Below are 72,089 nucleotides of genomic sequence, written 5' to 3'. Positions count from 1 at the left end.
GAAGAGATATCCTTTGAGACTAAACTTGAAAAGCACAGGTAGAATTTGAACAAAAGTTGAGGCCAAAGTATACCCCAGAAAGAAAAAAAATAGCAGATAAAAGACAAGTAAGTGGGAAATTTTAGATGTGTTCAAGTAATATCAAGTTACCTATTTTGGCAGGAGCTTCAGTTAATATTAACTTTTAGGGGTGCCTGGGTGGCTCAGTCATCAAGCATCCAACTCTTGATTTCAGCTCAGGTCATGATCTCACAGTTCATGAGTTCAAGCTCCACATCGGGCTCCATGCTGTCAGTGCAGAGCCTGCTTGGGATTCTCTCTCTCTCCCCCTGTCTCTCTGTCCTTCTGGAGCCTACTCACTCACTCTCTGTCTCTCTAAATACACACATACATGCATACATACATACATACATACATACATACATAAAATAGTAAAGTAAAAAAATCAACTTTTAGAAATGATCGCAAAAAGTTGAATCAGAAGTAGACTGTGGAAAGTCTTGTCAACCACAGTAAGTATGTGATGGATTTAGGCACAGAAGGTAACTAGAAAGTACTACGAGCTCTGATCCATTCCATTCATTGGAATGGTGACAAACAAGAAGCTAGACGATGTAGAACAATGAAGAAAACTATTTACAACTTTAAAAGTGGTTGGGATGGAATGAGGATATAAACTAGAACGGTGGTGGTAGGAAAAACATAAGGGGACAGTTATGAGAAACATGATAATGGAATATATCTGTGGCTTAGCATTCACTAACTAGATGTGAGAATGACAGAGGAGTCTAAGACACCTTACAGGTCTGAGTCAAAATGATCTGGAAAATGATGCTGCTATCAGGCATAGGGGAATCAGAAGGGATACATCTAGATGGGGGAAATGACAAGTTTCTGGTCACAATATGAAATTCAAATTGCCAGAAAGCATTCAAACAGAATTCCCGGGAGGGCAGGTGGAAGTGCAAGTCTGGAAATCGGTGCTGGAGTGGGTCATCTGAATTCTTTCCACATTGAAAAGATCATTGAATTCATAGGAGTAGTTGAAATTTGAATTGCTTAGCAATAAGAGGGCCAATGAAAGCGATCAGGAAATCCTTATTCCCAGTATGACAGGAGATAGATAACTAAAGAAGGACATACAGAGGACTTCAGATAGGTAAGAAGAGAACCAGGAAAAAATGCTACAGAACCCAAAAGAGGAACCAGTTTCAAGGAGGAAACTGTCAAATGTTTCAGGCCAGGGGAAGACAATAAGGACTTAGAATACATTTCAGATTATACTGGGGGAGACTATCAGTGACCTTTGACATAAGATTTTTATTAATGACCTTCCCCAAAATATTAATTATCACCAACAGTGCCTTTTACCAACAGTGTCAGCCTGCATTATTTGCTCCCAGTAACTGATTTACTCCCCATTTTCACTGTTCTTTTCAGTAAGAGGAATACACTTCCAACCCCATGATTTGGGGCTTGGCCTTGTGACTTGTTTTGGCCGAAAGAATGTGAGCAAACTTATGCCGTCTTCTCACAGAGGCAGAGACTGTGCTCGTGTGGTTAAGTTCTGCCCCTCTTGGGTTCTGCCTTCTGCCACAAGAATAGCACGAGGGTAGGGGCTGCTCCTTCAGCCTGGGTCCTAGAATGGGAAGATCGATGGAGCAAAGCCCAGCTGAGCCCAGGCAAAATGGCTCAGCCAACTTTCAGCCCTCTTGCAATATAGGTTAAAAATAGATGCTTGTGCTCGTAAGCCATCGAGTTATCACAGTTTTTTGTTACCACGGCAAAAGCTAATACACCACGGTTAGAAAACAGATAGGACTGTTTAAAACATTAGAAGCTTTGGAAATGTTGCTGGTTGAAGTTGCCCGAGGCATACAAATTAAAAATAATTTACATTAATCAGTGTCATAAACCTGAATCAATGTCTGAAAAACATTGCCTATTAGCCCTTGGCCATTCACTTAAGTAATTTGTAGACACATGTGAGCCTTTGTAAAGCCCCTCTAATAATGTGATATACAAGATGTAAAGCATGCTTGCTTTTCATTTGTCTCCATGGGCTCTTTAATAGCCCTATAGCCACACTCTCCCAGTACTTGGATTTACCAGGGAAAGTCCTTTTCTTCCCTGTTATTGTTGGCAAAAGCTGCATCATTCTGGTCTGTTCAGAACTCAACAATCTGTATTGCCAATTGTGCTATTACAGTGTCTCTTAAGAGTTCTACCACTGTTCCTTTATTCTTGGTACTTCTTTGTGATTTATGAGTTGTTTTATGGCAGTATAATGTGGCTCTTGACATATAGTTGCAACACACTAAATTACCCTGATTTAAATAAACAGCTTAACATGTGAATGTATTCAAGCATTTTTAAATGTGGGATTTTTCCCCTTGATTTGGCCTGAGAAACCAATGGCATAAAAATTAAAACACAGTGCCTCAGCTTATAACGTGTACAATGTTTCCTTTGCTGCTTCTATTTGTGATGTTGCTGGCAACTAAAACTGTGTGTCTTTGAAGAAAGATAGTATATTGCTTTACAACATGAAGATTTCTTTCATTTATCATCACGATATTTCCAAAATCACATGGATAGTTACTTGCATAAAAACAGAGATAGTTCCGTTTGTAATTATGTTTCGTATCAAATCAGGAAGATGCAAATGTGTGTAAATAATGAATAACTATACACTATTTTCCTTGTAAATATTCTGACCCTGTGTGGTCAGAAGCATGTTGCTGATACTAACCTGTTACACCTGGAAAAAAATGAGGTTGAAGACATGCCCCCAAATGTGCAACTATCCTGAATGCAAAAGCTGCATCTGTAACCACTGGTGACTCGAGGAGGAGGCAGCAAATGGCACAATGGGGGCAGATGTAAAGTCCAGGAAGGTACAAAGAGGCTGGTATGGAACCGTTAGTGAAAAGATGAAAGGGATTTTTTTAAAAATGAAAACCCAACAGCTTTCAAGAGAAGGCAAACTGGGGAGCGAAAGTTCTCAGTGGGAAATACATCAGCATTGCTTCAAGAAATATTTTTAAATTAAAGGAAATCTGGATTCTTAGAAAACGGTACCTGTCCAAATGTTCTTTTCCCTGCTTTTATTACTTTAAGTGTTTAGTTCTCATTCCTCATTAAATAATAGTACTCCCTACCTAATTATGTTCTCAAGAGTATATTTAATTACAGTTTCTACGTTCTGCGATTTGGTCGTTAAATCAATACACTATGACATCATGTTTCTCCTGGAGCGCACTCAAAAAGCATAACCTACTCAGCCCTTGGATTTTCCTTTTTTTCTCCTGAGAATTTTCCCTTTCTTTCTTTTCTGTTATTTTTATTTGTTGAAGAGAGAGAATGTGTGCATGCACATAAGCAGGGGAGGGGCAGGGGGAGAGGGAGAGAGAGAATCTTAAGTGGGCTCCATGCTGTCAGCTCAGAGCCTGATGCCTGGCTCATCTCACGAACCCCGAGAGCATGACCTGAGTGAAATCAAGAGTCAGACACTCAACCGACCGAGCCACCCAGGTACCCCAAGAGTATTGCCTTTCTATACATATGGGAAAATATGGCATTTCAGTTCCACTGTAACTTCTTCCTCCAGCAACGAAGCATTTGTAAGATTGCCTTGAACTATGAGCCTACTCACTCTTTGAGCCTTCCTGGAGAGTTAGCCCTGAGCTCTGCATCCCATATGATTGAGTGGGAGCCATACCTGAACATCTGTCTCAATTCAACCTCCAAATTCAGTTCTTAGTTCCACTATGGAACCTGAGGAAAATAAAAAATTTTGACCTTAGAAGTTCATTTTCTCAAATATCTCCACACATCAGTAAAGCTAATGATTTATTTCTCCCTAGTTTTTGCTTTTTTTTTTTTTTCCTTCAGGAAGCCGTATAGTGCAGAAATCATAAGAGGCCAAAAATTAAATTTCTTAATAGGAACTATCAAATGTTACAATGCAATTTATCTTCGCGCATAGTTCTTCAACAAAATTTTGGAAACCACTAACAATAACAACACCGCAGTATTTATCTTGTAAGATTCTTTAAAGGACCTACTTCAGGAATTAGTGAGGTAAAGAGAACAGGTTAAAGATGCCAACCCATACCCCGAGGTTAGGTAACATTGTATTCATTAATTTCAGCACACCATCCTTAGTGATAATGTGTACTAATAGACAAAATGTACATTTTCCCCTCTCCTTAAAGAGTTTGGATGTTTAAGCTTTGTATTAAGTTTAGTCAGATTTAAATAATCAAATTATCAGCACATAAAAACCAAATTGAAAAGATTTTCTTTAACTGCCAGAATTAGAGCAGCTTACATGACAGCTTACATTCTCATTTTTTTTAACTTTTTTTTTTTTTGAGAAAGAGAGAGAGAGAGAGAGAGAGAGAGAGAGAGAGAGAACAGGCAGGGCAAGGGCAGAGAGAGAGGGAGAAAGAGAATCCCAAGCAGGCTCTGTGCTGTCGGCATGGAGCCCGATGTGGGGCTCAATCTCACAAACCATGAGATCAGACCTTAGCTGAAATCAAGTGTCAGAGACTTAACCGACAGAGACACCCAGGCACCCCTACATTCTCATATTTTGCTTCTACTTCTTCTACTTTCTATTATTTCCTAAGATCCACAATTTTCTTTCTTGCAGCCATAGCTTCAGTATTTATAAGATTTTATATAAAGCAAAATATTGCTTCTGAATAAACACTTAGATTTTCAGATTCCTAAAGATACGGGTAGGTTCTGGATTTATTTAACATCAATATTTAATAAGTGTACAAGCAAAGGACACACTTCAGCTTAGTTAAAAGTCAACAAGGTAGCTTGTGTGTTAGGTGCTGTCATTGCCATGTGACAGATGAGAAGCTGTGATTCAGCAAATTTTTTTTAAATCTTGCTTTAGGTTAGAATTAGTAGGTGAAAACACCCAGGTTTGGCTCTTTTTGCCACCTCAACCTTCCTTCCAGATCTGTTGTGTCTAAAGATGCAGTGTCATCCCCTGATGCTCCCTCTCACTGCCTACCTCACCCCTACCTTCCAGACTCATGATGCTCCCTCTCACTGCCTACCTCACCCCTACCCTCCAGACGCATGACTATTAGGCCATATTAAACTGCTTTGCGCCTCTGAGCCTTTTCTCTCACTCTTCTGGAATGTGTTACTCTGCTTATCCCTGCCTGAAAACTAAATAATTTGGGGGGGAGGGGAGGAATGACAGCTCAGAAGTCACCATCTCTCAGGAGAGCTTCCGTGAACTCCTTCTTACAGTTTGCACCCACCACACCACTTTGTAGCCTTCCTCCCCTATCTCTTTATCCCTGGTCTTCCTTGCCCTGAATCTCCTCCCAGATAGTGAGCAATTTGAGAACAGGGACTAAGCTCATCCATCTCTGAATCCAAATCCACAATACTTAACTGCTGAACAACACGTCACTGGCCCCAGTTAAAATTTGTCAGATTAGGCCCTCAACTTTGAACAACAATCATTATATAAACAGCAGGTGGATATGACAGAAGATGATGTTTCCAGAAGTAAAAGGGCCTTGTATGTTGTATCCTGGTGATTTGATAACATTTTTGAATGAGCTGTTCTCCATTCATAAAGAAGAGAAAAACTTCCATCCCCTTAAACGTTTCTAGTCTCACAAGATAAAAATGGTATGAACAGATGAGTGGTCAGACTACGTAAGGACTGTCAGAAAGCATTACAGATCAATTATTCCAAACAAAGATCGTTTTAGTCAGTTCACAGCAGATACTTTCATATGGCAAGGAATCTCATCCGTTTATCTATGTATTCATATTTGTATTAATTCTCTATTGTTGCATAACAAATTACCCAAACTCTAGCGGCTTAAAACAAAGTTTCTGAGGGTCAAGAATCTAGGAACAGCTGACTTGGGTTGATGTGGTCTCTCCTTAGGTAGTAGTCAAGCCATTGACTGGGTTTGTAGTCATCTCAAGTCTCAACTGGCACTGGAGGATTAATTTCCAAACTCATTTACAGGGTTGTTGGCAAGCCTCAGTTCCTCACTGGCAGCCGGCTGGGGGCTCCAGTTCCTTGCCATGTGCACCTCTCCATAGGGCTCGGGACAGCTTCTTCCCCTCAGAACAAGAAAAATGAGAAGGACAGAGGGAGAAAGGGAGAGAAGGAAAGGGAGAAGGAGAGGAAGAGAGAGAAAAAAAGAGAGAAAAGAGCATACTCAAGCTGGAAGCCACAGTCTTTTTTATAACCTAATCTTGAAAGTGACATCGATAATTTCCACCACTTCCAGTGTGTTAGAACTGAGTTAGTAACTCTAGTACATACCCAGCAGGGAGGAAGTAAACAAAGATATGAATACATGCAGACAGGGGATCTCTGGGAGCCATCCTAGAGGTTAAAATGTTACAAGTTTATCCTAGCGTATATTCACTTGGAGGATACATTGCTTAAAGCCAGTTGTATTTTGGAGGTATACAAGATTTCTATGGCCAGGCTGGGCTTCCAGTTATACCTATTTTAATTTTGTTTAACCTAACATTATTGCAGTCATGCTTTATATTATTGAAAATTGAGTTCTAAATTATTAGTTGTTGCATGTTTTAGACTAAGTCCTAAATTAGTTTGTTTAAAAAGACTCTTAGTACTGACTCTCAGGGCTTTGATTTAAATACAATTTTGGTTCATACTGTCTTCTAAATATTAAAGAACTTCTTTTACCCCCAGCTTGGCAAGATTATTAACTATATGGCTCCATAATTAATTAGCAATATAGACCAGCTAGTCATACTCCAAGTATTGGCCAGAAAACACCATCTCAAATTATCTGCACACCATATTTAACTCAGCTGAGAGAAACCAAATTTTTGGATGACTGATTGAAGTATATGGAGTCCACTATTTCCTCTAAAGACTCTAAAAAAGTATTTCTCAAGTGTGGTTCATAGAGCTCTTGTACCATCAAAGACTCCCAAGGTGATTACCCAAACTCAGACTCTAGCAATCCACTTCCAAATTACTGAGTCAGAATCTCTTAGGGGCGATAAGGATGGGAGAGATTCATGAATCTACACTTAAATGAATTACCCACAACCTTTGCTACATTAAGCCAGATCATTAAAGAATGATCGTATTGGTCCCCTAGAAAACAGATTCTACTGAATTATATTCTAGTATCAGTGCTTTTTCCCAACATTGATGAACCTTATGAGAAATTATGAGACTCAATATTGTGTATATTTAAGAATCCATAGGAAAATTTTCTCACTGGTCTTAGTAGACTTAATTCCCAAATGAATGACTTAATTCTATGTTATGCTCATTATGAATCTTATCACCAATCCATTTTCTCTCTCTGACTGATCACTAGAAAGGTCAAAGTCAATCTGTAGCCCACATTTGGCCTGCACATAAAACTTCATAGCTTGAACCTGAGGTACCATTTTCATTCCTGCCTTCATTTTACTTAGCTGGCTTTATTTTTCTTCACCTTGTTTTTTGTTCTAAACTAATTTTAATTTAGTTAAACTTTCTATATTTTATGTTTCATTGTAAGTTTATTTATAGACTCACTGGAACAAGGAAGATGAAATGATTTAAAGGTATGACTATTTTGAATTAATGAATGAGAAGAGCATATATAATTTTTTTAAATTTACCTTTCTAAACTCATTGTTCTATTTGTTTGTTTGTTTGTTTGTTTGTTCGCTTTTTACCAAGTCCCTGAGCCAAAGTCTAAGTTACTTATTTATCCTGAGCCTTTCCTGAGAAATGTCAGCTTGGAAGTACACTTACCATGTGGTTTCCCATCTGTATTAGTTCCCTTTAAATTTGTACTGCTTTTCCTTATAATAACTTTACCAAATTACAGGAGACACAGGAATTATTTATGTTTTAACCTTAAAGATCTAATTGGCTTTATTAAACGATTCATGAATCAGGCAGCATCCCATCTAGCAAACAGGGGAGCTACCAAGGAATTGTTTTTAAGTCACCCAAGACCCTATCATTTGAACACATCTATTGTCTTTGTTTTGGTGCATTTCCTTCTAGTCACATTTTGTTAACCTACAGCACTTTTCAATTTTACTCAGCAAACGTTTTCTGAGTGCTGACGGTGTGCCAGTCAGTGTGTTACATACTGGGTTGCAAAGATAAAGACACAGACAGCTCTGTCTAGCAAATTATGTCAACATGTAAATAAGTAATGCAATACAATGTGACAAGTGTGTGGAGATCTCTAGCCCTTCACAAGCCGAAAACCCTTCAGTCAGGACCTAAAAGATGAAGAAGAGGTCTGTTCCTAACCACTGGAAAGAAGGCATTCCACACTGCCACACAGCAATGGCTTGAGAATGAGGCCCGAAAGGTAGGCAGTCAGAGACCAGGATTGTGAAAGGTATTACATGCCGGGAAAGGGAACTGTGATATTCTAGAGACCTATTACAAAACCAGAAAGAGTTTTAAGTGGAAGAGTAACATGAACAGATTTGCATTTCAGAAATCATTTTGGTAGCATTAGGAAGGACTATTTGGAAGAAGGGCTGCCATTAAGACAGATAAGCCATCTGAGAAACCATGGCGATGGTGGTAAGGCACAGTCTTAACTGGACCATAATAGTAAAAATTAAGAGTCAAGGGACAAAACAGAAATGTTTAAAGAGAATCAACATGACTCAGTGACTACACAGTAGTGAGCATACAATAGGGGCCAGGTGAGAGCGGAGGGGGTGGGGGTAGAAAAAAAATCTTGAGTGACTTCAAAGTTTCCGGTTTAGGCTGCTGGAATGACAGTGTTGCCATTAACAGAGAAAGGAAACAGTTCCTAAAAAAAAAAAAAAAAAAAAAAAAGGTTGCAAACAGGATTGTGGGGGAGACTAGTGAAGAGATGAGAGTTAGCTGAGAGGTCATCCCGTTTGAAATGCTGGTGGGGCTCGGAGACACTCCCTTTGTGGCTCTTGCATATATACATACAGTCAGAAGAGATTTGGGAGCATTCCCTAACTGGCTGGTAGTTAAAACTCGCTAAACCTTTGTTAGGACTGATTTAACGTGTGCTGAGGGAGGAGGGATGGAGGCAGTAAAAAACTGATGGAAATGAGTGGGGCAATTAATGAGGGACAAGGAAACAGAGAATCGGCACAGATCAGAGCCAAGATTTGGCTGTAATGGCACAGACACAGAGCCATGCGAGAGACTTCTTTAGTTCAAGATGAGAGAAGCCTGGAGGAGACTTCACTTCTATGTGGAAAAAAAAATGCCTTAATAATAGCAAGGGAGCATTAAGAGAAGGCATTCATTGCCTTCCTTCCCTGTTATCGCTGGACCGAAAAGAATCAGCAACTTTCACTCAGGGCCTTCAAATGTGAAAGCTCCACTCTTCCATACTGCCTTCCTAAACTGTCCAGAATAAAAACAGAATGATGTTGAAGTGGTAAAGGACCATGGACATCTTTCCAAGTCATGTTCCTATACATACACCAAGTTATGCTCCTATATAGTGCATCCTCTCTAAAGAAGTCTCTGAGAAGAAGCCGGAGAAGACCTCCAACACAGACACCTGTTTAATTTGCATTAAACACAAGTTTCCTAATGATGTGATTGAAGAGTTGCCCAAGGTTATTAGTGAGCTAGGAATAAAACCCAGGTCCTTCCAAGCATCTAGCAGTGTTTTACATATGTTCCTTGGAGTCAGGTGCTGATAAGATACCTCAGAAGCCGCCAGATAAGATTAAGAGGAGACTGGGTAGGTGGGCCTCCAGGTATACCCCACCATTTCAATCAAAACAGCTTTGCTTTTATCTGTTTTATATATCAGTGTTCCATTTAAAGTTTGGAATTTTTTAGTGTTTTAAACTAGTCTACTAGACACATGCAAGTTTAAAATAGAAAATGGTGGGGTGCCTGGGTGGCTCAGTCGGTTAAGCACCCAACTCTTAATTTCGGCTAAGGTCATGATCTCTCAGCTCACGGGATCAAGCCCCGAGTCAGGCTCCCCACTGATAGCGCAGAGCCTGCTGAGGATTCTCTCTCTCCCTCTCTGTCTGTCCCTTCCTGCTTGCACACACACCCACTCTCACAAAGTAAACATTTTTAAAAAGTAGAAAACAGTATTTTGATATAGCTAGTTGGGTGATTTTGTTTGGACCAAAAGCTCTAACCACTCAAATAAATTACAGGCTCCTTGAAGGTCAGAATTTTGTCTTAAACTTCTTTGAATCTCCTGCTTCCTACCAATGGGCCTTACACAAAATAGATGAACAAAAAAATATACATTTATGGAAGACAGATTTGACCCCAGGACACTTTATTACTTAGTGGTCTTTCCCTAAATATCTCTATTAATAGGCAGAAGACATAGGGAAAAGTCTTGTACCAACAAAGAATCTTCATTTCCTCTAAAGCTTGAGTGTAAGCTGGGGCCCTTGAGAACAAACCAAGTCTTGTTAATCGGTCAATGTGTTCCAACACCTGAGTAAGACAGGAAGTGTGAGATGGGAACTCTGGTTGGAAAGTCAGAGCTCAGCCCCTTCAGTGGCCCAGGAACTAGACCCTCTGAATGTAAACAGAGAAAAACTACTTCAGAGTGGCGAAGGAATTTCTCATTTATTTTTATAAGAATCAATATCACATGTTAGAAGGGAATGAGGCAGACATTGATATAAACCCTGTTCCATGATTTAATAGCTATGTGACTTGGTTTTAAGTTCCTTAAACTATCATATCCTCAGTTTACTCATCTGTAAAATGGGGTGAACATTACATGCTTCACAAAAATTAAATAAGATAATGTGTTTAACATGCATTTCACTGTGCCTGGCATGTAGTAATCTCTCAGTAAGTAGTAACCATTATTACGTAGGAAACAGCACAGGTTTAGTAGAAAAGGTTGGGCTTTGATGCCAGGGGTGGGTGGGGACACTGATTTTAATCTCCGTCCTTGGCTCTACAACGTTGATGAGTCACTTAACATCTCTGGGTCCCATATTCTTTATATGTACAATAAGTTAATGACACCTAATTCCTTCATCAAGTGATAGCTCCCTGAGAAGGAGTAGAGATCTGGGATCTTTTCTTTCATTTTTTTTTCAGCTTCCCACAACAATGTGATGCTCATAAATCCATAACTCATGTGGTCTAGGGTTGTAAATCATGCAGCATTCAACAAAGCAATCCCCAAAGTTAATTTCAAGCTTTATTTTCTTCTTTCCAAATTATCCATCATTTCATATTTTCTGGCTGCCCGCCATCCCTGAGAGCCTCCTATTCTTCCCTGTGAACATATTCTGTCTCATATATACTTTCAGGACCCTGCCATCTTGCCTCCTCCATCACATCTCCCCTGTCCTCTCACCCTCTACTGCACACCGTCCCCAAGGTGGACAATTGTGCCCTTCGAATTTCCTCAAAGCTGGAAAGGAAGAAGCCAAGTGGTACTGCTTAAGGTTTTTCTGTTCTTGTCACATGGGGTATGAGAAAGGCTGTGTTCCCCCCACATGGTAATGATTTTGTACTATCACCTTGACATGATATTATCTTGTCTTCTCTATCCTGTGACTATGAATTCGGTAATCTTGTGACTGTGTGAACTCAAAGCATAACAATGCTTGGCTTAAGCCCTTAAGAGCTTAAGGGCTCACATGCTGCTCCCTAAAACTATGCCATTGCATGGGCTGAGAAACAGATGTGTTTTTACTAATTCTTCTACTTATTGGGTATTTTTTTTTAATTCTCAGAGACACAGCTTGTGTTAGGGACAGCTCTGGCATTGCTGAAGAGTTCATTCAAGGGCAGTGGTTCTCAAACTTTGATTCACTTTAAAATCACCCAGTGAACCTTTAAAAACCTGGAATACCTAGACTGAACCACATGCCAATCAAATCAGAGTCTCTAGAGGTAAGACTCAGGCGTCAGTATTTAAAAAGCGGAACTAGAAAAACTCCCAGGTGATTACACTGCACGCCCAAGTTTTCATCTCACCACAGTGCATCTCACAGTGGAACTACATAAGAATCCCCTAAAGAGGTTTCTTAAAAATTCCAAGTCCCAGCGTCTATGATAATTATATCATAATCAGTGGGCCCAAGCACTGAGTATCTTTTAAGATATTCTGGGTGATTCTATGTGGCCCACTTAAGAAGTACCATTGTGTCAAGAGAATAACAAGACAAGCCACAGACTGAGAAAATACTTGTAAAGCATATAGCTATATAGCTAATAAAGGACAACTACCGCAAATATACAAAGAACTCATAAATCAACAACCAATTAGAAAATGAACAACCCAATTAAAAATTGGACAAAAATCTAAACAGACACCCCAAAAAAGAAGATATACAGATGGAAAATAAGCATAGGAAAAGATGTTCGACATCACATGTCAAAACATCTCAGTTCTTTTTAAGTTTCTTTATTTTGAAAGAGAGAGAGAGTGTGTGTGGGCAAACACAGGGAGAGAGAGAGAATCCCAAGTAGGCTCCATGCCATCAGGGCAGAGCCCGATATGGGGCTCAAACTAACAAACTGTGAGGTCATGACCTGAGCTGAAATCAAGAGTTGGACATTTAACCAACTGAGCCACCCAGGCACCCCAATACATCACAGTTCTAGCCAGAGATAATTCTCTATCCAGCTCTGAAACCAGCAATTATTTATACTGTATAGAACTGTAGAAAGAGAAGGAGGAAGTTGAAAAGGCAGAAAACAAAGAGGAAAAATATCCTATATGACTTTGCTTGAAGTATAGATGTACTACCCTTAAAGGATCAATTGGCCAGTACCCCTTCCAGGAAAAGATGATTCCAGCATTTCTCAACGTACATCTCCTCACACCTACATCAGATGCAGATTCCTGGGTCCTACCTAGACTTGCTGAATCCAAATCAATAAACATAAGGTAGAAAACTGTGAATTACTAACAAGCATCCCAGAAGATTCACATGCCTAAAAAATATGTTTGTGAAATACTGATTTAGAGGAAAGCTGAGTTCTAGTAAGTCTCATGATGCCAAGTCACATAGCTCTCTTTTCAACTACTCTTCAACTCTTTTAAGTCTCTGATGGCTGAATGGAGCTCAACATACCATTATCCTTCCCAGGACTGAAGGATAAGGATTCACATCATTCAGACCTCTTACTAAATTGCATCAAGGTGAGACCCAATCAGCTTGCAGTGAGATACGCCATGAGAAACAGGAATTTGTTGTTCTGTCTCCTGCAATGAAGGCTTTGAAGATGTTGCTGATTTAGAAAATGTGTTCTCTTCACAAGATGCTCAGGAGACATTTCTTTCTTGTGTTGTAAATAGCAGTGCACCTTCTGAACAATTAGATGGTGGGTTTTTTTTTTTTTCATCTTTGGAGGAACTAAATGGCTTAACTAATCAGATTTCTTTCCATACATTGACCAGTCTAATCTGAGGCTTATGTCTATCAAATACCTAGGATTTAAAAATGTGCATCACTGAGGTGCCTGGGCTCAGATCATGATCTCGCAGTTCATGGGTTTGAGCCCCCACATCGGGTTCTGTGCTGACAGCTCAGAGCCTGGAACCTGTTTCGGATTCTGTGTCTCCCTCTCTCTCTGCCCCTCCCCTGTTCGTGCTCTGTCTCTCTGTCTCTCTGTCTCTCTCTCTCTCTGTCTCTCTCAAAATTGAATAAACATTTAAAAAAAATTTTTAATGTGCATTTCTGAGTTAATTTCAGTCCTAACTCTTCTTATGGTCTTCCTCTTTATTTCCCCTTGCCTTTTTCACCTTCAATTTGTTATCTTTTTATCTTTTATATACCCTTACAAACCACTTTAAAGTACTTTCTGGAACAAAGCATGTTCTAGAAGATAGATGGGTAGACAGAAAGATAAATCCTTCTGGGCCTCATTTTCCTCAGTTATAAAATGAGGGATTCAGACCAGATGATCACTGAGGTATTTTCCAGATCCAAAGCCCAGAATTCTCACATAAATTTTGGTACAACAATGAAATCTTGTTTTAAATATACCATATTTTTAATGTGTTATTGCAACATTTTGCTAACTAAGAGCTTAGACAGAAAAGTGAAGAAATACCAATTTCAGAAAGGATTTTATATCTACAGAATGCAATTGTCTTTCACTCCATCTGATTTTACGATAGTGCTGTATGACTTTATGAAACCAATAGAAAAAAGAAAACACCACTGTCAGTTAAAAAAAAAATTCATTTGGGGCGCCTGGGTGGCTCAGTCGGTTAGGCGTCCGACTTCAGCTCAGGTCGTGATCTCACCGTTGGTGGCTTCGAATCCCGCATCAGGCTCTGTGCTGACAGTTCAGAGCCTGGAACCTGCTTAGTGTTCTGTGTCTCCCTCTCTCTCTGTTCCTCCCCAGCTCGCACTCTGTCTCTCTCTCTCTCAAAAATAAAGATTAAATTTTTTTTAAATTTCATTTTAGTGGACTTTGCTTATTCCTCCATCTTCCACACATTTTTTTAATCTTGTCTTTCCATTTTTCTTTAGACCCGTAGATAGACACATGATATTTTGATATGGAGACAACAAAATTTGATTTTCAAAATGTAACATCAAACATTGTGAATATATTCACACTGAATTATATACTTACAAATGGTTAAAGAGATACACATTATGTATATTTCGCCACAATTTTTTAAAAACAAAACAATATTGGGGCGCCTGGGTGGCTCAGTCGGTTGAGCGTCTGACTTCGGCTCAGGTCATGATCTCGGGGTCTGTGAGTTTGAGCCCTGGGTCAGGCTCTGTGCTAACAGCTCAGAGCCTGCAGCCTCCTTCAGATTTTGTGTCTCCTCCTCTCTCTGCCCCTCCCATGCTCATGCTCTGTCTCTCTCTGTCTCTCAATAACAAATAAGCGTTAAAATTTTTTTTAAAAACAAAACAATATCACAAGAAGTTGCTACCTTTCAATCTTATCTTTAAACTATTACCCTTACAAAATAGTTTTTGCACTATTCGTTTCTAATTTATATGTTTGAATATTGCATATATTCAGAAAACTATAAAATGGCAGAATTAATTTGTAAATTACAATCTCCTTTAAAAAATATTCCTATTTAAAGATACAGGAACAGCAGTTCACAGAATGGAGTTGCCACAGAATTACCAGGGAGATGGTAATTTTCTCCTAAATAATTTATACACTTTTTACATTTATTATCATTGACTGATTTGGATAATGCTCTAGAATGTTTCCTAGGATACACGTTCACCCCAAAATACATTTGTGATACTTCCATAAATCATCATCCATGCCTAACTAACATACTAGGTCTATTTTCAGCCCTTCTGTCCAAACATTCCCTAAACAAAAGTCTCCTCTGTTTTACTTCAAAAACCAAAAAGGGTTAAGGTCATATATGTAGAGATATAAATGCGGCTACAGATATAGACATAGAGGTAACTTACTGCCACGTGCACAGGAAACACGGAAAAGAAGACAGTAGGAGAGAGACAGTAGGAGAAGAAGAGAGACAGTAGGAGAGAATGTAACCTGGTCTTTCTCAAGACCTTTTGTGTTTTACAAGGTGTTTTAAATAGAAGGTCTCCTTGAATTTTTGTCTTTCAGCCTCGAAACAACAACAACAACTACTACTACTGGTATTTGAGACACTTTCACATCTTCTACCCTCCTCCTACCTATTTTAATATTGTTGTCCTAGTTCTAAACTCTTGGTTCTGTGGCATTGCTTCAGGCCCCACACTTGACCTCTCCAGATATGGTGTTTGGGTCTTCCCTATAACACAGAGAGAAACCAGCACAGTGCAGCCTCATTAGCTGCTTCCTGCTGACTCTAAAAAGGCTGAATGTACTTCCAGGTCCACCACTATGCCTGCCTCTGAGGCAGGCTTATTTCTTCATGTGTGTATGCCGATAGAAAGTACCACCCTGCCAAAACAATAATCTATCCTAGAGGCGAAAGGAAAAACCAGCCCTTTTCTGTACTTGCAACAAACCCTAGCCTGATAGGATATGCTGGAAACCCATAGAAGTAGAAATAGAAGACCAGCCACTGGTTTCCCAATTCACATCACAGTCAATTCAAGAATATTGTGGAGTTTTATGGACTTGACTTTTACGGACTTTTTGGTGCAGCCCAAAATGGTCCTGTGTAAGTGCACAAAGTGCAAAGGAGCAAAGAAGCTCCTTCTTAGGGGTCAGCCACACAGGAAACCCTTTACACACGTTACCAAAGTCTTCCTTTGGCCTTCTGCCTCTCATGGTTAGACCCCCATGCACTACTATTGATCAAACAGTCTTGCCCTTTATTTTATACTTAAGTTCTCTCACTAGCCCAGATTTGAGCTGTGAAGAATGTGGACTTTTTTAGTACTCCCAATCTATAGTTTGAATAAATTTAAATGGCTGTCAAACCTTACTTTATCAAGTTATCACTGTTAGAGCCTTAATTTCATATAACTCATGGTTATTTGTAAGACTTTCTATTAAAGCAAACACCCAAAACAGGAAAAAGAAAGAGCAGTAAACAGATTTTAAATATATAAAGTCTATAAGAATAGCCTGTTTTAAAGTCCTTTTGAAGTCTTAGATTGAAACAATCATCAATCAATGCAATTTAATTCACTAGCAAAATGACAATTAAAAGTTGTTACAAATAAGAAAAATGAGCAAGGCACACTGTTACAAATATTGTTGCTACCCTTTTACAGATTTGTGAAATACAAGGTTGAACACAGTAATTTAATGCCTTTTAAACTGTCACCTAAATATCATGTTCCTTTTAAAATTACAACCTCTCTTAGTCTTAATGAGTCATAAATCCATTACTGTTAAACTCATGACTGATTCTAGGCTAAAGAGCACCCCATAGTTGGCTTATATGTTATTATACCCCATTAAATTTCTTTTGCTACGTTCTTTTAGGTTCTTCAAAGTGTGTCTTTCATTTAATAAGCAGTGATTTCATATAGTTAGAAAACGGAGGCAATTTTTTAAACAAAAACCTTAAGTTTTACTTCGGAATGTGCAGGCTTCATCTTAATCATCTTGTAAGACTGGTGCTTCATATAGAGCCTGGCATATTACTGGCATCTAATAAATGCTAACTGATATAAGAAAACAAAAATGTCTTTTATGCAATTTTGTACACAATCAATTCTTGCTATATCTAAGCTAAAGTAGTCCTCTGGCACTATTCTCTTAAGCCTGCCCATGCAAGACTCAAAACTTGTAAGAGGACTGTTTTGCTCTTTTGCTTTTTTCTGGCCTGGTTGCCTCTTGGTGTGTTTAAGATGACATATTTCTTTAATTCTAAGGTGATATGGATTAGAAAGGAAACATCAATTTAATAATAGCTTTTCAGGTGAAAAAAGAAAAAAAGGAACTACCCAAGTGAACGTACACATCGATTTTATGATGTATCCCAATCTTACAAATGTGAAAACGTAAAAAACGTAATGTCTTGGAACCAAGTAGACGGAGTATAATGGCAGTGACTTGTCATGTTATTATGACCTGTCCTTGTTCTAGTTTCCAGCCCGTCAAATGAACTTACGATGGCATGTGTACCCATGCTGCTGTTCAGGGGAAGTCTATGGGCAGTGTTAGATCAAGAGCTATATCTTCCTACGTAGCTTTTTGTTCAGTGTCCTAACGAATATGAAATAGCAAGTATCTCATGTAACAAGGGAAATGGTAATACTTTTCAACCAGCATAGGCACCAAGAGTACCTTGAAAGAGAACTTTGAAATTGTAAATGGAAATACGTAAAGGAGATGTTTGCACCTAAGTAATTAGGAGAGGAATTAAAGTTTAAGTTGTTCAGATTTCTCCTTTCTAGTCTAAATTATTCCATTTTGAAAACTTGAAGTTCAAACAATTACCAGGTTTGCAGAGGCAGGTAATAAATAACCTGCAGAAGCAGTAAAAATAGCCTGGGAGAATAATTAAGAAGGAATGGAGAGAAGAAGAAAAGAAGAGAGAATCAAAGGTAAAATATAGATTTAAAATTTTCTTAGGAGGGTGCCTGGGTGGCTCAGTCAGTTAAGCATCCTCCCGTGATTCCGGCTCCAGTCATGATCTCACGGTGTGAGATGAGCCCTGTGTCATATTGGGCTCTGTGCTGGGCACCGGGCCTGTTTAAGATTCTCTCTCCCTCCGCCGCAACTCCTGCTCATGTGCACTCTCTCTCGCAAAAAGTAAAAATTAAATTTAAAATATTTAAAAAATAAAGGCAAACTTAAAAAAAAATTCTTGGTTGCTCTAGGACATTCTAATCCAAATTACTGATTGTTACTTGTCCAATACAAAATGCCCATCCTGCATATATTTCTGGAATTGTAAATGTCCTGAAATTAACATCCTAACAAGGCACATGAAATAAAACATTAAAATCCTGTCACTGAGTCTCTGAAACAAGATGCTTAATTATGCCCAGATGATTTTTAATTCAACTTTTAATTATTCCCTGACTTTGAGCATGCTTCTGAGTTGTTTCTCCCTAATAAGAGTTTTCGTATATCCTGTAGATGCAAACTAATTTTAATTCTCATTTAAGCAAATCAAAGAGGAAGATAAGCATGATCCTGCAGGAAAAAAAAAAAAAATTAATGTTCCCAAATTCTCATCTAAATGATAGAAGGCTGTCACTATTCATATTTGTGAATGTGAATAAGTAAAAGTTGATTATACAACAGTTGGAAAGAGTAGATTTTTTTAATTCATCTATTTAATACCATTCCTTATATTACACAGTAACCAATTAGATGATTTTGCTTGTATAAACTGTAACAAAAATAATTCTCAAATGCTTACCTTCTCTAACTAGAGAGCAACTATGTTTGAATAATGATCATAGTCCCATTGGAACAATTTCTAATTTTTTACTCCAATTAATGATTATTGGAATACAAAGGTGATGGGTTTTTTTTATAAGCAGAGCTCTCTGATTTAGTTAATGAAAATAAACACGCAGCCTATCAGTGTAGAAATTACATATTCATGTCAGTATAAACCATCTGAAGATCACTTAATTCATTACCTAGGTTTCTATGTAAACAATGAAAAATAAATTATAGTTGATGCTGTTCTTAAACATACGTAGTGAAGATTCTACCTTTTTGAACAATAATTCTAACAATTTCTGAGAACTCTTAAAGGAACCTACCACTGGTTAATCTAAATCCCTTCTGAAACGTTAATCCTGCTGTTTCTCTAGTATCAAGAACAGCCCAACTGGTAAAACTCTTTAAAAATGCATTTATCTTCTTCAACATGAACCAAACAAGATTGTGATACGAGTCAGGAAAGTAGTTTTGGTTTGGTTTGGTTTTTTGGTTTTGGTTTTGGATGTAATTACATCTTTCCCATATTTCTAGGTGAACCTATGGGTATATAGGTGTGCATATATATATACAACACTTACAGGATTGATTGTTTCTTTCATGGATTCTTCACTTGAAAAATCCTTATCTGAGTGGCTGGATGGTAGTTGCTGGGTAAGTAGGAAAAGAGCTACAAAACACTACTCTCAGTTATTGTCCCTCAAATAAGTCAAACATTGGAGGGTTTAAAGTGTATCACTCTCGGGCACCTGGGTGACTGGCAGCGCAGAGCCTGCTTGGGATTCTCTCTCCCTCTCTCTCTCTGTCGCTCTGTCTTTCTCTGCCCCTCCTGCTTACGCTGTCTCTGTCTCTCTCAAAATAAATAATAAAGTGTATCACTCCCAGAGTTCCTGCTCCGCCTCAATTATTCTCAGAGCTTAAAAAAATTACATCTATAACTGGAAAGAGTTTGACCATGAGGGTTTTTTTTTAATCTCCAGGAATTGAATATATTATAACTTCTTTGAAATCAGTAAAGCAGATTATTACCTAAAGTTAAGCAAACAAATATCCAGAACTGAGCACTGAAGGAATAGCTACCTGGGATTTGAGGCCAATTTAGGATTAGAAGAGAATAGAGGAGAAAATAAAGCTCTTAATATGTAGAGTAAAAAGAAAGGAGGAGAGAAAGAATGTTAAATGTTACATGAGGAAGAACACACACACACACACACACACACACACACACACACACACACACGTATATATCAGAAATTTTGTTCTGACTCAACAGGTTGCTCCACAATACTTTAAAGTTCTGGAATTTATTTAATACTTAAGTTTTAACAATCTTAAGAAAGTTGATATATTTTTTTCAGTAATCTCTACACCCAATGTGGGGCTCAAACCCATGACTCAGAGATCAAGAGTCACATTCTCTATTGACTGAGCCAGCCAGGGATCCATGTATACTTTTATTATTTTTTTAATATGAAATTTATTGTCAAATTTGTTTCCATACAACACCCAGTGCTCATCCCAACAGGTGCCCTCCTCAATGCCCATCACCCACTTTCCCCTCCCTCCCACCCCCATCAACCCTCAGTCTATTCTCAGTTTTTAAGAGTCTCTTATGGTTTGGCTCTCTCCTTCTCTAACTTTTTTTTTTCCTTCCCCTCCCCCATGGTCTTCTGTTAAGTTTCTCAGGATCCACGTAAGAGTGAAAACATATGGTATCTGTCTTTCTCTGACTGACTTATTTCACGTAGCATAACATGTATATTTTTAATTGTAAGTAGTTTGTGGCTAATTTTTCTTCACATTTTCTCCAGTAAGAATGAGCAATTAAACTACCCTGTCACCATCATCACAACTGATGATGTTCTACAATAACAGCTCTAGTGAAGAGAAACTTCACCGCTAAAATATAGAAACTGCAAAAACTGAGAAAAGCACTTCAGAATTGGAATAAACTCCAGGATTTGTTTTCTATTTCTGTAAAAAATGTCATTGGGATTTTGATATGAATTGCATTGAATCTGTAGATTGTGTTTGAATCCATGAAAACAACATGTCTTCCCATTTCTTTGTGTCTTTTTAGATTTCTTTAATCTATGTTTTATAAGTTTCAGTATACAAGTCTTTCATCTTCTTTGGTAAGTTTATTCCTAAGTATTTTATTCTTTTTGTTACTGTTATACATGGGATTGTCTCTCAATTTCCTTTTCAAATGGTTCATTGTCAATGTATACAAACACAACTGACTTTTGCATTGGTTTTGTATCCTGCAACTTCAATGAATTCACTTATTAGGTTTAATAAATAAGTTCTAAATTTTTTGTGCAGTTTTAGGGTTTTCAATATATATAATCTAAAATCCATATGGGAACCATAAAGAACCCCAAAGAGCCAAAATAATCTTGAGAAATAAAACTGAAGCTGGAAGTATTATACTTCCTGATTTTAAAATATATTGAAAAGCTATAGTAATTAGAGCAGTATAATGCTACCATAAAGATAGACACATAGACCATTTGCACAGAACAGAGAAATAATCAAACATACTCTGTCAACTGATCTTCAACAGGGTGCCACGAATACATAATAAGGAAAGGATAGTCTCTCAAACAAATGATGTGCGAAAAACTGTATATCCACATGCAAAAGAATGAAATTGGACCCCTATCTTATACCTGAAGGGGAGGAAAACTTTCTCCTTCTTCCCTTCTAGGTTTTTTGGCTGGCCTGATAATTAAATTGATATAAGACAGAGAAACAGTAAAAAACAAATTTAATCTTGTATGTTTTGGAGCTCATAAAAAAGTCACTCAAAGAAGTGACTAAAGCAGACAGCTTTCATACCTTTTAGACAAGGAAACAATGAATTTGTGAAACATTGACAAAACAAAGAATTTGGGGGTTGGGGTAGTAAATTAGCAAAGAAATAACAAGGTTCGGTTATACAGCCTCTCAGCCCTAAATTCCCTATCTTTGGTAATGAAAATACCTTTCTTTCCCCTGGTACAAGGAGGGTACCTACCAGAGAGGAAATTTATTTTCCACTTTCAGGAGGACAAAGAAGGGTCAGTATGTCCTTCTTGCACCAGCTGTTTCTTAAGTAACTTTAACTCAAAATAATCAATATGCCAAAGTGCTATATTTTGGAGTAGCTCACCCTGAACCACATAGCACCATATGCAAAAATCAACCCAAAAATGAGTTAAATGCTTAAACCTAAGACCTGAAACTGTAAAATTCCCAGAATAAAACATAGGGGAAAAGATTCAGGACATTGGTCTTGACAATGACTTCTTAAATATGACACTAAAAACATAGGCAATGAAAGCAAAAAAAGACAAGTGGGGCTATATCAAACTATAGAGTTTCTGTACAGCAAATGAAACAATCAACAGAGTAAAAAAGGCAACCTACCAAATAGAAGAAAATATTTACAAACCATATATCTGATAAGGGGTGATTATCCACAAATGTAAGGAACTCATATAACTCAATAGCAAACAAAAACCAAATAACTAGATGGGGAAAAAATGGGCAAAGGACTTGAATGGACATTTCTCCAAAGAAGACATACATATGACTAACAGTTATATAACAAATGTTCAATATCCCTAATTATCACAGAAATACAAATCAAAACCATAAGCAGATATCACCTCACACCTGTTAGAATGGCTATTATTAAAAAATTTTTTAAAAAGATAGCAAGTGTTGGCAAGAATGTGAAGAAACTGGGACCCTTGTACACTATTGGTGGAAATGTAAAAAGGTTTAGCTACTATGGAAGTTCCTCAAAGGTTTTTAAATGCCATACAATGTAGCAATAATACCTTAAAAGAATTACAATCAAGATCCTGAAAAGATATTTGCACTCCCATTCAATGCAACATCATTCACAATAGCCAAGATGTAGAAACAAGCTAAATGTCCATTGGCAGATGACTGGATAAAGAAAATGTTGTGTATATACGGAATGGAATATTAATTGCTTTTAAGAAAAAGGAAATCTTACCATATGTAATTACAGAAATGAACCTTAAGGACATTATGTTAAATAAAATAATCCAGTCACAAAAGGACAAATACTGTATGATCCCACTTACATGAGATACCTATATCTCATAATCAAATTCATAGTGGCAGAGAGTAGAATGATGGTTTCCAGGAGCTGGAGGTGAAGGAAGTGGAGAGTTGCTGTTCAGCAAGTATAAAGTTTCAGTTATGCAAGATGAATAAGTTCTAGAGATCTGTACAACATTGTGTCTGTAGTTAACAATACTATATTGCACAGTTTAAATTTTCTTTAACAGGGCACATTTCATGCCAAGTTTTTACCACACACACATGCACACACACACACAACTGTAAGAAAGCCCATTTACAGCAAACCTAACTGTTATAAGAAGATATGTGTGTGTGTGTGTGTGTGTGTATATATATATATATATATATATATATATATATATATGCGTATATGTGTATATTGTGTATGTAGTATATAGATATATATCTTTCCATATATGTGTGGATACACATACATGTGTTATATACAGAGCTAGAGTTCTCAATGTCTGTTTCTTTTGTTTCTTAGGAATGAAAACTGAGTAGTACTTTTTGAAAATTACAACAGACTTAAGCACTGACTTTAGACATATGATTGGTAGTTCTTTATATATGTTTTTTTTATTTTTTTGTGTGTGTTTTATTTATTTTTGAGAGAGAGAGAGAGAGAGAGAGAGAGAGAGAGAGAGAGAATGAGCAGGGGAGGGGCAGAGAGAGAGGGAGACACAGAATCTGAAGTAGGCTCCAGGCTCTGAGCTGTCAGCACAGAGCCTGATGTGGGGCTCAAACTTGTGAACGATGAGATCATGACCTGAGACAAAGTCAGATGCTTAACTGACTGAGCCACCCAGGCGCCCCTCTTTATAAATATTTCTAAAAGAACTTATGAAAGAAACAGACACTCAGAACTCTATTTCTATACATAACACACGTATATATACATAAGCATATATGGAAAGATATACAGGCACATAAACATACATACATGTATGTATAAGTACACATATATGCATATGCATGTACATATATAAATATACATACCACAAGTTAAATCAAGCTAAATTAAATAAATACCACATCATAATATGGCATTAAAAATGAAATAAATATCCCCTTCCCCATGTTCTATCCTACTAATAGGGGCATTTTTTTCAAGTTTTTATTTTAACTCCAGTTAGTTAACCTACAGTGTTTTATTAGTTTCAGGTGTTCAACACAGTAATTCAACACCTCCATACATCACCCTGTACTCATCAGGACAAGTGCACTCCTTAATCCCCATTACCTATTTAACCTATCTCCCTACCCACCTCCCCTAAGATAACCATCAGTTTGTTCTCTGTAATTAAGAGTCTGGCTTTTCATTTGTCTCTCTCTTTCTCTCACTCTCTCTTATTTTTTTTGCCTTTCTTTGTTGGTTTTGTTTCCTAAATTCCACATATGAACGAAACCATATAGTATTTGTTTCTCTGACTCATTTGGGCATTATACGCGCTAGCTCCACCCATGTCCTTGCAAACAGCAAGATTTAATTCTTTTTTTATGGCTGAATAATAGTCCTGTGTGTGTGTGTGTGTGTGTGTGTGTATGTGTGTGTGTGTACACACCACATGTTCTTTATCCATTCATCAATCAATCGAAGGGGTTTGGCTCAGTTGGTTAAGCATCCAACTCTAGATTTCAGCTCAGGTCATGATCTCACAGTTGTGAGATTGAGCCCCATGTAGGGCTCTGCAAGAACATGGAGCTTGCTTGGGATTCTCTCTCTCTCCTCTCTCTGCCCCTACCCCACTTGTTCCCCCCCCCCCACACACACACACACACAAATAAATAAACTTTTGTAGAAATTTAAAAAATATCGATTGATGGATACTTGAACTACTTCCCTATCTTGGCTATTATAAATAGCACTGCTATAAACACGGGTGCATGTATCCCTTTGAATTAGTGTTTGCATATTCTTTGGGTAAATACCCAGTAGTACAATTGCTGGATCAGAGGGTACTTCTATTTTTAATTTTTTTAAGAACCTCCATACTCTTTTACACAGCAACTGCACCAGTTTGCATTTCTGCCAACAGTACATGAGGGTTCCTTTTTCACCACATCCTTGCCAACACCTGTTGTTTCTTGTGCTGTTGATATTAGCCACTCTTACAGGTGTGAGGTGATATCTCATCGTAGTTTTGATTTGCATGTCCCTGATGATAAGTGACAGTGAGAATATTTTCATGTGTCTGTTGGCCATCTGTAGGTCTTCTTTGGAGAAATGTCTGTTCATGTCTTCTGCCCATTTTCCAATTGGATTATTTGTTTTCTGGGTATTGAGCTACTGTATACATTCTTTATATATTTTGGATATTAACCCTTTTTTAGTTATGTCTTTTGCAAGTATCTTCTCCCATTCCATAGGTTGCCTTTTAGTTTTGTTGATTGTTTCCTTTGCTGTGCAGAAGCTTTTTTGATGTAATCCCAAAAGTTTATTTTTGTTTTTGTTTCCCTTGCCTCAGGAAAAATATGTAGACAGAAGTTGCTAGGATTGATTTCAGAGAAGTTACTGCCTGTGTTCTCCTCTAGGATTTTGATGGTTTCAGGTCTCACATTTATGTATTTAATACATTTTGAACTTATTTTTGTGTATGGTGTAAGAAAGTGGTCAAGTTTCTTACTTTTGTATGTTTCTGTCCAGTTTTCAAACACTATTTGTTGAAGAGACTCTTTTTCCCATTGGATATTCTTTGATGCTTTGTCCAAGGTTAATTGACCATATAATTGTAGGTGTACTTCTGGATTTTCTATTCTGTTCTATTGATTTATGTGTCTATTTTCATGCCAGCACCATACTGTTTTGATTACCACAGCCTTGTAATATAATGTGAACTCCAGAATTATGATGCCTCCAGCTTTGCTTTTCTTTTTCAAGACTGTTTTGGCTATTCAGGGTCTTTTTTGTTTCCATACAAATTTTAGGATTATTTGTTCTAGTTCTGTAAAAAAAAATTCTGCTGTATTTTGATAGGGATTGCATTAAATGTGTAGATTTCCTTGGGTAGTATAGGCATTTTAATGATATTTGTTCTTCCAATCCATGAACATAGAATGTCTTTCCATTTCTTTGTGTTGTCTTCAACTTCTTTCACCAGCATTTTATAGTTTTCAGAGTATAGGTCTTTTACCTCTTTGGTAGTTTATTCCTAGGTATCTTATTATTTTTGGTGTGACTGTAAATGGAATTATTTTCTTAATTTCCCTTTCTGCTGTTTCATTATTACTGTATGGAAATGTCACTGATTTTTGTATATTTTGTATCCTCAGACCTCACTGTATTAATTTTTCAGTTCTAGCAGTTTTTTGGTGGAGTCTTTCAGATTTTCTATATATAGTATTATGTCATCTGCAAATAGTGACTGTTTTACTTCCTTACCATTCTGGATGCTTTTATTTCTTTTTCTTGTCTGATTGCTGTGGCTAGGACTTCTAGAACTATGTTGAATAAAAGTGGTAAGACTGGATATCCTTATCTTGTTCCTAACCTTAGGGAAAAGCTCTCAGTTTTCCCCCATTTAAGGATAATGTTAGCTGTGGGTTTTTTATATGTGGTCTTTTTTATGTTGAGGTATGTTCTCTCTAAACCTACTTTGTTGAAGGTTTTTATCATGAATTGATGTTCTGCTTTGTCAAATGCTTTTTCTGCACCTATTGAAATGGTCATACGGTTCTTATCTTCTCTCTTATTGATGTGCTGTATCATGTTTATTGGTTTGCAAATATTGAACAACCCTTGCAATCCAGGAATAAATCCCACATGATCATGGTGAATAACTTTCTTAATGTATTGTTGAATTCAGTTTGCTAGCATTTTGTTGAGAATTTTTGCATCTATGTTCATCAGGGATATTGGCCTGTTGTTCTCTTTTTTTAGTTATGTCTTCATCTGATTTTAGTATCAGGCTAAATGCTGGCCTCAGAATGAATTTGGAAGTTTTCCTTCCATTTCCATTTTTTGTAATAATTTGAGAAGAATAGGTGTTAACTTTACTAAAATGGTGGTAGAATTCACCTGAACCATCTGGTCCCAGACTTTTGTTTGTTGGGAGTTTTGATTACTGATTCAATCTCCTTGCTGGTTATTGGTCTGTTCAAATTTTCTATTTCTTCCTGTTTCAGTTTTGGTAGTTTATACATTTCTAGGAATTTATCCATTTCTTCTGGGTTGTCCAATTTGTTGGTATATAGCTTTTCATAATATTCTCTTAGGATTGTTTGTATTTCTGTGATGTTATTTCTCCTCTCTTGTTTGTGATTTTATTTGAGGTCTTTCTCTTTTTTTCTTGATAAGTCTGACTACAGTCTTACCAATTTTATTGATTTTTTTCAAAAAACTAGCTCCTAGTTTCATTGATCTATTCTATGGGTTTTTTAGTCCCCATGGCATTTATTTCTGCTCTAATCTTTATTATTATTGTCCTTCTGCTGATTTTAGGTTTTCTTGTTCTTTTTCTAGATCTTTTAGCTGTAAGGTTAGGTTATTTATTTGAGATTTTGCTTGCTTCTTGAGGTAGACCACTATTGCTTTAAACTTTCCTCTTATAACTGACAACTGCTTTTGCTGTAGCCTACAAATTTTGGACTATTGTATTTTCATTTTCATTTATTTCCTTGTATTTTTTAATTATTTCTTTTATTTCCTGGTTGACCCATTCATTAGTTAGTAGTATGCTATTTAACTTCCATGTATTTGTGGTCTTTCCAGATTATTTCTTGTGGTTGACTTCTAGTTTCATAGGCATTATGGTCAGAAAATATGCATGGTATGATTTCAATCTTGAATTTGTTGATGTTTGTGGGCTAATATGTGATCTATTCTCAAGAATGTTTCATGTGCCCTTGAAAAGAATGTGTATTCTGCTGTTTTAGGATGAAATATTCTGAATGTGTCTGTTAAATCCATCTGTTCCAGGGTGCCATTCAGAGCCATTGTTTCCTTGTTTTATTTCTGTTTAGATGATCTATCCATTGATGTAAGTGGGGTGTTAAAGTCCACTACTATTATTGTATTATTATTGATTAGTTCCTTTATGTTTGTTATTAACTTTTATGTATTTGAGTGTTCCTATTTTGGGTGCATAAATATTTATAACTGTTACATCTTCTTGTTGGATTTTCCTTTTTACTATTATACAGTGTCCTTTGTTTCTTCTTACAGTCTTTGTTTTAAAGTCTATTTGTCTGATGTAACTATTGCTATTTCAGCTTTCTTTTGACACCCATTTGGATAATAGATGTTTCTCCAACCTCTCACTTTCACTGTGCAGATGTCTTTAGAACTAAAATGAGTCTCTTGTAGGAAACATATAGATAGGTCTTAGATTTTTGATCCATTCTGTCACCCTATGTCTTTTGATTGGAGTGTTTGGTTCATTTACTTTCTAAGTAATTATTAATAGGTATGTATTTATTTGTTTCATGGTTGTTCCTGAAGATTTTCTCTGATCCTTTCTTGTCTAACTTTCATATTTTGCTGATTTTCTTTAGTGATATATTTGATTTCTTTCTATTTATTCTTTTCATGTTTATTAGTGGCTTCTGATATACGGTTACCAGTATGTTTGTACATAACCTTTTCTTCCAATGGCAATTTATATTAAGTTTATAGTCATTTAAGTTTGAACCCATTCTGTTCTCCTCTCCTGTGCACATTTTGGGTATATATTATTATATTTTATATCTTTTTAAAAAATGTTTATCTATTTTTAGAGACAGAGAGCATGAGTTAAGGAGAGGCACACAGAGAGGGAGAGAAAGAATCCCAAGCAGGTCCACACTGTCAGCACAGAGCCCGACACAGGGCTCAATCTCTTGAATCGTGAGATTATGACCTGAGCCAAAATCAAGAATCGGATGCTTAACCAACTGAGCCGGCCAAGTGCCCTTATTTTATATCCTTTTTTGTGAGTTCCTTGACTGATTTTTTTACAGAAATATTCATTTTTACTGTTTCTGCATTTCCCACATTTATACTGTTGTTTCTAGTCTCTCTTCCACCCAAAGAGTCCTCTTTCACATTCCTTGCAGAGATGGCTTAGTGATCATGAACTCCTTTGGCTTTTGTCAGGGGAACTATTTTTTTTTCAACTCCACCATTTTATTTTATTTTATTTTTTAATTTTATTTATTTATTTGTTTGTTTTTATTTTTTTAATTAAATATAATTTCTTGTCAGATTGGGGAAAACTCTTTATCTCTCCTTCCATTCTGAATGATAGCCTTGCTGGATAGAGTATTTTTGGCCACAGATTTTTCCCATTCAACATTTTGGGACATTCAACATTTTGCCACTCCCTTTCAGCTTGCAAAGTTTCTGTTGAAAAATCTCCTGCCAGCCCTATAGGTTGTGTCTTATAAGTTACTGACTTCTTTTGTCTTGCTGCTTTAAAATTTTTTTCTTTATCAATATATTTTGCCAATTTATTTACAATATGCCTTGGCTGGCCTCCTTTTGTTGATTTTGATCCAAGTTCTCTGTGCCTCTTCCATCTGGATATCTGTTTCCTTCCCCACATTAGGGAAGCTTGCAGCTCTTATTTTTTCGAATAAATTTTCTGCCCCGTTTTCTCTCTTTTCTTTTTCCAGGACTCCCACAATCGAATGCCATTACATTTGATGGAGTTCCTTCTTTCTCATGTGAGCTCCCTGGTGTGAGGCCCCATTTCTCTGCCCTCTCCCTATGCCCTGCTCTCTCCCTCTTGTGGACAGCCTCCCTACACTTCCCGACCTTCCTAATCTTGCAAATGCAGCTTCTTCTTTATATTTAGTTGTTTACTTTGCTCTCTCACTCTTCAGTTTATTGACTCAGATGTGTATGATATCTAGTTGTAAATGTGGGATGGGGTGAGCTCAGGGTCTTCCTACACCACCATCATCCCAAGCTCCCTTCTAATAGGGGCGTTTTTTTAAACATTCACAAAAGCATAACAAAAAATTGCCTGAAAAACTTTATGACAATTAAAGTGACATTCTTTTTGGTCATATATTTTGGCTGATGTTGAATTTTATGCTTATCTAAGCATCTAAGCTCCCAGTTCTTATGGGGTTTTTTTTTGTTATCATCTATTTCTATATTTGATTCTGCTATAAAACCACGTTTTCTCCTGGTATGGGAATTTACTTTTTTTAATGTTTGTAGTCTTCACGTATTCTTTCAGATAACAAATTTATGTATTCGCTTCATTTTCTTTCGAATATATTCTGTCTAATTTCATCAAAAATCTCAAGAACATCTTGGAGGAAAAGTAAACCATTTATGAAAATGAGAACACATGCAAATATTTGTCTTGAGGTCATAAAATAGTCCAGCGTAAACCATAAATATGTTGCTGATCATTTTTTAAATCTTTCACTTACCCACACAACTTATTTAAGGAGCTTCTCAGTATCATTACACATGATATAGATGCAAATTCCCAAGATAAAAATTTATGAAGTTTGTTAAGAATGATGTTCGAGCTTTCCTCTGATTAGACCAGCCACCTCAAAACTTTGATAGGTTTCTGTGGGTAAAATACTCTGAAATTTCTCATGTGTTCTGAAAGTAGGACGCTGAGCTACAGACAAATTGTTAAAGAGCTCATTTGTCATATACTTGAATACCATAATAAGGACAGACCTAGGAAATCATATGTACCTTGTGTCACCTTTGAAATATTGTTATTAACTCTTTATTTTAACCATCTCCTTAAAAATAACTATTAAATGAAGCCACATGGTATGCCAACTGGTTAAGTATTACTACAAGCATATTCCCCAGTAGGCATGCCCTCCCTGGGGTCCTGGGCTAAAGTAGACAGCAGTGCTTGGTCCGGTAGTATGATAAAGTCCAAGAGGTGCTGGCTGTGTGCAGGTTAAGTACTTATCATATTTCACAATCCCAATCCCCAGTCCACTAAACCTAAGAGATGAAGGTGGGGGAGGGAGCTGTGCTAAAGACTGCACTCACAATCTTTGCCCCAGTTCAGAAATGCATCTCCTCTGGGACCTCTTCTAATGATCTTACTTTCTTCTTGTGATACTTAGAAATCCTGTGATAGGCTACAGGCTCCAGTTAGTACTGAAAAAGTTCCCCAGTGGCTTTTGGAACTTCCAAGATTTTGGTGTGCAAAGATTATTGTTAAGATTCAAGTATTTCTCCCCAACATCCAGCCAACACCAAGACTGTGTGAATTCTCAAACACACAGCTTGATCTATATAAATGCAATTCAATCACAAAAGGAGACTATACATTGCTCTGGCATAAAAGAGAATGAAAGATTATATAAAGCATCACAATCCATCACAAAGTCACCGTCTCCCACAAGGGAAAAGCAAAGGAAAATTGTGCTTTCAAATCTGTCTAGTATAATCATCACATTTCATTTCCCAAACACATTGGACCTCCAACATTTTAGTCCATTTAGCATAGTAAGAAGGGTTCCATTCTTCAGCCAGGCACTCATCAGTCCATCCATATCTCCATACTCACAAGGCCTTTCATTCCACACATACACATACCACACCCGTGTGCTCCTACATCTACTCCAGCAACTCATTCTCTTCTCTCTGCCCCAGTTATACCATATCAACTTTCAAAGTCATACAGAAGACCACAAAGAAATCAAAATGCTCCGGTGAATGATAACAAACTTGATAGAGAACATGTTTACCCTGTTAGAAGCCAGACTTAAAATAATCCTCTTCTTGGTTCTCCTTCTAATTTAGACAATGCATTTAACATTTGTTTCCTTTTTTTAAATGTGATTTCCAATAGAGATGTGTGTTAGGGTCAGCTAGCTCTCTGCCTCCTTCACTGTTGCCCTACTTCACCCAAGGCAGTAACATACCAGCTAAGTGACAGTGTTCCCAGATTCCCGAACACTCAATATCATGAAGGGACTTAGAGAAGAAGAGGATTGCTGTATGGAATTCCATGGAGGTTTCTTAAGGGGCTCTGACTGAGCTGGTAATTCCCCCCCTTTTGTCCTTCTCCATTCTTCTGTGTTGCTTAGAACACGAACATGATGACCAGCATATCTGCAGTCATCTTAAAAGATGCAATAAAAGTGGAAGCCATATTCCAAGGTGGTGGAGCCAAAACACAGAAGTTGCTGGCTCCCTGATGATGGAAGAGTGGCCATCATGCCTCCAGCTATCTTTCACTGGAGAAAGAAAGAAATTTCTATTTTATTTAAACCTCTGCTGCTTTGGATTTTCTGTTATATATAACTGAATTTGATCCTATCTGAAATGTTATGTTTTTTCTGACTTGAAATTATATTAAGGCCCTAAAAGCTGACTTATTGACATAACTATTGTCCAGAAAAATCATATTCACTATAGAAATATAAAATTATTGAATAAAAGATTGAGTGGTACTTTCTGAAAAATCATAATAGAAAGCACTGACCTTAGAGATATGATTGATAGCTCTTTATAAACATTTCTAAGAGATATTACAAAAGATTCAGAACTCTAGCTCTACATACAACATAGTTTAAAAGAGGCTCACAGAAGAAGACCTCTGATAAAATATGAGGTTAATTCATTTGTTAATAAATTGTCAGCAATCTTTCTCATTATTTTGGCACATTTTCTATACATTTTAATGGTTAAGTTTTAAGATTTTGATCTCAATATCCTTTATCTATAGTTTCTTTCTAGATGCCATTCTGCTAAAATTCTGAAGTTATATATGAGTCATGTAGATTAACTCTGTTAATTCAACTATGCCAAAAAGCAGGGAACATACAGCTTACATACCATTAGTTTTCCTGGGTTAAAGCCCTAAGCCTTGCTCTGTAACATTCTTCCCTCTGGAAGATGCACATTGAGATGTCTCTCTGTAAAAGAAATGTGATCAAAGACTGGGACCTGGAAAGAAAGCAGGAGGCTAGAGAAAGGAAACATTTTGTTGAGAAAGGCCTTGACAATTAGGACTAAATAATATTAATGTTTCACAGATGCACTTCTTGTATTCGAAATGAGACCTCTGGGGTAAGGGCAGTGAAACCCACCAATCTCTACGTCTGATCTCTCAAATGTGTAATTCCTTGACATTTTGTCCTTGACATCCAGAACTGGAAAATGAGCTTGAAGTTAAGGAACTTCAGTTGTGGAAGCCTAAAAACTATAATATCTACATCATTCTGTATAGTTGGAACATAAGACATGCTTATCACCCTATCAAATTTTATTTCAATATCACTAGTCAGTATGAACCACTTCCTCCAAATTAGAAACATTTCACTGATTTTATAAAAGCATAAGGACTCAGATTTGGCATCTAAACATGTTCATATTTCCCACCCCAGTACTCAGCTCTATCATCTTCAAGGTGCCAATGCTATACACAGAACAAAACCCTTCAGATACCTCTCTTTCCCTACTTTGTCAGGGTTCAAGCAGTGGAACAGACCAGTAGGAGACATATAAGGAGACAGTTATTCCAAGAAGTTGGCTCACACAATTGTGGGTACTGTCTGGAAAAGTGGGAAACTCAAACAGCAGGCCATCAGGAAAGACAGGCTGGAACTCTCAGGAAATACTGAAGTTGCTATCCATAGGGAAATTTTGTCTTATTAGGAGTCAGCTCTCTTCTTAAGGCCTTTCGACTGATTGAATCAGACCTACACAAATTATCTATGATAATTTCCCTTACTTAAAGCCAAGTGATTATGGACTTTCATCATATCTATAAAACACCCTCACACCAATACCTAGATTAGTGTTTGAATAACTGATAAAGACCATCATACCCTCCTTCACAAATTCTTGGTAAGCTAGAGAAGTCACACTCTGCCCTGGATTTTGAGCCCTGTTAACAAATTCTGACTTAATACAAACGGGCTACAACTATTAGAAGTCTGATCTTCACCTTCACACAGTGTTAATGTAAGAGGCTTTCAAGAACCTGTCATTGCGCACATCACTTTTCATTTTTTTATCCTCTCATATGCCTCAGTCACCCTGACTAAGATGGCGGTGTACTAAGTACCCAGTTTAATACTATCCCAACTGAGACCCATGACAAGAAAAAGAAAACACTCCAGGTCCTATGGAATAATTTTCTCAACTGTTATCTCAAAAAAGAAAACAGGAGTGGGAAGCAAAGATGTGACCTGGTTTCAATCCAGGAAACTGGTTTGACTTTCCTAGAGGCAAAAGCCACCCAGAGTCATGCAGATCCTCTTACCACCTCTTTTTCTCTCTTTTGTCATTTATCACAGCAAAAACACACCCAGTTGTCCCTGGGGCTCTTAGTCTGCTGTGTCCATAGTATCCAAGCATTTTTAGACAAAACTGTTGCATCGGGGGCAAAAGACAGAACCCTAAACATTATGATTTTACTCTAAATAAAATCTACCATAACAAGGGTTCGGTGATTGTTAGATTTTCAGGGTTGAGGAAGAAGAGATAAGGGGCTTTTAAAAAATATTAACAAGGGGGTACAAGTAGTAAAGTTTATCTTCAAAGACATGGGCTTGGGTATAATTTGTTTCATTTATTAATTACACGATCTTTGAAAAGTCTCAACCTTCTTATATTTCATCATTCTTTCCTCTACATAAGGTGAAGAGATTGAATTACCTTTCAGTTCTATTTTTCTTTGATCCTATAGATATAGAGCAGCAGAACATGGAGAAGAGCTGACCAGGAAAAGGATAGAAGAGTAACTTAAAAAATAATGGAAAATGAAATGATCAGTCTGGAAGGAAGGAAGGAAGGAAGGAAGGAAGGAAGGAAAAGAATAAGGAATGAGAGAAGAAAAAGATGGGGCACAAAGGTAAAGTATAAGAACATACAGGTACAGGGGCATCTGGGTGACTCAGTCAGTTAAGCATCTGACGCTTGATTTTGGCTCAGGTCATGACAGCACAGTCATGGGATCAAGCCCCACATGCGCCTTCGTGCTCAGAGTAGAGTCTTGGGATTCCATCTCTCTCCCTCTCTCTCTGCCCTTCCCCCACTCACGCTGTCTCTCTCTCTCTTTCTCTCTCTCTCTCCCTCTCTCCCTCCCTCCCTCTCTGTCTATCTCAAAATAAATAAACTTAAAAGAAATAAAAAAGAACATACAGATACAAACAGGAGAGAAAGGTGGGAACTGTGGCCCACTGGAGAGTTCCTGGCCCCTCTGCAGAAAGTAGCTACTATTTATTCTTCTCTATCTGACTGCTGGTGAAGGAAATACAGATCGAGTGGTGCCAGGTTTTAGAATCTTTCCAAAAAAGCCATAAATCTGGATGCTTATCTGATAACTCTTCATTTTTAAATGTGGACACACTAATTCAAATTTTAAAGAACAATATGCAAAATAAACACAATATATCTGCAGGTAGAGCATCATTTCAGCGCCAAGAGTAGGGTGAGGCAAGAGAAGCACTCACCTCATGCACATTTAAAGAGGCACCAAAACTTCAATAATCAACATAAATAATATTTAATGCAACGATTTTTAAGTAAAATTTATTGCCAAAAAATGCATCAAGAAAGTAGCAAAAATTCCTTTTTTATACACATTAAACAGCTTTATGAGGTATAATTTACATACCATAAAATTCACCTCCTTTATTTATTTATTTATTTATTTATTTATTTATTATTTTAATTCCAGTGTAGTCAACATATAGTGCTATATTAGTTTCAGGTGTACAATATAATGATTCAGCAATTCTATACATTACTCTATGCTCATCCCAATAAGTGTAGTCTTAATCCCTTTCACCTATTTCCCCCATCTCCCCACCCACATCCTCTCTGGTAACCATCCATTTGTTCTTAACAGTTAAGAGTCTATTTTTTGGTTTGTCCCATTTTTCCTTTGTCTGTTTGTTTTATTTCTTAAATTCTGTATATAAGCGAAATCATATGGTATTTGTCTTTCTCTGACTGACTGATTTCCCTTAGCATTATACCCTCTGCATCCATACACATTCTTTCTTTTATATGGCTGAGTAATATTCATTCTTTTTTATGGCTGAGTAGTATTCCATTGTGTATATCCACCACCTCTCCTTTATCTATTCATCTGTGGATGGACACTTGGGCTGCTCCCATAATTTGGCGATTGTAAATAATGCTGCAATAAACAGGGGTGCCTATTATCTTTTTGAATTCATGTTGTTTTTATTCTTTAGGTAAACACCCAGTAGTAGAATTACTGGATCATATAATAATTCTATTTTTAATTTTTTGAGGAACCTCCCTACTGTTTTCCACAGTGACTGTGCCAGAAAATATCAAAAATTTCAATAAAGACTGGCTCCAACCTTGCTGTTGCACAATTCACATCCCTAACCTCACCCCAATCCTGGGTATGTATCCTTTATAGCCTCTGGGTTAAAGGCTTACAATGGGAGCATGGTAGTGCTATAAATGCAAATAGGAAAGAGAAAGAAAAGCAGGCTTGGGAGTGGAGATAATGAATTCAACAGCAGGCATTTATCTGAGGTGCTGTGCGGGCATCCAGTGAAGGAGACTCTAAGCATTTGAGAATAAGAAACTTGTATCAGTAAGTGGGAGAAAAATTAATACTTACTTTGTGTTATACACTGGAGAGTCTACATATATTACCTCCTCTACCAACAACTGTCAACATGACTCTTTAGTTATGACATTTAATCTCCCTTTAAGAGACGTTTCAATGGATATTAAGGTTAATGTCCCAAGATCATCCAAGGAGCCGATAATGTAACTGAGCCGACAGTTACATTACAGAATTCCAGGTTGGTCTGACTTCAAACTCCGTTCTTTCCAATAAACTGTGCTGCCATGAGCAAGTCCCATACATGTGCATGTCATCAATAAACGCTGAGATTGGATGAGATTCCCAGAGAGCATAAATGACCTTTGCTGCTCCTCAGGCCTGTGTCATTATCCTGGTGATGCTATCAAGGATGGGGGCCCTTCCTTCTTGCTACTGTCAAGACTGGAGCCATTCTTTGGACTGGAGCCTTTCCATCCCTAAGAAATTCTCCGTGCAGCCTTCTGGTCTTCAAGTATCACAGCCTCTAAGTTCTACTCACACTTAAAGATCCCTGGCTTCCTTCCATATTTATCTACACCACCGCAGCCTTGTTAAACAACAATCAGTTTCCACACTCTTTGGAACCTTGTGACCTGACCACCAGTTTCTCTTGGGACTTGTATTGAGTTCCTATGTACTGGCAACCTTTAGTTCCAAGTCCTAACTTTTCCTAAGTGCCCTGTTAATCACGGCAAACTGAGCCATGTCTCAAGATATAACACCCCCAAACTTCTGGTTCAGTCTCATTTCCCTAGCACTTCTTACATAAATGATTGACTAAGGAAATGAATTATCTCTTTCTCAAACAAAAGTTTTATCCTCCTCCTCCACTCTTACAGTCGTGTCTTTCCCTTAGACTATCATCCTCCTCCATTACCCCATTACTTCATTACCCTCCATTATCCTATCCATACTTCTAAGTGTAGCTTACATTTTGCACTCTCATGAAATGCTCTTTCACCAGCCCAGTCTGAATCAATCACTCTACCTATGAATTATGGCAGTGTTGATTCATTGAACGCTCACATGCCATTTTTAATCAACAACACATCAATTTTATCTGCCTAACTAGAAGGACAGGGGCCAATGTCTTATTCTTGTTAATATTCTCAAAACTTCACACACAATGTAGGAGTGGTGATAAATAGCACTGAATGATGTGTTTCTAAAGCAGGGAAAAACCTAAGTTTCAGGCTTGTATAGTCCTGACTGTCCTTAATTTCTCTTAATTTCTCTTTTTATTTCTAAAATAAAGATAGCATTATACAAAATTCCAGGGGTATTATGAAGAAGAATATAATGAGGATATTTTAAAATATCTACAAATATATTTTCCCTTTTGGTTTCTTTCTTAGCAATCTTTAACCATTTTCTGCCCCCCCCCCCCCATTAGGAGGGCAAATCCAGCTAAGAAAATAGAAGGATTTGACTGAAAGAAATCTTGATGAGAAAAGAAGAGAAAGAATAAATCCCTTTTTTGACCAAGGGAAAAGGAGCCAAATAGAGAGAGAAAGAGAAAAGAGTCTACTCATCAGTGTCCTCCCATGTCCTGATTTGTTCCCAAGGTACCCTCAGCACCAGGGCTAAATCAAAGGAAAAGTGATACAAAATGTCCAAAAATGCCAGAGAAATTAAAAAAAGGTTTGTGCCATCATTTACATTTGGGACTCTAGAAGGAGACCACCTTGAAGAAGGCTGTGGAAATATAGGAGAGGAAATATAGGAGAGTCAGGATCCTGTGTTTTGATCTATGTCAGGTATGTAGAGAATGCAGAACTCCCAGCAGGTTCTAGAGAAGATGTGAAGAGTAGCTGAGGATTCCAGCTGGTGAGCTCACTAATAAGATTATTGCAGGAAGAAAACAAGGGATTCTGCAGTAGAATGTTTATAGGAGAGACTATCTAAGAAAATGAGCAAATTGGAGTCTCAAACCAGAATCAAGGAAACTATTGCCAGCAAGACTTGAGACAAGAAAAGGGGCTACCATTGTATCTTGACCATACCAAAACAAAACAAAACAAAACAAACAAAAACAAAAAATAAAAAACAAAAATCACACCAGACATGAGCAGATGAAAGATAGCAATGACAAGAGACTTTGTTGCCCAGACACCATTAAGATAAATGCCTCAATGGAAGAACAATAAATATGCATCGGGCTCTCATTCAACACCATGTGGGAATGGGTTCTTCTCCATTTCCCGAAATAAGAACAGAAAAGACTTGAAGTATTTGTCAATTTCCTCTTTAAAAAATTAGTTTCAGGACAGCAGGGTGGCTCAGTCAGTTAAGCATCCGACTCTTGATTTCAGCTCAGGTCATGATCTCATGGTTCATGGGACTGAGCCTTGCATCAGGTTCTGTTACAGCACAGAGCCTACTTGGGATTCTCTCTCTCTCTGTCTCTCTCTCTCTCTCTCTCTCTCTCTCTGTCTCTCTCTCTCTCTCTCTCTGTCTCTCTCTCAAAATAAATAAACAAACATTTAAAAAATAAAATAAAGTACATTTAAAAAAAATTAACTTTGACTGGAGAATAATGGAATTACTTTAATTGACAAATTAAGTTTTCCTTTCCCTTTGTGAGATGAAGGGCTTGAGGACAAATGAGATCAGTTATAAAATAAAATAAGATATATGGTTTTCTTCACACATTTGAGTTATGGTGTGCCATCTTCATACATATCTCCCCTCACAATGAGTTTACAATGAATATTTTGTATTAAGAAAGCAACTTATGCTACAAAACTAAGGACACTGCATCATGAGATGTGCTTTAATCATTTATTTTCCTGACTGCTTTAAAGTAGGTTAAGAAAAAAATCTTCCCCAAGTAAGAGAAGAGAAATCATTATAACATGAGACTTTACTGAAATTCTGCCCTATTAGGTTTTGCTAAGGAGAGAAAAGTGCCAGACGAGGGGATTTCAGGGATGAGTTATTATATTTGCAAATTGGTATAATGAAAATTACCTAGGCAGTACCATGAATTTAAATGAACTGTGTAATTTTTTCTTAAGTTTTAATATAAAGTAATTGTTCATTTCTTCCAAGAAATAGTTAAGGTTGCTGATTCTTTTTCATAAATCAATATGCTCTGAACAATAAAGCTAATAGCCCAGTACAGTCTATAAAATGTAGCTATGTAGCTGTCTGTTTCCAGGGCTTTATTCCAGGGGCTAAACAGCAGTTTCTATTTCTAGTTGACTGCTGTCTTTATCAAATTACTTCCTTGACTTGGTGACAGCTTTTTAAGACATTTTCTAAAGGAAAGCTTTAATTTCTCATCTTTGTTCTTTAAGAATGTAGCTTTTAAAGTAATAGGATTGACTCTTGTTATATTTTGTTATAATAGGGTTGACTACTATATATTATATATTATACATAAATATTTATATACATGTATGTGTAAAATTGCTTGTACAAAACATATTGACTTTGTCATTCATCATAGAAAGATCATGGTCTAATTTCACTAAGATTATGTTATCGTATTTCATAGTTATCTAAAGTGTTAAATTCTAATATAAGCAAACAAAAGTATTTTAGCCCAATAACAAATAATTTGTTCTTAAACCTTGTGTTCTTAGTTATGTAGCCTTTCCAAAAAAAAGATCCAAAGAAACAAATGTAAGAAAGCACAATCAAAGAAAATTCTTCTACTGAAATGGGGGATAACAGTCTCACAATTTTAGATTTTTATGTTACATGTATCTTATTAGTTATAAGATGGTAATGCTAATGGATGTTCACCCCTCAGCTTTCTCTGTGTAGCAAAATTACAAAATGTGTTTTTAATGCATAGAGCACACTGACATCTACTTGAAATTAAAATGGCTTAAAATATTATGTAGAAAGTTTTAACTAATAATCCAAAAATACTTTAATCTGAAAATATTTTATATCTAATTAAAGTACATTGTTGTTTATTTTTATTGTAACTTTTTAAGTAGTTAGAACACATTGGGACGCCTGGGTGGCTCAGTCAGTTAAGCGTCAGACTTCGGCTCAGGTCACGATCTCACGATTCGTAGTTTGAGCTCCACATTGGGCTCTCTGTTGTCAGCACAGAGCCCACTTTGGATCTTCTGTCATCATCTTTCTCTCTGCCCCCATCCTGCTCTCTCTCTCTCTCTCTCTCAAAAATAAATAAACTTTGAAAAGAAATAGAACAACTGTTGATGATGAATTCTGATGTCACAATAATTGAATGTTGTATAAAACTTAAACCAGATTTGCTTTCTGTTCTGTATATAAGGAAAAAGAATTAGATGATATTGATGATTTCCAAGATTATCTATTGTTTTACCTAGTTTTTCATGCTAGAATTCAGTCATAAGGCATATCATTTATCTCAAAAATTTATTAAAATGCAGAGCAGTTATGGCAGACACACGGATTGTATGAGCTCAGAGTGACCTGAGACTTGAATTGTCCCTGCTGCATTTTCCAATTCTAAGTATGGAGTGTCTTGACAAACCCTTCAGTTTCTAGATTGAGGTTGATCTGAGAGAGGCCTAACTTAATTCCTACCTTCAGGTGTAACCTCAGAGCAATCTCTCAGGAAGAGAGCATCAGTCCTAACCCAGACCCACGACATCTGATCCATCTCCAAATTTGTCTAGGGATCTCAAGACACTTACAGGGAAGCCACCAAACCCCAGCTCCAGCAGGGTACGACTCATATTTTTTTAACAATTTAAGAAAAGGTATATATGTGTGTATACACATACATATACACACATACATACAACTTAGGATAAGTTGTCCACTATGTTTGAGTATTCAATTTTTTATCTGTAGAATGACAGGGACACACTAATGATCTCTAAAGCCCTTGCCAGTTCAAAAATTCTGATTCCTCAAGTTAGATCCCTTTCTCCCCACCTCGCTTCAAAATGGTGATGGATGAGACAAAAGTTTTGAGTAAGAAGAGAGTACTGAAAGCTCAAGCAAGAAGCCAAAAATCTAAAAGGCACGTTATAAAGAAAATAAAGTTTATATTAGGCATAGAGTTTTAATGACTTAATAACACTAGTTGGTAAAAGAAAAAAAATCAATGTGAACCCAAGGACTTAAGGACAATTTTTTTTTTTTTTTTTTGCATTTCTACCATGAAGTAACTCAACTCAAAATGTTTGCTCATCAACATTCATACACACTTCCTTACAGCCAAAAGACAAGGAAACTTGGAAGGTAACCAATTCCAAGTAAATTTTCATGAAGGAAATGCAACACCTTGTTGTGGTTAAAAATTAAGAGTACTTTCAAAATGTATGTGATTTGGGGAGACTAAAGAGACAGCTCACAGGAACTCTCATTGGCCAACTGCAATCATTCAAATATCCAAAAGTGAAGAATAACTAGTCAGTTGACACAAATTGAATGATTAAATGTCCATTATATTTTTTTAAGAAAATTAATGTAAAACAACAGAAGAAAAGTGATCCTAACAAAACAGAATCACTTTGTATCAATTGTAATTTGGAGCGATATGCTAACAAAGGTAAGTATCCTGTTTATTAAATATATATCATATGCAGACATACTATCCTCATCCTGTGTAAATAGGAGAGATTGAAAAAATTGGAGTAAGTCAAAGTCTCCAATTAACAGCAGAAACTACTCCAAGAGCAGGAAAGATTCCCCACTAGTGGGCATTTCCAGTGACCAAGTAGAAAGATGACCCAAAGTTACTCAACATCACTGGTCATATACAGCCTAACTGTGTTCCAAGATGATGGATTAGCCAAATACCTAAAAAAGAGATGATTTTATGCAGGTTTCATCCCTTGTCTCCTGGGAGATGCAACCTTGATGGCCTTACTAATTAAAATAAGGTGTTAACATGTATTATGCATAATTTTCCAGTGATACTTGCAAAGGAGGTCAAAATATAACAATTTCAGGACAATATGTAAAATTTGTGTATATAACATTGTCTAAAGGGAACATAAAGGACATACCATTTGGATAAAAATGTCAAGTTCCAAACAACTAAAGCCTACCAAAAAAAGGCATATAACAAATTTTTAAAGTCCCCCTTGATATAATAGCTTTATTCCTGTTAAAAAGGGGCCCAGCCCAAAGCAAGTCACCTCAGATTGGGAAACTGCAGCTGGACTCGAATAGCTAATAATTCAGTGTCAGATGCTTGGCAATTCAAAAACCTATAACCTTGGAAAGTTCAAGGTAGGATTCTAACCCCAGGAAGGAAGACCTGACAACTATAATATGTTCTAAGCTAATAAAGCAGTAAACTGAACCTCATAAAAATCAATGCCTCTGTAATTCATTAAGTCTTAGATTTTTGGCAATGTTTATGTCTTCTTCCTGATCTTTAAGGTATTCAAATGTTTTAAGAACATGATATATAAGCTTTTAATTTTAGTTACTAGGAGAACTTGATTAAATAGTTTTTTAATCAATGTGGTTTTTTCTGTAAACTTTTAACCTGATAAATGTATAAGTTGTTTTAAGTTTATTTATTTATTTTGGGAGAAAGAGGTGGGGGCAGAGACAGCGGAAGAGAGAGAATCCTAAGTAGGCTCCACATTGCCAGCGTGGAGCCCAACGTGGGGCTTGAGCCCATGAACCGTGAGATCATGACCTGAGTCAAAATCAAGAGTCAGATGCTTAACTGACTGAGCCATCCAGGCGCCCCTTAATGTGTATATAATGTCTAAAAGTTTAGAGCTGTATTGTCCATTATGGTACCCAATAGCTACATGTGTTATTTAAGTGTAAACAAATTAAAATTAAATACAACTAAAAATTCAGTTGTTCATTCACACTAGGAGTGGCTATAGGGCAGATGGCTAGCACAGATATGGAAGTTGTATTAGCTTCTTTTTAGATGTGTTAGTAAGGATAGAGACTAACCAGCTATATTTATAAGAATGTCAAAAGTATAGTGGCTCACTCAGCTCTGTTAAGAAAGAAGTTCCTTTCTTTCTTAAGTCTAGATTTGTGGGTGGTCCCAGCACAGGACTGGTAGGTAGAAGGCAAATTCAGCCCATGAGGTCTCCACGAACCTACGTCCTTCTCTCCTGTTTTGTTGTCCTTTAGGATGCTACCCCATTCGGCATGACTGGAACTGGGTCTACAACATCTTATTTGCATGTTCCAGAGTGTCAGAAGAGAAAGAAGAGAATATGAAGGGCAGTAAATTTTCTTTACAGAGAATAGGACAGAATGTTGCACACATAACTTCCATTTACACTTCTGTGGCTAAAAGATGACTGTACCCACATCTGGTTGTTACAGAGGCTGGGAAAGATGGTCTAGTTGTGTGGCTGTATGCACATCTACAACTTGGGCCAGGAAGGTGTTATTTCTAAAAAAAAAAAAAAGGGGGCAAATGGTTACTGGAAAACTTTTATGCCACAAGGGAATGCTGTTTAATGGATTTATAGGGGGAGAGAAGTCGAGATTAAACAACATTTAAACAGTAGATGTTCTCCTCGCTCAATAGTCTGTGGAAAGTAAAATGCCAGTCAACACCCCTTCCACCAGTTATATAAATTCTACTTCTAAAACATTTTGCTCTGGATGAAGTAATATAAACTAGTATTAGAAAACTTACAGTTTCATTATAAAACTCACTAAAGAGAAAGTTTTACTGTCTTGGCTATTATAAAATAAATATTAGCATTCACTTTTAACTCAACTTCTTAATAGGAAAAAAAATTCTTTAAAGAACAGTGCTACCCATAAAATCTATAAAATAATGTGCTCAAGTCAACACTGCATAATTATTTGGTCATAGAACACTCCAGCCAAAAACAATAGTTACAGTACATATATAAACAAATTTAACAATACTATAGGCATGTTTTACAGATTAAACTTAAATTACAATGTAAATGTTTTAATATTTGATTTTGTGCATGAGGAACTGAAAAGGGTATTATTAAAATACACTAAAATAAAATTCATTCTTCTTTAATAAAAGATTATTTGCTATTAAGCTTCAAACCTAATCACTTTTAACCTGCCAGTGAAAGTAGAATTATGTAATAGTGGCTTATACACTAACCTTCTACTTGTGAAAAATTGTTTCTTAAAATCACATATATTGCATGATAGATATCTAAATTATATATTTTAGGGGAGCCTGGGTGGCTCAGTCGGTTTGGGCACCCGACTTCAGCTCAGGTCATGATCTTGCGCTCTGTGGGTTCGAGCCCGGCGTCGGGCTCTGTGCTGGCAGCTCAGAGCCTGGAGCCTGCTTCCGATTCTGTGTCTCCCTCTCTCTCTGCCCCTCCCCTGCTTGCTCTCTGTCTCTTTCTCAAATAATAAACATTAAAAAAAATTTAATTATATATTTTAGACAATAGAAATTAGTAAAAGGAAAATTAAAATTACAATGTCATAACCATCTTTCAGCAGTTGCATCTAGAAATTCAAAAACGTGCTTCATAATTGTTGATAATAATCTCTCCTGATATGATTTTGCTCAAATTAAAAAATGTGTAAAGAATTTTACTTATAAGCATTTTTAAAAAATAAGAATAAATTTCAACTGCTGGCTGAAAACATTTCAAAAATCAAAACTGGTAATTTTGCATCAATAATAAAAGTTTCTGAGACCAATGATTGCAATGTGGTGTTAAATTATATTGATTGGCGACCCCTAATACCCCAAGTCAATATTTATGTTAGTCAACAGTGTCTGTAGGACAATTTTGTACGTTTTATTATTTGTTACATTGACCTTAAATAATATGTTAAATGCACTATTTCTAAAGAAAATGAATTCTATCTTAATTTCTTCATCATTGGATTTAAATAGGCAGTTTGAGAAATCAGTGTCAATAGCAATTCCCTTCTTAGTTCCTCTTATCAACATTTAAGAGGAAACAGTGCAATACGAGGGCATCCTCTCTAGCAGTTTTCCTCATTGTCTTTTATTAGTTTTCAAATATTTTCCCTTCTTACCCATATGGCCCACTCATGCACATTTCTAATCTGTTAGGATTAACACCAACAGTTCCCAACCCATTCAAAACAAAACATGAAACAAGGGAGAGTGGCATTTGATAATGGTATCTGTTCTATGGCTTATTTAAGAAAAAGAAGATACTTCACTTCTTATTCCACCATATAAGTCATAAGATATCATGCAAAATCTTTATAGAAAAGAATGCTTTAAAAAGCTGGATTCAGTGGAGGGGGGGAGAGGGGGGAAGGCAGAAAAAAAGTCTCTGTAACTGCATAAAAGAACTGACAAGATATTGAGAGCAATCCTGAGAGGCCAGAAATGACGAGCAGAATCCAGAGAGAGAACAAAACGCTGATGTCAGTGTCTGTCATGGGAACATCTGCTGATCCCGAGAGGCGTACAGCTTCATGCTTACCAGGCTGTGTGACTAAAGAACAGGGATAAACCTAGGGACTAAACCAAATGGGAAGTTGGATCAGACTCTCAGAAAACAAATTAAATCCCTGAGAGCTGACATCTTAGTGGAATAATGAACTGAAATTTTTAAAAGATTCCACAATGCACAGGGAGAAGATACAGACATCTGCCTATTCTATTTCTGTTAGCTCTGGGATGAGGAGGAATGACCATCTCTTCTGAAAATTCTTAACCAGAAGCCTAATCTCAATTGAAATGAACTGAAATCATACTACTTGCTTCTGTGGCTCCCCATAAGCCTTAGCCAATAATTTAAAGTGGTCTTGAATTAGGCCTTGACACCAACCAGAGGCAAATTTGAGTACTCTGGAAGAGAGCACCTTAAAACCAAAACTGGAAACAATGTTCACAGATGAACTTCAAGGAACATGAATTCACAATCCAAAAAATTGAAAACACACAAGGAATCAACACACCATAAGCAAGAGTCAGTAGAAATAACAAGAGCAGATCCACTTAGATGGCAGATATTAGAAGTGTCAAGTAAAGATTTACATGTATGTTTACTGTTTAAATATTTAAGAAAAGTCACATAGAAGATATATGTAGAAAGGATTTTAAATTGTTTTAAAACTGCTAGAAATCAATAAAAAAGACAATCTAGTTTAAAAAAAAAGAAGAGGAAGAAAAAGAAAAAGAAAGAAACACAAATAGCCAATTAACACATCAAAAGGTGTTCACTCAGGAAAGTAAAAAGTAAAATCAGAGGAAAAACTGCATTACACATTAAAATACACTGGAAAATTTTCAAAAGTCTGACAATGCCAAGTTTGGCAAGTATGTAGAGCAAGGGGAATCTCTTTTTTTTTCAGTATATGAAGTTTATTGTCAAATTGGTTTCCATACAACACCCAGTGCTCATCCCAAAAGGTGCCCTCCTCAATACCCATCACCCACTCTCCCCTCCCTCCCACCCCCCATCAACCCTCAGTTTGTTCTCAGTTTTTAACAGTCCCTTATGCTTTGGCTCTCTTCCACTCTAACCTCTTTTTTTTTTTTCTTCCTTCCCCTCCCCCATGGGTTTCTGTTAAGTTTCTCAGGATCCACATAAGAGTGAAACCATATGGTATCTGTCTTTCTCTGTACGGCTTATTTCACTTAGCATCACACTCTCCAGTTCCATCCATGTTGCTACAAAGGGCCATATTTCATTCTTTCTCATTGCCACATAGCACTCCATTGTGTATATAAACCACAATTTCTTTATCCATTCATCAGTTGATGGACATTTAGGCTCTTTCCATAATTTGGCTATTGTTGAGAGTGCTGCTATAAACATTGGGGTACAAGTGCCCCTATGCATCAGCACTCCTGTATCCCTTGGGGAAATTCCTAGCAATGCTATTGCTGGGTCATAGGGTAGGTCTATTTTTAATTTTCTGAGGAACCTCCACACTGCTTTCCAGAGCGGCTGCACCAATTTGCATTCCCACCAACAGTGCAAGAGGGTTCCCGTTTCTCCACATCCCCTCCAGCATCTATAGTCTCCTGATTTGTTCATTTTGGCCACTCTGACTGGCGTGAGGTGATATCTGAGTGTGGCTTTGATTTGTATTTCCCTGATGAGGAGCGACGTTGAGCATCTTTTCATGTGCCTGTTGGCCATCCGGATGTCTTCTTTAGAGAAGTGTCTATTCATGTTTTCTGCCCATTTCTTCACTGGGTTATTTGTTTTTCAGGTGTGGAGTTTGGTGAGCTCTTTATAGATTTTGGATACTAGCCCTTTGTCCAATATGTCATTTGCAAATATCTTTTCCCATTCCGTTGGTTGCCTTTTAGTTTTGTTGGTTGTTTCCTTTGCTGTGCAGAAGCTTTTTATCTTCATAAGGTCCCAGTAATTCATTTTTGCTTTTAATTCCCTGAGCAAGGGGAATCTCAATCTCATATATAACAGGTGAGAGAATAAACTGATACACAACGTTGGAAAAGTTTGGCATTATCTATTAGAATGGAAAATACCCCCTACCTTATTTAATTCCATTAATGTATGAATATTCAAGAAAGAGTATTCTTTGTATTCATGTATATAATACATGCTATACAATAATGGTTATGGCAGCATTATTTAAAATACAAAAAAAAAAAAAAACCCTGAAGACTAAATGTCCATCTGTAGCTGACAAATGGAAGGAACAAACTACAAATATATGCAAGAACACAGATGAATCTCATGACATAAATACACACACACACACACACACACACACACACACACAGTATATAGGAAGTCCCAAACAAGCAAAAACAAACTAAATTATCTAAGGATGCACTTATAAATGGAAAGCCGTAAAGAATAATAAGGAAATGGTTATTATATAAGTCAGGATAGTAGTTATCTTTGGGGGTAGAAATATTGTGATGAAGAGAGGCAAATGGTATGCTTTGGAGTGCTGATAAGGTTTTTAATCAGGGTGGTGGTTACATTGAAGAATTTCTTATCATTTATTAAGCTGTACATATAGCTTTTGCTATTATGTTTATATGGCAAAAAGCACTGTAAGTTAATGCAGAAGTAGAAATTTAAAACTTAGAGTTTTGCAGAGATCATTATTATTCACTGATTATTCCATGTGTTCCTTTACATTTTCCAGTCTCCTCTGAAATTCAGTTGTAGCCAATGTGACTATTTCTGGTTAATGAGCTAGCAGCAGAAGTCATATCTGTCCCTTCCGGTCTGAAGCACTTAAAAATAGGCATAAGTTCTCCACACTCTCTCTTCCCCTGCCATGGCAAGCTTTGAAACCCCATTTTGAAATAGTAAAGCCACAAAATGTAAGCAGACTGGATTCCTGGATCCTAGTGTGGAAGGGAGCTGTTTTTTAGAAACACTGGACCCTCAGAGCAATTTGTATGAATGTGAAATAAACTTCATATTTAAAGCCATTAAGAGTTGAAGAGTTAAGTGTTTCTGCTACATAACCTAGCCTACGTGACCAACACAAATGAATTGAGAGCAAGTAAGATAACGATAGAACTAAACATATTAACAGTACTGTCCTCAAGAAATTTCTTCATGGAAAATGTGAAATAGAGGTAAAGTGATATGGAGAATAAGATGAGTATTACGGCTCCAGAAAATTTTCCACAGAGAAGAGAGAAAGAGGTAAACTTCACAGAAATATTGGCTCTCATCTTCTGAATTACTTAAAGAAAGCATCCCTCAAGTTCTAGAAACACTATAATGTCAAGTTGAAGAAAAAGAAATCCATGCGTACCCATGACATGTGAAACTGCATAACATCAAGGACAAAAAAGAGAAATAGAACATAACCAAAGAGCTAGAATCAAAACACAAGAAGCGACAAGTGTTGGTGAGGATGTGGAGAAAAAGGAACCCTCGTGCACTGTTGGTGGGAATAAAATTGGTGCAGACACTGTGGAAAACAGTATGGAGGTTCCTCAAAAAACTAAAACTAAAAATATCGTATGATACAGAAATTCCACTACCAGGTATTTACCTAAGGAAAATGAAAACACTAATTCCAAAAGATATATGCACCCCTATGCTTATTGCAGCATTAATTATAATAGCCATGATATGGAAGCAAACCGTGCCCATTTATATATAGATAAATGGATAAAGAAGATACAAACACACACACACCCAATGTAATATTACTCAGCCATAAAAAAGGATACGATCTTGCCATTTGCGACAACATGGATGGACCTAGAGGGTATTATCCTAAATAAAACAAGTCAGATAAAGACAAATGCCATATGACTTCACTTACATGTGGAATATAAAAAAAAAAATGAATAAACAAACAGAAAGCAGAAACAGACCCATAAATACAGAGAACAAACTGACGGTTGCCAAAATGGGAAGGGGGTGGGGAATTGCCAAAATGAGCGAAGGGGAATGGAAGCTATAGGCTTCCAGTTATGCGGTGAATAAGTCACAGGAATAAAAGACACATATTAGGGGGGCACTTGGGTGGCTCAGTGAGTTAAGCATCTGACTCTTGGTTTCAGCGCAGGTCATGATTAAGCCTTATGTCAGTCTATGTGCTGAAAGCACAGAACCTGCTTAGAATTCTGTCTCTCTCCCTCTCTCTCTTCCCCTCCCCTGCTCACACTCCCTCTCAAAATAAATAAGTAAACTGTAAAAAAAGGCACATATTAAGGAATATAGTCAACGGTATTGTAATAGCATCGTACTATGACAGATAGTACGTACACTTGCTGTGAGCACAGCATAACATGCTGTGTCTCATCACTATATTGAACACCTGAAACTGATGTAACATTGTGTGTCAACTATACTTCAATTAAAGAAAAAAAGTAGCCAAAAAGTCACATCATCTATAAAGAAACAACAATTTAGTCTATCAGCTGACTTCTACAAACTACGATGACATCCAAAAGACAGCTGGATAATGCCCTTAAAATACTAAGAGAAACTAATTGCCAAAGTATAATTCTATACTCAGTGAAACTATCTTCAAGAGCAAGGGTAAAATAAACAAATTTTCAGATCTTCAAAAATAGAATAGTTACTGCCAGAAGATTTTTAGTAGGCCTTTGATCTGTCACAGATGGGACTACCAAAGGGAACAACCTGGCAATACCTTCAAAATATCAGTCACCTTACTCCTGACCAACAATCCCATTTCCAGGAAATGTATATCTTAGTGGATGGTTAAAGCCAAACTCCATTTCCACCGTGGCAGCCCCACCACTCTTTGTAAAACTTGCAGCCAATCAGGTCACTCCTCTTCACAAAACCCTCCTGTGGCTCCCCATTTCAGTCAAAGTAAAAACCAAAATGCACATAATGGCCTAATGTGAATTGGTTCCACTACCCTTTAAACCACTTATACTACTAATTTCCATGTGGCTTGTCCAGCCATGCTGTGGTCTCTGCTGTTCCTCAAACATACCAAGCACATTCTCCCCCTTAGTCTACAGACAGACTGGTACCTCCAGCTGGAATGCTCCTCCCCCAGACAACCATATGGTTAAATTTGTCACTTCCTTAGTCTTTGTTCAAATGCCACTTCTCTGGCACAAAAACAGACACATAGACCAGTGGAATAGAATAGAAACCCCAGAACTAGACCCACAAACGTATGGCCAACTAATCTTTGACAAAGCAGGAAAGAACATCCAATGGAAAAAAGACAGTCTCTTTAACAAATGGTGCTGGGAGAACTGGACACCAACATGCAGAAGGTTGAAACTAGACCACTTTCTCATACCATTCACAAAAATAAACTCAAAATGGATAAAGGACCTGAATGTGAGACAGGAAACCATCAAAACCCTAGAGGAGAAAGCAGGAAAAGACCTCTCTGACCTCAGCCGTAGCAATCTCTTACTCGGCACATCCCCAAAGGCAAGGGAATTAAAAGCAAAAATGAATTACTGGGACCTTATGAAGATAAAAAGCTTCTGCACAGCAAAGGAAACAACCAACAAAACTAAAAGGCAACCAACGGAATGGGAAAAGATATTTGCAAATGACATATTGGACAAAGGGCTAGTATCCAAAATCTATAAAGAGCTCACCAAACTCCACACCTGAAAAACAAATAACCCAGTGAAGAAATGGGCAGAAAACATGAATAGACACTTCTCTAAAGAAGACATCCGGATGGCCAACAGGCACATGAAAAGATGCTCAACGTCGCTCCTCATCAGGGAAATACAAATCAAAACCACACTCAGATATCACCTCACGCCAGTCAGAGTGGCCAAAATGAACAAATCAGGAGACTATAGATGCTGGCGAGGATGTGGAGAAACGGGAACCCTCTTGCACTGTTGGTGGGAATGCAAATTGGTGCAGCCGCTCTGGAAAGCAGTGTGGAGGTTCCTCAAAAAATTAAAAATAGACCTACCCTATGACCCAGCAATAGCACTGCTAGGAATTTCCCCAAGGGATACAGGAGTGCTGATGCATAGGGGCACTTGTACCCCAATGTTTATAGCAGCACTCTCAACAATAGCCAAATTATGGAAAGAGCCTAAATGTCCATCAACTGATGAATGGATAAAGAAATTGTGGTTTATATACACAATGGAGTACTACATGGCAATGAGAAAGAATGAAATATAGCCCTTTGTAGCAACGTGGATGGAACTGGAGAGTGTGATGCTAAATGAAATAAGCCATACAGAGAAAGACAGATACCATATGGTTTCACTTTTATGTGGATCCTGAGAAACGTAACAGGACCCATGGGGGAGGGGAAGGAAAAAAAAAAAAAGAGGTTAGAGTGGGAGAGAGCCAAAGCATAAGAGACTCTTAAAAACTGAGAACAAACTGAGGGTTGATGGGGAGTGGGAGGGAGAGGAGGGTGGGTGATGGGTATTGAGGAGGGCACCTTTTGGGATGAGCACTGGGTGTTGTATGGAAACCAATTTGACAATAAATTTCATATATTGAAAAAAAACAAACAACAAAAAAAAAAATGCCACTTCTCAATGAAGCCCACCCAGACTGCCCAATATGAAATTGCAAATCCACACCTATTGCTCCAAATACTCTTTACCTTGCTCTTTTCTCCCTCCATAGCACTTACCATCTTGAAATTACTGCATTATTTCCCTTTTTATCTATTATTAATATCTTCCCCACCAGACTGTAACCTTAGTTTGTTTCAAGCAGACCCTGAAATAAAGATGTGGCTGCGAGTAGTTCATTTGAAAGGCAATGCCAGAAAGCACTGTGATAACTGATAATGAAAAAGGAAAAAGAAGGAAGCCAATACAGTGTACGATACTAAGCAGGATACCGCTGGAGGGACAAGTGCCACCCTACAGGGGACCCTCAGAAAGACTGGGTAGGTGTGCTTCAGAATCATTCCATACTTTGCTGGTTGAAGATCACTCCTGGGCTCTAACTCTACAGCATGTCTGGATTACCCACATCCAAGCTTGCTTCGGTGGCTAGAGAATATCCTCTGGCAAATAGATGCAGGAAGACATTAGCATATATGAGCACTGCCTCTGAGACCCCAAAGATAAGCCAAAGAAATATGGGTACCAACAGCTTCACTACCATAGAGATCGTTGTGTATTTGTTTTAATTGTTATATCCCAAAGGTCTGGCACATAGTGGATACACAAAAAAAATCTGTGTTAAATGTCGCTGAATAGTTGAATAATGGGACCTAGAACAACATCCTTCAGACTTGTCTTAACCAGAAGTATGCTCTGTAGGGACGCAATATATTACACAGACACATCAAAAGATATTTATAGGGTTTTTTTTTACCCTGAATTTGAATTAAAATTTAAGTCTATTTGGAATAATACATCAATTAAATTAAATGTATTTTTAAAACTCATATCAGAAGCTATTAAGAAAAAATGCTACATCAAAGTCTGGCTGTTCAATGCAGCTACACAGTTCTCATGTTATTACAGAATAAAAAGTCATTAAAGGAGTGCTTGGGTGGCTCAGTGGGTTAAGCATCCAACTTCAGCTCAGGTCATGATCTCGTGGTTTGTGAGTTTGAGCCCCACATCAGTCTCTTAGCTGTCAGCACAGAGCCCACTTCAGATCCTCTGTGCCCCTCACCCCTCTCAAAAATAAATAAAACATTTGCTAAAAAGGCATTAGGTTTGTCAGTTTATTTTAAAGTTAAGTTTAGCAGTTGCTTATAGAGCTAAGTATTCACCTACTTTACAATAGCAGTTCCACATCTATGTATTTACCTAAGAGAAATGAAAAACTATGTCCACAAAAAAAGATGTGCATATGTCCACAAAAAGACTTGTTCAAACAGCTCTGTACATAATAACCAAAAACTGAAACAATCCAAATGTCCATCAACAGGAGACTAGATAAACAAATGGTGGTATATTTTTATGATGAAATACTAATCAAATTTTTTAAATTAGCTCCTGACTCACATAAAAATGTAAGTGAATCTTAAAACTTTATATTCAGCAAGAGAAGCCAGACATAGAGTATGCTTTATATAATTCCATTTACATGCAGTTCAAAAGAATTCAGAGCAGTGGTTGCCTATGGGTATAGGAATTAACTGGAAATGAGAACAAGGGAATTTTCTGGAGTGACAAATATTTAGCACCTTGATTTTCACGGTGGTCACATTGGCGTATACATTTACCAGAATGAATCATACACTGAAGTTCTGTTCATTTCTCTGTATTTAAATTTTACCTCAAAAAGACATTAAGCTTTGAATGTTACATACTAAATGTAAAAGAAATGAAATATTTTATTTTGGTAAATGAACATCGTTCAGTCTCTAATCTCAAGTGAAAAAAATTTTTTCTGCTGTATTTGGCTCATTACAAAGGTATTTTTCAGGCAGCCTTTTAAGAGAGAAGGCACCTGGGGAAATTATATATTGAGCATGATGGCTTATTTGAAAAAGCAGACAACAGTTTTGTAGATACATTAAAATTTATAGTAAATAACAGGTTCAAGAGTGTTTCACTGTTGGCATAAATCATCGCAAATGATCCACTGTCATCAAAGTTCTCAACTAGTCATGAAACTGAATGCAAAGGCGAACTATACTCTGTACGTGTTTACTCAACAGTGAAAGCTAAAAGGAACACAGAATAAAATCAGCATGAGAGAAGAGACTAAGGCCTAAAACCTTGAGTTTCATAATGTAGTTGAAAAAAATATTCTCCATGTGGAAAATAATTAGTAAAATATAATAAAGACAATATACTAGGTAGAATCCATTGTAAGCATTCTCTTCAAGTTAATAGGCTGCACCATTAAGATAAAAACACAATCTAAAAGCAAAATACAAGATACTGGGGAGGTCAACATGTGACCCTGTGTGTTATATGAAAGAAGCCACTCTCAAATTGGAATTTGGCTTATTCCCACACCTTCAATTGTGCACATAAATACACACACACACGCACACATGCATAGCTTATTAGGTCTTTCCAGATCTAGGCAGGAAATCCAGTGACTTCTTATTGAAAAATGAAAATGAGTATAAAAGGCCCCAACTTTTTAGCAAGAGAAATAAAATTAAGCCCCACAGTGTACTTTGAAACTGACATTTTGCTGCAGTCAAAAAGCACTTTGAAGATTGTTAGTGATGATTTGTGTCTGTTGCTAAGCACTAGGTTGATGTTATTTTTTCCAGCTTCATCCCTCTGTGCCACTCTGGACATTGACAATGGATAAGGAAAAGAGAAAGTCCCCATAGAGACAATTAGGGCCAGTGGACAGAGGTTAAGGGCCACCAGCATCAGTGCAAGATGTGGAAGACAATTCTCACACTCAAAGAGAGAATGAGCTGCCCTAGACTGCCATGAAGTCACGAGTCAAGCCTAACCTATATGACAACTTTCAGGATTGTTGTAGAAGCAAGAAGTATAGTGGCTGACGAGCACATTCTTTGGAGTGATGGGGTCTTCTATTTTTTTTCTAATTTTTTTAATGTTTATTTTTTCCATTTTTAAAAATTTTAATCAAAAAAGAGGTTGCATGTATTATATTAGCTTCAATTGTACAACAGTGATTTAACAATTACATACATTATGATATGCTCACCACGGTAAGTGTAGTTACCATCTGTCCCCATACAAAATTATTATAATATTATTGACTGTATTTTGTGTTGTACTTTTCATCCCTGTGGTTTATTTTATAATTGGAAGTGTATACCTCTTACCAGATAAAAGGGATTAAGAGGTACAAATCCATGTATTTATTTTTCATTCAAATAGAGACACATTTCATGGAAGTATGTACTTCATTTCTCACACTCTAGTCCTCTTAATACATTTTAAAGTTAAATTTTCAACTGGCTGGTATTATGATAATAAGCAGAAGTTAGGAAATTGTAAGAATAATCAATATAGTCAAATGGTCCACTGAAAATTGAATCTTACAATATAGTATTTAAAGACTTAATTCCACCATCTACTACCTGTTTCAATTTGGCTAAGAAATGAATTTACAACTCCAAGTGCTGTTGTCCTCATCCCTGTACAATTCTGGGATGAATTAAATGAGATGGTATGTGTCGACGGTCTTACCACAATGCGTGACACTCAGTAAGCAGCCAGTAGTGTCATGATCAGAGGGAACGAATTCCTTACCTGAAAGGGGACTAGCAGGTGAGGAGATAAGGCTACACACCTGATAAAATCCAGCCCAGTACCAAGAAAAACAAGTCTGTGAAACAACGCCTCATAGATGAAGTACATATTTTGAAGAGTGATGACAAAGAAGGCTTTTTATAGCTTATTAATAACATTTTATACGTCAAAAAATAAAGAGATACGGTCATTTTATTTAGAAAGAGAATTGGGGGATCGCGGTCATTGTTTTACTGTAAGAACTAATCTTGTCTTCAATTTACTGAAAACAGAAGTTTGCCCAAGGTCATGTTGGACAGAGGTTAAATAGCTAAAGAATTCTAAATGTGCAATTTTCATATAGTCAAACCTACGCATCCAGTGGCAGAGACCAGTACAGACAGAGGGCTAAGTCATATAAGAAAAGGACTACAAAGAGGCCAAGGGAAGCAGAAGAGATTCATGAGGAGCCAACCTGGCCTCAAGGAGATTTCTGCAGAGCTTGACTTCAGCTTCCAATGCTCTCAGCGTAGCCTCTCCTGGAACACAAGGGCAAGTGATTTGCCTGTTCTAGGCTTTGCATTCTCCATGAGAAAATTGACTTGACAAGGCCACTTCAGTTGCCTAAGGATGTATTTCATAAAACACAAGCTAATGTTGCTAGATTTTATCTTCTTCTCCATTATAAGATTTTTTTTTTTTGGAAGCAAACATGTTAGTATGTCTTAGCAAAACTAGTATTGTCTTTTTTGCAAAATGGCGGTCTCTGGTTCTACCAGGGAGACAGAATTGGCAAGATCAGATTGCTTTTACATTCTTGACTGTAATTTTCCTTCTGAGCAACAGAAATGTTAATGGGGATCCTCTGTAGATTAACCTGCAGACCCTAGGCAAACTCTTTATGTCTGGACAATCCTTTCTACTCCTTTTCCCTTAAAAAAGCCTATGCATGTTTATGCTCTGAGTCAAGATCTTTCACTCTCTTGTGTCAACTTGCCCAGACCTACTTTCATTTTAAATATTTTATGGAATACATTGTGGACTAAAGGGCTTTGATTTTGGTAAGGGAATATGAAGCACTTGGCAAAGATGCTAGTCTTTGGGGCAATTGTTGGGGCAATTGCATCATAGGTGGGAAAAGGGGAATTTATATTCCTCAGCTTTCCTTACACACACACACACACACACACACACACACACACACACACACACACACTATCCCTAGGCTGGCCCTGAAAGATATGGCGTTGGTCACTGGCAAGAAGTTATAGGGCCCAAATCAAAAGGAAAAAAATGTTTAGTTCTTTTCTCCATGCCCTTCTCCCTCCCTCATGGGACCACATTCCTTTTTCCTATGAAGAATTATAAGCTCCTGTTGGCTTCTTCTGCCAGGTATTTTTTTTAATGTTTGAGAAGCAAGATATTCTTGCAAAAGTGCTTTCTCTGGTCCCTGTTTCTCCCCTGCTTAATTGATGGCATTGCTCATTAACCCTAAGATCTCAGATGCTGGGGACATGTTGTCAGTTCTCTGTCCCTTATTCCAATTCTCTCAGGCTGAATCTCTCCCTGTACTCTCCAGTCCTATTGCCACACGATAACAAAGCATTGACCCTGAAGTAAATGGCCCAAAGCTTCACACCCCAAATTTCAGCTGACTGAATTCTTTCAAGGCGCTAGAAAACCAGAAACAACAGGCGTGCTGCTAAGAGAAAAGGGAGGGACCCAAGGTTACTTCATCCTAAAATAAGAATCAGCCCTAGCCCTGTCCATAGTGACTCATGACTTTTGAAAGAAAGCATTCATTCTAATCATGTCTTTTTCTTTTTGTGAATATTAAGAGTTTTATTCTGCCATGTGCAACCAAAGTTAATAGTATTTCTTCCCTAGAGACTGGATTAATTTTTGAACCATCTGCACCAATCAAGCCTATGAAAATTATGCTCACCATCACTCATCATCAGGGAAATACAAATCAAAACCACATTGAGATACTACCTCACACCAGTCAGAGTGGCTAAAATTAACAACTCAGGAAACTACAGATGCTGGCGAGGATGTGGAGAAACGGGAACCCTCGTGCACTGTTGGTAGGATTGCAAACTGGTGCAGCCACTCTGGAAAATAGTGTGGAGGTTCCTCAAAAAATTAAAAATAGAACTACCCTATGACCCAGAAATAGTGCTGCTAGGAATTTACCCAAGGGATACAGGAGTGCTGATGCATAGGGGCACATGCACCCAATGTTTACAGCAGTGTTTTCAACAATAGCCAAATTATGGAAAGAGGCTAAATGTCCATCAATTAATGAATGGATGAATGAAAGAAGATGTGGTTTATATATAATGGAATACTACTTGGCAATGAGAAAGAATGAAATCCTGCCATTTGCAGCAACGTGGATGGAACTGGAAGGTATTATGCTGAGTGAAATAAATCAGTCAGAGAAGGACAGATATCATATGTTTTCACTCATACTTGGATCTTGAGGAACTTAACAGAAGACCATGGGAGAAGGGAAGGGGAACAAAATAGTTACAAACAGAGAGGGAGGGAGGCAAACCATAAGAGACTCTTCAATACAGAGAACAAACTGAGGGTGGATGGGAGTGAAGGAGAGGGGAAAATGGGTGATGGGCATTGAGGAGGGCACTTGTTGGGATGAACACTGGGTGTTGTATGTAAGTGATGGACCACTGGGAATCTACCCCAAAAACCAAGAGCACACTTTACACACTGTATGTTAGCCAATTTGACAAATTATATTTTAAATAAATAAATAAATAAATAAATAAATAAATAAATAAAAATATTAATAAATTATTAACAGAAGATCAACTCACAGATGGACATTAGCTTGTCAATCCTGTTAAATAATAGATTTGTATTTATTGCATTGAAGTAAAATCATAGAATAAGTAAATCATAATAATAATTAAGAAGAAAACTCATAAGAACTTATAACTGCTTTCTTAGAAAATAGTACCTTCTTACAAATACTAAATCATTACTAATATGTCAGTTATAGCTCAATTTTAAAAAAAGAAAAGAAAATAGTACCTTCAGGTGAATTAAACTGGAAATAGAATTCTCCTCATGTCAAGTGAACATAGACCAGACTCCAAGTTATTATGGTATTTGTGCAGCAAGAAGACAGTACAAATTTGTATAGTTCTTTAGTATCTCCTTTGAATCTGAAATTCACCAGTGACATTTAGGAAGGAGATTACCTATTTAAAACATTTCAAAATATTTAATTTGAAGAAATTTAAGGAAAAAATGTAGCCATCTTACCAGTGGGATTTTCTATTTAGACAGTATAGGATATCGGGCACCTGGATGGTTCAGTCAGTTAAATGTCCAACTTCCGCTCAGGTTATGACATCACAGTTCATGAGTTTGAGCCCCGCATCTGTCAGCACAGAATCCGCTTTGGATCCTTTGTTCCCCACACCACCACCCCCCTCAACGCTCTGTCCCTCCCAGCTCATTTGCTATCTCTCTCTTTCTCTCTTTCTCTCTCAAAATAAGTAAATAAACTTATTTTAAAAACCGTACAGGATAATAGGGAATTCAACCTAATTTTTAAATTCTCCAGTCACTATTCAGGCCCACGAAGGTCAGATGTGTCCTATATTGAGAGACATACTCATTTGCAAATGGATTGAAATGGTCCAGCTTACAGTGTCTTACACAGAGACCGACATTAGAAAGAAATATGTTCTGTGACTTCTCAAAGAGAAGGTTGTGATATTGTGTTGACATAAAATGCTTTAGACAATCATACTTCATTTCAAACACTCCGTGTTCCAATGCTGTTTCAGTGTTTCTATGTTAGGGATCAAATCTTAGTACCATCTAATTTCACTTTTATCAAGGAACATGGAACATCAAGCTGAATTGATATGAGGAACCTGAAGTGATAACTAGAAGAGGTAACAGAACTCACACGAGGGCACACAGAAACTCCTGTGCCAAAGTTAAGAATAAGGGAGAAAGAAAGAGAAATTTAAAGAATTACACATATGGGATCAGTTCATTCATTTATGCAAAAAATATTTGTTGAATGTCTACGTACTATTAAACCAAGTATTCTTCTGTAGATAGTACATTCTGTAGAATGTAGTTTACATTCTAGATGACGACAATAGATGATAATAACAAACATAAATAAACCACAGAGAATGTAATGTAATTAGGTGCTCTGCACCTAGAATAGGGTGACGGAGACTGGACTGTCAGATTTGGGTGGGAATAAGAATGTTGGTCAGGGCAGCACCCACTGAGAAGACAACGTTAAACAAACACCTGATCAAAGTTTCAGTCCTCAGTAATCAATAATCACTGAATAGCCAAAAATAGATGAAAATTGTAAGATCACTGTTCTGTCATAAGAATTGTGCCTATACATACATATCTACATATATTTTTCCTCTAAATAAAACAAAGCTTTTGATGTAATCATTTTAAAGCTTTTTTTAAGTTTTATTTAATTAAGTAATCTCTACATCCAATGTCGGGCTTAAACTCATGACCCAGAGATCAAGAGTCACATGTTCTACCGACTGAGCCAGCCAGGCGCCCCTGCTGTAAGCATTTTGATCTAAATGCTCTTTTATAGGTTATATTTTTAACCTGATGTTTTCAACCTGACCTTTTATTAACAGATACTTGTTACATCACAGAATGATCTAAAAATATGAAATTCTGGTATCCATTCACATTTGATTTCTAGAAAACCTGCTATGCAGAAGTAAGTGATATGAACATCCAATCTACACTCTACTGTGTGCCATGCTAGATACTGTGGATACAGCAATTTGAAACATACAGTCAATGATCTCAAAGAGTTGACAGTCTAGTACTTTGAATTGTCGATACTTATTACAGCACCAGGCACTGATCCAAGTGTTTTATCCATATTACCTCACCTAGCCTTCGTGACAAGATTACGAGGTTGTTCCTATCATTAGCCCCCTTATTTAGATAAGAAAACTGAGGCCCAGCATCGTTCAGTGACTTGCTCAAGGCAAAAAAGCTAGTTAGCGGAAGAGCCAGGCTGTGTTAATCTTAGAGCTTGCTCTCCTCCACTCCTCTAAAAAGATAATAGATCAGTTAACAAATACATTGAACATGATGATGCCTACTTAGATGTGCCTAAAACGAGGAAGGCGTCAGCTTCTTCTTCCAGGTTCATGTGCCAGTTGTCACGCCAGCATTTTATTCAGCACCGGTCCGGCAGCAGACCGGCAGGGGACAGAAAGAACTTCAGGCAACCTAATGCAGAAGTAAGGAGTGAGGCTCGGGATGGCATCAAGACCTACAGGATCTGCTATGCCACCTCGCCAGGCTCGCGCACCTCTACGCACTCAGTTCCACCACAGGCCAAGTCCCCAGAAATGCTCTGCCAGGGACCGTGTTTAAGTTATGACACTACATCTTGCTGTGATAGGACTTTGCTTTCCTCCACACATTTACATGGCTTCGATTGTCCTTTTAAAAAATGTTTTCAATTAAAATTCTCCCGGATGGTGTGAGCACTTTATGTATCTAATGAGCTATATCATACAAAGTTAAGAAACCTTCCCCCCATCCCCCCACCCCGTACTATTGCTTCAATTTTTTAATGAGAACTCGTAAGGTGCCTAACAGCTTGTTCTAAGATTAACATATAAACACTATTGATCTGCTCGCCAAATAACAAATTAATACTTTTTTATAATGACAGAGCAAAACATAATTAGAGATTAGTAAGACTTGAGGCACCTGGGTGGCTCAGTCAGTTAATCATCCAACTCTTGGTTTCAGCTCAGGTCATGATCTCACAGTCCTGGGACCAAGCCCCCATCGGGATCCACATGCTGAGCACGGAGCCTGTGTGGGATTCTCTCTCTCCCTCTCTCTCTCTCTGTCCCTCCCCCACACAGGCAAGCTTTATCTCTCCCTCTCGCTCTCTCTTCCTCTCAAAATAAATAAATAAACTTAAAAAAAAAAGATTATTAAGCCTGGAATAAGAATTTACAAAAATAACAAATTAAAACAATTTTTTATTAAGCTGACGTTCTTATTCCTTGTTGCAATCTGCTATTTAAACTGTGCTACTTGGTTGCTGCTCCGCAGAAGAAAATCTCATAAGAGAACAAATTCCAAGTTGCCACATTTGTCATATATATTTGCGTGTTATTCAACACTTGTCATCAGATTGATAAGAGATAAAACTGGAAGCAATATTTTTAAAATAAGCTTCACAGACTTTTTTTAAAGAGTGCATTACTTATATTTCCATAGTAATATCCAATGTGTTTAGCAGTCAGATTTCTGACAACGCAAACCATGCAGAATATATCAAATATCAAATTCAAGAGAGGAGGCTGTTTAAAGACCAAGCACTTTGCTCTACAGGTGAGGTGTGTCCCCCCAAGCAACTTTCTATATGGAGGAAACAAGGAAGTATTAAAAGCCAGTGTATACTGAGGAGGCAAAAACAAAGAGAAAGGACAATAAAATAAACTTTAAAAGCCTGGTAGTGTAGAATCACGTTGCAAAAGCATCAACGGCTAAAATTTCCTATGAACCTCACAATACAATAATTAACATTCATAATAATACACACTAACCACAAAGAAGTGGTTAAATTGTATCCATTAGCCATTGTTTATCAAGAGATAAAGGAATGCTTGGAAACGTATAACAACTGGGAGCTCTAATGTATCAGTGCTACTAAGCTCATGGAAGTCGTTTTCCCAAAAGCCATCACACAAAAATGGAGCTTTTAAAGATATCAGGGGTAATGGTGAAGGTGCTAATTAAGAAGCAGATACCTTGGGTTCTAGTTTCTGGCCCTCGCTTTGGGCAGACCTAGTGACCTCTCAGAGTCCCTTGTCATCTGCAAGAGTTTGAGATACATGTAAGAATTTAAAAATATTTTTAACATTAGAACACTGTCAAAATTATAGCGTTTCGTCAGTACACGACATTATTATTACTGAATAAATCACATTAATAATTTATCCTTGATATTATTCATTAGATCAACCCAATGATGTCCTTCATAATAAAAATGATGATGTTTCATTTCTATTTGAAGACCATATGGCAGCAGTGTACTTGAGAAACACAGATCTACTCAACAGAGACACAACACAAAGAAGCTTACATCCACATAGCACTGCCCACACATTTCCAGAATTAAAAGCTATTTGCCTGGCTCCATATTTCAGGTTGGACAAATGAAGCCAATGTCCTTTGTTGTGATAAACCCAGAGTGAATTAATCAACTTTCCATCATTTAATACCAGCAACTATGAGATGATTCATCTCCTTTAGCATTTTTAAATGAAAACTAAAAAGTGAAAGGAACTTCTCCCCCACCTCATTCTCTTCCTCAAATTTCCACAACTTAATTCTACATCCCTTTTTGGCAACGGAAGATCTCAGATTGAATGGGCCTGAACTGCTAGTCACTCGTACAGGAATCAGTCAAGGAGGGTACTGGACATCCAGAACGGGAACCAGACACACAGCAGCCAGCAAGAAGGAGGAGAGGCCTCCATGGGGAAGCCTTGGGACAGTAAGGACTGCTGAGGGCACTTAAACCCACATGTCATGTCAACACTCTGAAGAGGTCTGGGAGGAGGGAGGAATGAAGCCAGGTTTAAGAGATTACAAACTTGTCTCAGTTTTCTATTGCTGCCATAACAAATTAGCACAAAGGCAGTGGCTTAAAAAAAGACACATTCAGGGGCAACTGGGTGGCTCAGTCAGTTGAGCATCAACTCTTGATTTCAGCTCAGGTCGTGATCCCAGGGTCGTGAGCTCGAGCCCCAGTGCATGGCTCCATACTGAGCATGGAGTCTGCTTGGGATTCTCTCTCTCCCCCTCTGCCCCTCTCTCCGACTCACACACACACTCTCTCTCTCTCTCTCTCTCTCTCTCTCTCTCTCAAATAAAACTTTTAATTAAAAAAATAAATAACTTCAAGAAATATAAATAAAAGTTTGTTAAAAAAAAAAAAAAAGACACATTTATAACCTTATGGTTCTGCAGGCCACGAGTCTGACACAGATCTCACCAGGATAAAATCAAGGTGTCACGTTTCTTTCTATAAGCTGTAGGATCCACTTCATTGCCTTTTCCAGCTTTTAGAGGCTGCCCATATGCACTGACTCATGCCCCTTCCTCCACCTTCAAAGCCAGCAATGGCAGGTCAAATGCTTCCCACATGCCATCACTTTGACCCCCTCTCCTGTCTCCCTCTTCCAAGTGTAAGGACTCCTGTGATTACAGTGTGTGCACCCAGATAATCCACAATACTCTCCCCATCTCAACCTCACATCTCATCAAATTTTTATTTATTTATTTATTTATTTATTTATTTATTTATTTATTATTTATTTGTGATCACATCTGCAAAGTTCCATTTGCCACAGTACCTAACATGTTCACAGATTCCAGGAATTAGGACCTGGACATCTTTGTGGGTAAGGGAAGCATTGTTCTGCCCACCACAGTGCCATAGGTAACAGGTAAATTGGCAAGATATCACCACTACTTTCTTTCAGTCTTGCTCCCCTCAGTCCCCTTCCCACACAGTCAAAGCACTTGAAAACAGTGATCACATTATGTCTCTCTTGTACTCAGATTCCTTCCGCGGCTTCTTCACATTCTGAATAAAACCCACACTCCTTATCACAAACTACAAGGGTCTACATAATTTAGCCCAGGGTATTTGAAACTTTTTACACCAGTACCCATAATAACCCTTTTTAAATCATAACCCAGCATGTGTGTTTGTACAGTTCCACAAAACAGTACTTGTCCTTACTGTATACTCTGGAAATTCTGATCCATCCTTCATTTATTTTTTTAAAAAAATGTTTTTTAATGTTTATTTATTTTTGGGGGGGGGGGAGGGCAGAGAGAGAGGAAGACTCAGAATTCAAAGCAGGCTCCAGGCTCTGAGCCGTCAGCACAGAGATCGATGCTGGGCTCAAACCCATGTACCGTGAGATCATGACTTGAGCTGAAGTTGGACACTCAACCGACTGAGCCATGCAGGTCCCCATAATAACTGAGGCACCTCAGTTGCCTCACCTCAGTTGGGTTTCTGCTCGACTGTCCCTTCTCAAAGAGGCCTCCCCCGACCACCCTGTCTCCAACAACCCTTCCTCCACCCCCCGCATCATTTTCTTTTATCTTGCTTTAGTTTTCTAACTGCTTTGTGTGTTATTTCTGTTTCCTCTCTCCCACTAGAAGGAAAGGTCCACTGGGACTATCTTGTTTACAATACCAGTGCTTGAATAGCGCTGCCTAATACACAGGAAAAACTCAAACATTAGTTGTAGAGTGAATGAATAAAACATGAGTGAATGAATAAATGGATTGGTAGACCTAAGACTATATGGGTTATTGTATGAAATTATAAGTATTATTACATTACAATTTATATAATTAACTACAAACATTGGTAATTATCATTTCTTAATTATCTATGCCACGCCAGATACTATGCAGTCCTCTTAAGTTATTTCTAGTTGTCGCAACAGCTCTGTGAGGTAATTATTTTTACGAATGGGGAAAATGAAGTTCGGAGAAGTTAGGTTTCTGGTCCAGGGTTAATATGGTCTGTAATAATACCCAATTTTTATAATACTTGACATCTGTTGTCAGGCATTGTTCTAAATATTTGACATGGGGACACTGTTATTATTCCTGTTTTACAGATTGGGAAATTCAGGCATTGGACTTGCTCAAAGTCAAACAGCTAGTAAGTTGTGGCACCAGAAATCCAACCTAGGCAGTCTGGGATCTGAGTCAGTTCATGGCCTACACACTCTTGCTGCTCATAGTAAGGTCCAAGCACCAGCACCAACACCAGCACCAGCAGCAACACCTGGGCCCTTACTAGAAATGCAGAATGTCATGCCTCATCCCAGGCCTGCATTCCACTAAGATCCCCAGGTTATTCATAGACACAATGAGGTTGAAAATCCTTGCTCCAGGGGCACCTGGGTGGCTCAGTTGGTTAAGCATCCGACTCTTGATTTCGGCCCAGGTCATGATCTCATGATTCGTGAGATCGAGCCCAGCATCAGGCTCTGTGTTGAGTGTGGAGCCTACTTGGGATTCTCTCTCTCCTTCTCTCTCTGCCCCCGCCCTCTCTCTCTCTCCCAAAGTTAAATAAAGATTTTTTAAAAAAGAAAAGCTTTGCTCTAAACCAAACTATTTCATAGGTAAACAAGCAGAAAAGAACAGAAATAATTTTATGACAGTAGGACAACCATACAAATAATATTTAATTTGATATATTAAATGTTATTTCACAGGAATTTAATATAAGTAAAATAATCTGAAATAAAACTAAAGGAAATTGCAGAACTCCAGATAAATGACTATTCATCCCCCAAAATGTTATATTCCTTTAGGTAAGAAAAAAACATTATGAAGTACATCAAAAGATTAGAACCATTATATTTTCCTTGTTCTTAACCTCATGGTTCAGCTTTAGATCATATCAACTGACTGCCTGCTATGAACAATAAGTAGTCAAAATTTCTCCCTTTTCCTCTCCTACCTCCACTTTTTCTGGGTCCCTTACTATTTTTCTTCACTAAGATGTGAAACATTTCCATTCTATTGCACCACCATAATCCTCTAGTTATTTAGTCTTACTTCAGTACTTCTTTGGATTTAGTGATCCTACATGCACCTTTACCTCATATTCCTCATCTCTGAGTACAATGTTGACTCACCCTTTGTTGGCTAGGTCGTTGTGTTTTGTTTTTGGTTTTTTGTCAAGTAGTGCTTTCTTAAGGAATCATGGGCAACATATTCTATACATTCTTTCATCTTTAGAATTTTTTACTTACTGCCTTTATAAATGGATGAAAACATGGCCAACTATATTACTTGGAGGTGGCACATTCCTTCAGAACTCTGTAGATGCTGCCTCTAGGCACTGAATGCTGGGAAGAAGTATGAAGCCATTCCCAGTGTTGACCTCTTGTACGTGCATTACTACTCTCCTAGAAGTACTTCTTTTTAATCTTTGACATCATTCATAACTTAAGAAGAATATGGCTTGATCTAGATAGCTGTATACATTTTTCCCTGGTATACAATGTCTTTTCAACATGCTCATTCAGTTCTTTTTTTTTTAAGAGAGAGAGGGCACGAGTAGGGGAGAGGGGCAGAGGGAGAGAGAGAAAACGAGAGAGAGAGAGAATCCCAAGCAGGGTCCACGCTCAGTGCAGAGCCCAGTGTGGGGCTCCATCCCATGACCCTGGGATCATGACTTGAGCCAAAATTAAGAGTTGGATGCTCTACTGACTGAGCCACCCAGGTGCCCCAGTTCTTTTTTTATTTCAGGAGAATCCTCTTGAATTATTTTTCAGGGCATCTTTTCTCTTCCATTTGATGGTTTCTTTACCTTAGGGGGCATAATCTCCTGGGAGGAATCCTTTGTCCACAATATAGAGCACTTTCTCTCTAATTGCTTTAGTTTCTTTTCTTTTTTTTAAATCTTCAATGCCACTGCACCCCAAGCTTCTCCTTCATGCTAGTGATTTGATTTTAAGCTTTGTCTATTCTGTCACTTCTTATCTGGGGTTTATTTGTTACCTGTAATGGAATTGTGTCGGCACTACAATCCCTCCTTCTTTCTAATTCTATTGTTTCACCATAATACTTTGGGGCTCCTATTTTATCAAATTCATATCCTTTAGATTTTTCCAGAGCATGAAGCACACTCATATAGCATATTCTTTTCCTTATATTATGCTTAATTTCAGACTCTCTTCAACTCTCTTTTGCATGTTATGTTGTGGTTTGTTTCCTTTCGACTATTTGGTAAAGGCATCATTGTCCTGCCATTTCTTTTCCTCTCTAGAGCTCTAATGATTCAGTATAGAAATGTCTTTGACACCCATCCCACCACATCTAGAAACTGCTTAACTCTACCGCACCTCTGGTATTTCTAAGCTACAATTTGAGGATTAGGAGTTTATTATATTTATTTTTCTATTGGATGAGCAGGATTGAGGAGTGGAAAAACGAACTCAAGCTAAGTGTAGCCTTAACGTAACTAGCACTGAACTCTTTTTTTTTTTTTTTTTTTTTTTAATTTTTTTTTATTTTTGGGACAGAGAGAGACAGAGCATGAACGGGGGAGGGGCAGAGAGAGAGGGAGACACAGAATCGGAAACAGGCTCCAGGCTCCGAGCCATCAGCCCAGAGCCTGACGCGGGGCTCGAACTCACGGACCGCGAGATCGTGACCTGGCTGAAGTCGGACGCTTAACCGACTGCGCCACCCAGGCGCCCCAGCACTGAACTCTTGAGAATGCCTTTACAAGAGTGACTGAAGGATGAGTCCATAAAACTTTAATTATTAGCCATGCACACATCCACCTTCCAATGGATGTAGCCTCAATTCCCCACCTGATTATTGTTTTGATGGTTTCCATACCATACTTTATTATAAAATAGCCAGCTTCCCTAGATGTACTGGAATGGACTGGATTGGACTGGATTGGATTGGATACCAGGGAATTAGAAGCCCATTTATCTTTGAGACGTTTTCAAAGAAAACTGCCAATAGGCATGCATACAGATGATCACGCAACCTTGTAATCTCTCTGAAGTATACAAGTGGTTCCTTGAACTCGGATTATTTTTCTCAGTAATGTCTATCAATTTGTCTCCTTCTCTCTGAAGCCCATGACATATCCCAGTGTTAACTGTGGACACTATGACATGTTTCTTTGTATCCTTACTCAATCTCTATTAAGAACAAGGACTTTAGAGTCATAATTTCCGGGGTTCCAATCTCAGTTTAACTGCTTACTCTCTGTGTCACTACAAGCAAGGTAAAGCCCTCTTAAGTCTCAGTTCTCTTGTCTACAATCTGGGGTTCATGATATCTATTATGGAAAGTATATGAAATAGCATATAAAAAGTACTTGGCATATGCCTGACATATTGTAAGCACTTAATAATTTATATACTTATCATTCCTACACATGTTGAAAGTATCATGGAGGTACTAAAGAGGAACATCTTATATGGATTCTGTTGAGGACACCCTGTAACTAGGAAAGCTTTCTGGAAAAGGTAGCATTTAGCTACATATTACTGGTTAGAGAAGAGTGAGCCCAGAAGGAGAAAGGAATGTCAGACAGAGGGGACAGACTCCAGTCATTCATTTATTCATTCTGTTTAAGTATTTATTAAACACGCTCTGCATTCCAGGCCCTATTCTATTTGAGGGGGTGGGGGTGGATATAGCAGTGAGCAAGGCACACAAAACACATATTCTACTGGTGGAAATAAACAATAAATAAATAAATGCACACTGTAATGGCAGATGCTGGGAAGCATCAAGAACATATAAGGTAAAGGGAGAGGATAAAGGAAAGAAAGGGATATTTTAGATAGTGTGGTTAGGGATGAGTTCCCTCAGGAAGCAACACTGAAGTAGAGGTCAAAATGAGGAATTAGTAAAGCTTTCAGGTAAGATACATCACGAGAAAAAAAAACCAAAAACTCAGTATTCCAGGACACCACAATCATTCAGCGTTGCTGGATTGTGAGAGGAAGCTAGGCAGGTGCAGGTATCAGTTATGCTAAGCTAATTGATCTTTACCCTGTGCTGAACAGGAGCCGCTGAAAGGTTTTAAGCAGAGGAATGGCACAATTCTACCTGTGCTGTAAAAAGATTACTCCAGAAATGGTTTGCAGGATAGATCTGTATCAGTAACAGTATCTGTATCTGTACAGATCTGTATCTGTAACAGTCAAACTGGTGAGGCGGGGGGGGGGGGGGGGGGGGGGGAGACTTATTTGGAGGCTGGAGAAGAAATAAAGAATTTAAAAGTTATTTAGAGGTAAAACAAGGATGAGTGTAAGTAGATGGATTAGCTCAGCATATCAGGTTCTTAGGTCTAAGAACCAGTAGTTAGGTTGAGATCTGGCAGTACCCAAGGTAGAGAACCGGGAGAACATGTAGGTCCCAAGAGCTCATTCTAGGTCTGATTGATAGGAGGAAAACAACATAGGGGCCAAACAGTAATAAGTAGACCACGAGACTGCAAGTCAAGAAAAATTTAATTCCAAACGCTGCCAGAAGACAAATCAAAACTATTAATATGAAATCTGCTCTCTAGTTCTGTCCAGGACTGGAGTAAATCTGAGTTTGTTTCTAAGGACTGTTATTTGATTTTGTTTACAGAAAATGAGAAAGGAACAGGTGAGGAGCAAACCAAAAGAAACAAAAAAACAAAAAACCAAAAAACCAGAAAATGATAAAAAAAAAAAAAACTTCCTCAGGATCTCTAAAAATACATCCCTTATTGACATCTAATTTTTACATGCGCCATGACATCATTTTGTCATTTACCTTGGGTCCAATGACAGATTTTATATTCTTCCCCAAGATGTTCTCCAAATTCTTCCCTGACAACACACTAGTGGAAAGAACATAGGCTCTGGGGTTCAGAAGACCTGACTTCTAGTCCTGGCTGTGCCATAGATTAGCCATGTGACCTAGAAGCCAAGCCACTTCTCCTGTCTATATCCCTGTATCTTCACTAGGAAAATGCAAATTCAGAGTGGTTTCTGAGGATTAATTCAGGTAATGAACATTACAGTACCTGGTACAAAGCCTGGCACATAGTAGGTGCTCTATGAATGTTTGTTCAATTTAGCTCAAGCTTGAGATGCATGAGGAATAGGAGAGGGATGGGGGATGAGGAAGAATCACAAAAAAATGTATATGTCAAATTAAGGCATTAATGGGGAGTCATCTAAGAACTTTAAGAAGGAAAGAAACAGATTTTCTTGCAGAGGTCAAGCTACAGCATAGAAATCGATTAGGAAATATGATAATCCGAGTAAGAAATAATGAACTCAGGCAGTGCAACAGTAACAAGACTGAAAATAAAGAACAATTTCTTTAGATATTTAGAAGATGATTAATAAACAATGGAAGTGAAGGAGAAAGAAGAGACTAGGAGATTCCCAATTTCTGGCCTGAAGGACTAAATCCATGGTCCTATTCAAAATATAAGGAATGCAGGAGGAGTAGCAAGTCTAAAAAAGAACATAAGGAAATCACTCACTGGGCATTCACTCACTGAATGATTGCAGTCACTCAACAAATATTTGTGGAATGCCTACAATATAAGATCATGGGCAGAGAGCAATGAACATACAAACATGGTCCTTCCCTTCACGGAGCTAACGTTGCAGTGAAAAGTGAACTAGATAAAAAGGATTCAAGGAAAATGATCAGGGAGAGAGAACAGCATATGTGAAAGTCTTGAGACTGAAAAAAATATGACCTTCACAGATGGAAAGGAGTCTTAGGCTCAAGTGAGGAGAGTGAAGCACAAGATGAGGATAGACGCATTTTCTAAATCATATAGGACCTGGCAGACCATTTTAAGGAGGTAAGTTTTACCTTTACAATTTGTGAAACCACTGATGCATTTTGAACAGTAAACTGAGATACGGTCAGATTCACTTTTGGAAATTTCACTCTTACTGCAGTGTAGAGAATGCTTTAAGGATATACACTTATCAGACTAGAAGTTCTGAAAAGCCTACTTGCCACAGTACATCCACATATTGGAAAAAAATAATGCAAACATACATTTAATGCATTGCTGGGCTAACAGGAAAGAAAGAGAAATCCCCAAATCCCATGGAAAATAACAATGTGCTGAAACCAATAGTAAGCAAACTCTGAAGCCAGAGCTGCCCTGGGAATAAATGTTAATAACACAAAACTAGAGCTCTGGAGACTAATGGTTGTGTGGGAGAACAGGAGCTTAAACCTTGGGTCCATTGAAAGTCCATTGGAACTTGGGTCCAAATTGTAATTTTGGGGGTGTCTTTTCTACCAGACAGAAATCATTTGCATCTCTATCAAGCAGTTCTTTTTTATACAGCCAATTTTCTACAAATAAACATGAAAGGGAAGCATTAAGTTTAAAAGAACTACACCCAGTGAAAAAGTGAGGTAGAAGAAAATCCATCTGCTTCCAAAGGAAAAGAGAAAGATACCTGTTTATCTCAGCTACAGCTCCTGATGGGGTAAAAATATAAATTTCAAAACTTGTAAAAATCCATGACTCTCTACAAATATAGATTTCACATGCATCAAAGATTTACTTAATTGATTAATAAAAAGGTCAGCCGGATGAGCCCAGGTGGAATATGAGTGCTAT

General features: G+C 37.5%; 1 long non-coding RNA gene across 1 annotated transcript; it reads right to left on the bottom strand.

Annotated features, from left to right (window-relative positions):
- Positions 1-31,820: 31,820 nt before the first annotated feature.
- LOC122215104 lies at positions 31,821-59,229 on the bottom strand. The gene is made up of 4 exons (XR_006200239.1): positions 59,159-59,229; positions 58,925-59,058; positions 32,655-32,734; positions 31,821-32,053 (listed from the first exon to the last, which is right to left on the bottom strand). It is a non-coding gene; the product is annotated as an uncharacterized LOC122215104 (long non-coding RNA).
- Between the last annotated feature and the right edge of the window lie 12,860 nt (positions 59,230-72,089).

The sequence above is a fragment of the Panthera leo genome, chromosome A3, assembly GCF_018350215.1.
Source record: "Panthera leo isolate Ple1 chromosome A3, P.leo_Ple1_pat1.1, whole genome shotgun sequence".
Taxonomy (NCBI): Eukaryota; Metazoa; Chordata; class Mammalia; order Carnivora; family Felidae; genus Panthera; species Panthera leo.
This window is presented reverse-complemented; position numbering and strand designations above follow the sequence as displayed.